This window comes from Nicotiana tabacum, chromosome 14 (genome assembly GCF_000715075.1).
Source record: "Nicotiana tabacum cultivar K326 chromosome 14, ASM71507v2, whole genome shotgun sequence".
Taxonomy (NCBI): Eukaryota; Viridiplantae; Streptophyta; class Magnoliopsida; order Solanales; family Solanaceae; genus Nicotiana; species Nicotiana tabacum.
Genome location: NC_134093.1, coordinates 1,066,630 through 1,138,718, shown reverse-complemented (window position 1 = coordinate 1,138,718; position 72,089 = coordinate 1,066,630). Strand labels below are relative to the sequence as shown.

At 38.5% G+C, this 72,089-nt stretch overlaps 4 protein-coding genes across 7 annotated transcripts; all 4 read left to right on the top strand.

Annotated features, from left to right (window-relative positions):
- Positions 1–22,837: 22,837 nt before the first annotated feature.
- LOC142169174 (F-box protein At3g07870-like) lies at positions 22,838–23,983 on the top strand. Its single transcript, XM_075230408.1, has one exon. The coding sequence runs from the start codon at positions 22,838–22,840 to the stop codon at positions 23,981–23,983; it is 1,146 nt and encodes a 381-aa protein (XP_075086509.1).
- A 440-nt stretch (positions 23,984–24,423) lies between these two features.
- LOC142168645 (uncharacterized) lies at positions 24,424–26,075 on the top strand. Its single transcript, XM_075229158.1, has 3 exons — positions 24,424–25,334; positions 25,432–25,604; positions 25,713–26,075. The coding sequence occupies exons 1-3, from the start codon at positions 24,540–24,542 to the stop codon at positions 25,831–25,833; spliced, it is 1,089 nt and encodes a 362-aa protein (XP_075085259.1). The 5' UTR covers positions 24,424–24,539; the 3' UTR covers positions 25,834–26,075.
- An 8,682-nt stretch (positions 26,076–34,757) lies between these two features.
- LOC107818302 (uncharacterized) lies at positions 34,758–38,640 on the top strand. Its single transcript, XM_075229157.1, has 9 exons — positions 34,758–34,889; positions 35,038–35,157; positions 35,248–35,315; positions 36,999–37,107; positions 37,216–37,284; positions 37,724–37,781; positions 37,961–38,196; positions 38,276–38,327; positions 38,418–38,640. The coding sequence occupies exons 1-9, from the start codon at positions 34,887–34,889 to the stop codon at positions 38,483–38,485; spliced, it is 783 nt and encodes a 260-aa protein (XP_075085258.1). The 5' UTR covers positions 34,758–34,886; the 3' UTR covers positions 38,486–38,640.
- A 4,530-nt stretch (positions 38,641–43,170) lies between these two features.
- Positions 43,171–62,987, top strand: LOC107818303 (fanconi-associated nuclease 1 homolog). 4 transcript variants are annotated; one of them, XM_075229154.1, is made up of 16 exons: positions 43,177–43,336; positions 43,420–43,549; positions 44,527–44,670; positions 44,746–45,137; positions 45,223–45,327; positions 49,224–49,488; positions 49,574–49,636; positions 51,349–51,423; positions 51,521–51,639; positions 55,461–55,552; positions 55,649–55,736; positions 55,834–55,974; positions 56,067–56,290; positions 60,753–61,026; positions 61,140–61,373; positions 61,987–62,987. In XM_075229154.1, the coding sequence occupies exons 1-16, from the start codon at positions 43,235–43,237 to the stop codon at positions 62,425–62,427; spliced, it is 2,889 nt and encodes a 962-aa protein (XP_075085255.1). In that variant the 5' UTR covers positions 43,177–43,234; the 3' UTR covers positions 62,428–62,987. The 4 variants fall into 4 exon arrangements, with proteins under 4 accessions (XP_075085254.1, XP_075085256.1, XP_075085255.1 ...); XM_075229153.1 differs by having other exon boundaries at positions 43,171–43,336; positions 44,527–45,137; XM_075229155.1 differs by lacking the exon at positions 51,349–51,423 and having other exon boundaries at positions 43,171–43,336; positions 44,527–45,137.
- Positions 62,988–72,089: the final 9,102 nt, after the last annotated feature.

The following is a 72,089-nucleotide window of genomic DNA, read 5'->3' as shown; positions in this document are numbered from 1 at the left end:
GCTTCACTTACTTGGACTTAATTTTCAAATATGTTCTTGAGGGAGTCTGTTCCTCAGAGTCTTAAGGATGCTTGGCGCATAGAGTTTGAGCAGCTGCGCCAGGGTTCTATGACTGTGTCAGAATATGCGGTGTGATTCAGTGATTTGGCTAGGCATGCACCAGCCTTAGTTGCTACTGTTTGTGAGCGGGTTCGTAGGTTTATTGAGGGTCTTCACCCTAGTATCAGATGCAGTATGGACCGAGAGCTAGAGATGGACATCACATACCAACATGTGGTGTCAATTGCTAGAAGATTGGAAGGTATGCGGACTCGGGAGAGGGAAGAGAGGGAAGCTAAGAGACCCCGAGATTCTGGCACATATAATAATTCTCGTACCCCAGTTGCAGCCCGACATGGTAGAGATTATGTGAGTCATCCTATCCATTCAACACTTACAGCTTCCGGTGGTATTCCGACTACTCCCAGACCTCAGGTTCCATATTATGCACCACCAGTGTCTTCTGTACCTCCTGTACAGGGTGCTTTCAGCAGACAGTCTAGTTGATCAGGCTCGAGCCAGTCCCAGCAGCCACTTCCTCCAAGGGCTTATTTTGAGTGTGGTGACACTCGCCATATTATGAGAGATTGCCCCAGATTTAGGAGGGGTGCACCTCCACATATTTCTCAGGCCCCACCTATTCCACAGGGTCCTCCGGCTTCTCAGGCCATGATTTCTGCACCAGTTGCCACTCCACCTGCACAGCCAGCTAGAGGTGGAGGTCGGGCAGGTAGAGGTCGCCCTATAAGGGGAGGCCAGGCCAGATATTATGCCCTTCCTGCTAGGACAGATATTGTTGCATCTGATTCTGTTATCACGGGTATTATTCCGGTCTGTCATAGAGATGCGTCAGTCTTATTTGATCCAGGATCCACTTATTCTTATGTGTCATTTTATTTTGCCCCGTATTTGGGCGTATCACGTGATTCCTTGAGTTCTTCTGTTTATGTATCTACACCCATGGGTGAATCTATTATTGTGGATCGTGTGTATCAGTCGTGTTTAATTATTATCAGTGATTTTGAGACCAGAGCTGATTTATTATTGCTCATTATGGTGGATTTCGATATTATTTTGGGCATGGACTGGTTGTCGCCATATCACGCTATTCTTGATTGTTACACCAAGACGGTGACGTTGGCTATGCCAGGTCTACCATGGCTAGAGTGGAGAGGTACCTCAGATCATGTTCCTAGCAGGGTTGTTTCATTTCTTAAAGCTCAACGAATGGTTGAGAAGGGGTGTGATGCGTATCTGGCCTATGTGAGAGATGTTAGTGTTGATACTCCTAATGTGGAGTCAGTTCCTGTAGTAATAGATTTTCTTGATGTATTTCCAACGGATCTTCCGGGTATGCCATCCGACAGGGATGTTGACTTTGGCATTGATTTATTACCAGGCACTCAGCCCATTTCAATTCCACCATATCGTATGGCCCCGGAAGAGTTGGAAGAATTAAAAGAACAGTTACATGAGTTGCTGGATAAGGGTTTCATTCGGCCCAGTGTATCGCCTTTGGGTGCTCCTGTCTTATTTGTAAAGAAGAAGGATAGTTCTATGCGGATGTGTATTGATTATCGCCAGTTGAACAAGGTTACAGTAAAGAACATGTATCCATTGCCACATATTGATGACTTATTTGATCAGCTTCAGGGTGCCAGGGTATTCTCTAAAATTGACTTGCGTTCAGGCTATCATCAATTGAAGATTCGGGAGCCAGATATTTCGAAGACTGCTTTCAAGACTCGTTACGGTCATTACGAGTTCCTTGTGATGTCTTTTGGGCTGACCAACGCCCCAGCAACATTTATGCACTTAATAAATAGTGTATTTCAGCCCTATCTTGATTCCTTCTTCATTGTGTTTATTGACGACATCCTGGTATATTCTCGGAGTCAGGAAGATCATGAACAACACCTGAGGACTGTGCTTCAGATTTTGAGAGAAAAGAAGTTATATGCAAAATTTTCAAAGCGTGAATTCTGGCTTGATTCAGTGGGATTTTTGGGTCATATAGTTTCGTGCGAGGGGATCAAGGTAGATCCAAAGAAGATTAAAGCAGTGCAGAGTTGGTCCAGACCGTCCTCAGTTACGGAAATTCGGAGTTTCCTTAGTTTGGCCGGGTATTATCGCCGAGTTGTAAAGGGTTTCTTTTCTATTGCTGCATCTATGACCAAATTGACTCAGAAGGGTGCTCCGTTCAGGTGGACCGAGGAATGTGAGGAAAGCTTCCAAAAGCTCAAGACAGCTTTGACTAAAACCCCAGTATTGGTATTACCTACAGGTACAGGATCTTATACTGTGTATTGTGATGCATCGTGTATTGGTCTCGGCGCAGTGTTGATGCAAGACAGGTAGGGTGATTTCTTACACGTCCAGAAAGTTAAAGGTGCATGAGAAGAATTATCTTGTACATGACCTGGAGTTAGCAGCTATTGTTCATGCCTTAAAAATTTGGCGGCATTATTTTTACGGTGTCCATTGTGAAATCTATACCAATCACCGGAGTCTACAATATCTGTTTAAACAGAAGGATCTTAATTTGCGGCAGCGGAGATGGTTGGAGTTACTTAAGGATTATGATATCACCATTCTCTATCATCCGGGGAAGGCCAATGTGGTGGCCGATGCCTTGAGTCGTAAGGCGAAGAGTTTGGGCAGCTTAGCATATTTACCGGTAGCAGAGAGGCCTTTAGCCATGGATGTTCAAGCCTTGGCCAACCAGTTTGTTAGATTGGATGTTTCCGAGCCGAGTCGAATTTTGGCTTGCGTGGTTTCCCAGTCTTCACTTTATGATCGTATCAGGGAACGTCAATATGATGACCCCCATCTGCTTGTCCTTAAGGATACAGTCCAGCACGGTGATGCGAAGGAAGTCACTATTGGAGAAGACGATGTACTACGGATGCGGGGCAGGCTATGTGTGCCTAATGTGGACGGCTTGCATGAGTTGCTTCTCCAGGAGGCTCACAGTTAGCGGTACTCCATTCATCCAGGTGCTGCGAAGATGTATCAGGACTTGAGACAGCACTATTGGTGTAGGCGGATGAAGAAGGACATAATGGGGTATGTATCTCGGTGTTTAAATTGTCAACAGGTAAAATATGAGCATCAACGACCGGGTGGATTACTTCAGAAGTTAGAGATTCCAGAATCGAAATGGGAGCGGATCACTATGGATTTCGTTGTTGGGCTCCTACGGACTCAGCGAAAGTTGGACGCAGTTTGGGTGATTGTGGATAGGCTGACCAAATCAGCTCATTTCATTCCTGTGATTACTACTTACTCTTCAGAGCAGCTGGCTCAGGTATATATTCGCGAGATTATCAGACTTCACGGTGTACCAGTATCTATCATCTCTGACCGGGGTACATAGTTTACCTCACGGTTTTGGAGGGCAGCTCAACGTGAGTTGGGTACTCAGGTAGAGTTGAGTACAACATTTCACCCTCAGACGGACGGGCAGTCCGAACGCACTATTCAGATACTGGAGGATATGCTTCATGCATGTGTGTGTTAGATTTTGGGGGTGCTTGGGATCAGTTCTTACCACTTGAGGAGTTCGCTTACAACAACAGTTACCAGTCAAGCATTCAGATGGCTCCGTATGAGGCCTTGTATGGTAGGCGGTGCCGATCTCCAGTGGGTTGGTTCAAACCAGGCGGGGCTAGACTTTTGGGTACACACTTGGTTCAGGATGCCTTGGAAAAGGTTAAGTTAATTCAGGATCGACTTCGTACAACCCAATCTAGACAGAAGAGTTATGCGGATCGGAAGGTTTGTGATGTTGCATTCATGGTTGGTGAGCAGGTATTGCTCCGGTTATCGCCTATGAAGGGTGTGATGAGGTTCGGGAAGAAGGGCAAGTTGAGCCCTAGGTATATTGGGCCTTTTGAGATTCTTGAGAGAGTTGGAGAGGTGGCTTATAGACTTGCACTACCACCTAGTCTTTCTGCGGTTCATCCAGTATTCCATGTTTCTATGCTTCGGAAATATCACGGCGATCCGTCTCAAGTGTTAGACTTCAGTTCGGTTCAGTTGGACAAGGATCTATCTTATGTTGAGGAACCAGTGGCTATTTTAGATAGGCAGGTTCAAAAGCTGAGGTCAAAGAACATTGCTTCCGTAAAGGTTCGGTGGAGGGGTCATCCGGTCGAGGAGGCGACTTGGGAGGTCGAGAATGATTTACGCAGCTGTTATCCACACTTATTCACCAGCTCAAGTACTTTTTCTAACTCCGTTCGAGGACGAACGTTTGTTTTAGAGGTGGAGAATGTGATGACCCAAAATGTCATATTTAAATTTAATGATTTAATTATGTGATCTAAGCACTATTTATCATTACTCAACTTGCGTGTGCAGTCCGTAAAAATTTCCCGAAAAGTTTTCAAGTGAAAAATGGATTAAAATGTGAATTAGATGTTTAAAACACAACTGAGTTGACTTTGGTCAACATTTTGAGCAAACAGACTCGGATCAGTATTTTGACAGTTTCGGTAGGTCCGTATCGTGAATTGTGACTTGGGCGTATGCCCAGAACCAAATTCCGAGGTCCCTAGCCCGAGATATGAAATTTTGATAAAAAATTTAAAGTTTGAGTTCAAATAGTGACCGGATATCGAATTATGTGCAAATGACGCCGGAATAGAATTTTGATGATTCCAACAGCTCCGTATGGTGATTTTGGACTTAAGAGTGTGATCGGAATTTTATTTGGAAGTCCGTAGTGAAATTAGGCTTGAAATGGCTAAAATAGGAATTTAAAGTTTGAACGTTTGACCGGGGAGTTGACTTTTTGATATCGGGGTCGGAATCCAATTTTGAAAATTTTCACAGCTCCGTTATGTCATTTATGACTTGGGTGCAAAATTTGAGGTCAATCGGACTTGATTTGATAGGTTTCGACATCGAATGTAGAAGTTGGAAATTCTAAGTTTCATTAAGCTTGAATTGGAGCATGATTCGTGATTTTAGCGTTGTTTGATGCGATTTGAGATTTCAAATAAGTTTGTATGATGTTTTAGGAATTGTTGGTATATTTAGTCGAAGTCCCGAGGGCCTCGGGTGAGTTTCGGATGGTTAACGGATCAAGAATTAAACTAGAACAGCTGCTGCAATTTCCTTCTGTCGGAAATTTTGCTTCTACCCAGAAATCGAGGCCAGATCGAGCTTAGGGTCGAGGGCCACGATCGAAGCCCAAATCGAGCTCAGGATCGAGGGCCACGATCAAAGCCAGATCGAGCACAGAGTCGAGGCCACGATCGAAGCCATGATCGAGCCCAGAGTCGAGGGCCACGATCGAAGCTATGATCGAGCCCAGGGTCAAACCCCATGATCGGAATTCCCATGATCGGACTCCCATGATCGAGGTCCAGGATCGAACTCCTATGATCGAGGTCCAGGATCGAACTCTCATGATCGAGGTCCAGGATCGAACTCCCATGATCGAGGTCCAGGATCGAACTCTCATGATCGAGGTCCAGGATCGGACTCTCATGATCGAGGTCCAGGATCGGACTCCACGATCGAGGTCAGCCTGGACAGATCCATAAGTTATAAAAAATATGGGGCTTCGTCCCATTCGCCATTTTTAACAACTTGGAACTTGAGCAGAGGCGATTTTTGATATATCTTCAAGGAAAAATATTGGGGTAAGTGTTCTTAACTCAATTTTGGTTAGATTACCCGAATCCATCACTGTTTTCAACATTTAACTGGTGATTTAAGTTTGAAAAATTTGAAAACCCTCTTGGATAGATTTGTGGATTTGAGGGTCGAATCGTTATTGGAATTTAGTTATTTTGGTATGGTTAGACTCGTGGTTTAATGGGCGTTCATATTTCGTAACTTTCGCCGGATTTCGAGATGTGGGCCCCACAGGCCATTTTTTAATTAATTTCGGATTTTTATTGAAAAAATATAGTATTTTCTTATAGAATTAATTCTATAATTTTTGTTGACTGTATCGAATTAATTATGACTAGATACGAGTAGATCGGAGTCGGAAAATCGAGGAAAAGCATAATACTTGATTAAATTGGAGCAAGTCGAGGTAAGTGACTTGTCTAACCTTGTGTGGGGGAAATTTTCCCTAGGATTGATATTAATGTGATTTTTGAATTGTGTTGAAAGTCGTGTACACGAGGTGACGAGTGTGTACACGGGCTAAATTTGAAGAATTATATTTTTAAATTATGTAAATCATTGTTGTGCATTTATGAAAATATTCTATGTTGTTATATTCTTCATCATTGATTAAATATTTATATTTTAAATTTGTTTGATCTTCTCCTGCTAATTGTTTTATCTGTTTAGTTGGAACTTGGTTTCTTTTATTCTGTGCATTATTTGAAGGTTGATTTTTTCTAAATTAAACATTATTAATTTGAAGTATTCGGCATTTTAAAACTTGATATTGAAGCAACATGTTAAAGATTTTAAAATATTCTTTTCCTGAATATTTTTGTAAGATTTCCGTACTGATTGTGATGGAGCAGTGAGCTCTTTATTATGGAAAAAAATATTGTTGTTGAATTATTTTGGCAAGTTAAATTATTTGAGCACTTGAGGTGCAAATTGTGATATATTGTGATATTGATACGCATGTGGTGGTATAAGGTCTGGGTGTTGAAACGCATGCGGTGAGATAAGGGTGGCTTAATACGCGTGGCTAGTAAGGGTAACTACTAGAAGTCATGCGCTGTGATAAGGGTGGCTAAAACGCGGGATGCTATTTCGGGAAAAAAATGTTTTCTTTAAATAAATTGTGAAGGCTCCCGCAGTGGTATAAGGAAATGAGATATTGTGAATTTATTTATGATTTGGGACTACGAGGCGGTACCTCGATAGTGCCCTTGTTGATATTGATTTATGGCCATAGTTGCTTTCGATTAATTGTTGTGATTTTCATAAAGTTGAAGAAAATTCTGTTTTGATTCCACGAGATATTATTTGCAATTATTTGGTGTCATTAAATGTGACATACTATTTGATTCACTTCCAATGTCATTTTATTTTACTACATTGATAAATATTTTACCATGCCATTATTATATTCCAGTAGGGCCTCACCTGACCTCGTCACTACTCTACCGAGGTTAGGCTTGGCACTTACTGGGTACCGCTGTGGTGTACTCATACTACGCTTCTGCACATCTTTTTGTGCAGATCCAGGTACATTTTACCAGCCTAGACGTCAGTGAGTTACCTGCGCACGGAGACTTCGAGGTATATCTGCCAGCGTCCGCAAACTCCGGAGTCCCCTTCTATCATTTTATGTTGCTTCCTTATATTTTATTTAGACCTTGACATATAGAGACTTTGAGAATAAATTATTAGAAGTTTGTGACTTATTTCTACCGGGTTTGGGGAGTTGTAATCATTTGTACTGTAGATTAATTATTTTCAGACATTTATGATTATTCTGCATTGATAGGCTTACCTAGTCTTAGAGACTAGGTGCCATCACGATACCCTACGGAGGAAAATTTGGCGTCGTGACAAAGTCAGGGTTAGACACAACACTTACCTCGCTTTGAAGGCCACTTAATACTCAATCACAGCTTTTCCTCTAGAATTCACCTCCAAACCACTCGTATCTATTCAAAAATGACTCAATAATATCAAATATTTCTAAAGGAATCAATTACACTGCATAAATTAAATTTCCCAAATTTTCCTTTAAAAAATCGAAAAATCGACCCCGGGCCCGCTTGGTCAAAACACGAGATTTGGACCAAAATCCATTTACCCATTCACCCCGAGCCCGGATTTATAGTTGGTTTTGGAATCCGACTTCAAATTGAGGTCTAAATCCCCAAATTTCCGAAATCCCTAGTTTCTACCCAAACCCTTAATTCTGCCATGAAAACTCTAGATTTTTGGTTGATAATTCGTGAAATGTAATGGGGATTTGAAAGAAAATGGTTTAGAATCACTTACCAATACTTTGGGGAAGAAATAACTCTTGAAAAATCGCCTCTCAACGTTTGGTTTTTAAGAAAAATGAATTTGTTGGCTAAATCCCATGTTTGGATTTTGTTTAGTGCTGGGTGACAGTGTGCATCGCGTTCGCGAGGCCACTGTCACGTTCGCGAAGAGCATTGGCTGCCAAACCTTCACGTTCGCGAGAGCCTGGCTCGAGTTCGCGATGGTTACCCCTTGGCCTTCGCGCTCGCGTTCGCGATTAAGGAAAGACCAACCTCCCCCAGGTCCCCAAGTGCTTCGCATTCGCGATGAGCCGGTCGCGTTCACGATCAGGCCTTCTTATTCGCGAAGAACAAATTTCGGCCTCACCAGTTTACTCTTCGTCGCGAACGCGAAGAAAGACATGCCAGAACACTAGCTGCAGCAAAATACCAGATTTTCTAAGTCCAAAACATCCCCTGGCATATCCGAAACTCACCTGAGTCCCCAGGGCCCCAAACCAAACACACGCACAAGTCTAAAGATATCATATGAACTTGCTCGCATGATCAAATCACTAAAATAACACCTAGAACTACGAATTTAGCACCAAATCAAATAAAATTCTCAAGAACACTTTAAAATTCATATCTTCTCAACTGGACGACTGAATCACGTCAAATCAACTCCATTTCTCACCAAATTTCACAGACAAGTCTTAAATATTATAATGAACCTGTATTGAGATCCGAAATCAAAATACGGACCCGGTACTTACAATGCCAAACATCAATCAATTCTTAAAAATAAATAATTTTCAAACTTTTAATTTTCACATAAAAAATTATAACTTGAGTTCGGGACCTCCGAATTTGATTCCGGGCATACGTCGAGGTCCCATAATTCGATAAGGACCTACCGGGACCATCTAAACACGGATCCGAGCCCATTTTCCAAAAATATTGACTGAAGTCAACTAAAATCAACTTTTAAGGCAAAAATTCTTATTTTCATCAATTTTCAACATAAAAGCTTTCCGGAAACATGTCCGGACTGCGCATGCAAATCGAGGAAGGTAAAAATGAGATTTTTAAGGCTTAAGAGCACAGAATCGAGTTCTAAAACATAAGATGACCTTTTGGGTCATCACATTCTCCACCTCTAAAATAACCGTTCGTCCTCGAACGGACATAGAAAAGTACCTGAGCTGGTGAAAAGGTGGGGATATCTACTCCACATATCGGACTCGGACTCCCAAGTAGCTGCCTCAATAGACTGACCTCTCCACTGTACTCGAACTGAAGGGTAACTTTTTGATATCAACTAGCGAACTTGTCGGGCTAGAAAAGCCATCGGCTCCGCCTCGTGAGTCAAATACTTGTCCAACTAGACAGAGCTGAAATTTAACACATGGGATGGATCACCATGATACTTTAAAAGCATGGACACATGGAATACCGGATGAACAACTGCTAAACTAGGTGGCAACGCAAGCCTGTAAGCCACCTCTCCTACCTTCTCTAGAATCTCAAAAGGTTCGATATACTTAGGGCTCAACTTGCCCTTCTTTCCAAACCTCATTACACCCTTCATGGGTGATACCCGAAGCAACACTCTCTCTTCGACCATGAATACAACATCACGAACTCTGCGATCGGCATAACTCTTCTGCCTAGACTGAGCTGTGTGAAGTCGATCCTGAACAATCTTGACCTTATCCAAGGCATCCTGTACTAAGTTTGTGCCCAACAACCGAGCCTCTCCCGGCTCGAACCACCCAACTGGCGACCGACACCACCTACCATATAATGCCTCATAGGGAGCCATCTGAATGCTCGACCGGTAGCTGTTGTTGTAGGCGAACTCTGCAAGGAGCAAGAATTGATCCCACGATTCTCTAAAGTCTATAACACATGTGCAGAGCATATCCTCCAAGATTTGAATACTGCTCGGACTGCCAGTCCATCTGAGGATGAAATATTGTACTCAACTAAACTCGCGTATCCAATTCACGTTGTACTGCCCTCCAGAAGTGCGAGGTGAACTGCGTACCTCGATCAGAAATGATAGACACGGGCACACCGTAAAGACGGACGATCTCACGAATGTAAATCTCTGCCAACCGCTCTGAATAATAGGTAATTGCCACAGGAATGAAGTGCGCTGACTTGGTCAGCCTGTCCACAATGACCCAAACTGCATCAAACTTCCTCTGAGTCCAATAACAAAATCCATAGTGATACGCTCCCACTTCCACTCAAGAATCTCTACCCTCTGAAGTAAACCACCAGGTCTCTGATGCTCACACTTTACTTGCTGACAATTTAGACATTGAGCTACATATGCAACTATGTCTTTCTTCATCCTCCTCCACCAATAATATTGTCGCAAGTCCTGATACATCTTGGCGGCGCCTGGATGAATAGAATACCAGGAACTGTGGGCCTCCTCAAGAATCAACTCACGAAGTCCATCCACATTAGCCACACAAATATAACCCTGCATCCTCAAAACTCCATCATCTCCAACAGTAACCTGCTTAGCAGCATCGTGCCGCATTGTGTCTCTAAGGACAAGTAAATGAGGGTCGTCATCCTATCGATCTCTGATGTGCTCAAACAAAGAAGACCGATCAACTGTATAAGCTAGAACGCGACTGGGCTTAGAAACATCCAACCTCACGAACTGGTTGGCCAGTTCCTGAACATCCAATGCAAGCAGTGTCTCTCCAACTGGAATATAAGCAAGGCTACCCATACTAACTGACTTTCTACTCAAAGCATCGGCCACCACATTAGACTTCCCGGGATGATACAATATGGTGATATCATAGTCTTTCAATAGCTCCAACCACTTTCTCACCCTCAAATTGAGTTCCTTCTGCTTGAACAAATACTGCAATCTCTGATGATCCGTGAATACCTCACATGGGGCACGTCGTAAAGATAGTGCCTCCAAATCTTCAGCGCGTGAACAATGACTGTCAGCTCTAGATCATGAACAAGGTAATTCTTCTCGTGAACCTTCAGTTACCGCGAAGCATATGCAATAGCCTTGCCACCCTGCATCAATACCGCACACAGACCAATACGGGATGCGACACAATATACTATATAAGATCATGAACCTATGGGTAACACCAATACCGGTGTCAGAGTCAAAGTTGTCTTGAGCTTCTGGAAGCTCGCCTCACACTCTTCTAACCACTTGAATGGGGCACCCTTTCTAGGTCAACCTGGTCAACGGGGCTGCTATGGATGAAAACCTCTCCACAAATTGACGGTAGTAACCCGCCAATCCCAAAAAAATACGGATCTATATAGCTGATGTGGGTCTAGGCCATATCTGAACTGCCTCAATCTTCTTAGGATCCACCTGAATACCTTCTGCTGATACAAAGTTACCCAAGAAAGCAACTGAACCCAACTAAAACTCGCATTTTGAGAACTTAGCATATAATTGGTTGTCTCTCAGAGTCTGAAGAACGATCCGAAAGTGCTGCTCATGCTCCTCTCGGATGTGAGAGTAGATCAAGATATCATTAATAAACACAATCACAAACGAATCCAAGTAGGTCTTGAACACTCGGTTCATCAAATCCATGAATGTTGCTGGGGTATTTGTCAGCCCAAATGACATCACTAGAAACTCATAATGCCCATACCGAATCCGAAAAGTTGTCTTAGGGATGTCAGATGCCCTAATCCTCAACTGATGGTAGCCAGATCTCAAATTAATCTTCGAAAATACCTTGGCACCCTAAAGCTGATCAAATAAATCATCAATCATCGGCAATGGATACTTGTTTCTTCTTCAAAAACAACACAGGTGCACCCCAAGGCGAGACACTAGGTCTAATGAAGCCCTTATCAAGCAAATCTTGTAACTGTTCTTTCAATTCTTTCAACTCTGGTGGAGCCATGCGGTATGGCAGAATGGAAATGGGCTGAGTGCCCGGAGCCAAATCAATACAGAAATCAATATCCCTGTCGGGCGGCATCCCCGACAGGTCCGCAGGAAACACCTATGGAAACTCACGAACAATCGGCACTGAATCCATGGAAGGAATCTCCGCACTAGAATCGCGGACATAAGCCAAATAAGCTAGATACCCCTTCTCGGCTATATGGCGAGCCTTCACATAAGAGATAGCCATGCTGGTAGAATGGCCAAGAGTCCCTCTCTGCTCTAATCGAGGCAACCTCTGCAAAGGCTAAGGTCACCATCTTGGCGTGACAATCTAATATAGTATGATAAGGTGACAACCAATCCATACCCAGTATGACATCAAAATCAACCATATCAAGAAGTAAAAGATCTACACGAGTCTCAAGACTCCCAATGGTAACCACACACAAACGATAAACACGATCTACAACAATAGCATCCCTCTCTGGCATGGACACAAACACAGGAGCACTCAAAGAATCACGGGGCACAACCAAATATGAAGAAAAATAGGATGACACATAGGAGTAAGTAGACCCCGGATCAAATAGAACTGAATCATCTCTACTGCAAACTGAAACATTACCTATGATAACAGCATAAGAAGACTCGGCCTCATGCTTGGCTGGGAAAGCATAACATCAAGGTTGGGCCCCACCACCCTGAACTACGTCCCTGGGACGACCTCTAGCTGGCTGATCTCCACCTCTAACGGCCTGACTTCTACCTCTGGCTGTCTGACCCCTGCCTCTAGCTGGCTGAGCAGGTGGTGTAGCAACTGGTGCCGGAACCATGGCACAAGAACTCTGATGTGTTGAGATGCCCATTGCCTGGGGGAAAAATCTAGCAATGTGCCTCGGATCACCACAAGTATAACATAACCTCGACTGCTGTGACTGCTGACCCTAAAACTGACCATGTCGACCTGAGTAACCACTATGATAACTCTGGAGTAGAGGTGCACTAATAGGAGCTGGTGGTGCACTATAAGCTAGCTGGTCGGAATAAGGCATATGAGGACCATGACCACCTGAGGCACTGTGGGATGTCTGAAGTGCTGAAATAGCCTGGGAAGATGGCCTCTACCAAAAGTACCCTTTCCTCTAGGTGAGGCACCACTGAACTCGCCGGAATAACGAGGTCTCTTGTCAGACCCTTGACCTCCCTGAGCAAGAACAATCTCAACTCGTCTGGCGACATTAGCAGCCACCTGAAAAGAAATCTCACTCCCAATCTCCTTAGCTATCTACAATCTGATAGGTTGAGCAAGTCCGTCAATAAACTTCCTCACCCTCTCTCTCTCTCTCTCGGTGGGAAGCAAAAGAATAGCATGACAGGCCAAATACTCAAAATGGGCCTCATACTGAGTAACAGTCATACTGCCCTGCTGGAGACGCTCAAACTGAGACGCTCCTCCCTCAATGTAATAGGCAGAAACTTCTCTATGAAGAGCTGAGAGAACTGGTCCCAAGTAAGAGCAAGCAACCCAGTCATCTGGAATGTAGCAAAATCGACCCCATTAGTCTCCATTATACCCATGTTCCGTAGAACCTCGTGATAGCTATCAAGATACTCCTGGGATCCTCTAAACTAGTACCACTGAAGTGATTAGGAAAGAGCTTGGTAAACCTGCCCAATCTCCACAAAGCCTCAGAAGACATAGCTGACCCATCACCGGTCTGCACCGCAACAACCGATTGAACTACTCCGACTGGCTGAGCTGCTGGAGCCTGATACTAGTGAGCTATCTGCTCCGGAGTGGGAGTAGTTGGAGTCTGGGCTCCTCCTCTAGCCTGAGAGACTGCTGGTGTCATGGGAAATGCGCCAGTCTGGGCCACACTCTCTATAAGGCCCACAAAATAGATTAAAGCGTCCTAAAGTACCGGGTGGTAATGAACCCCTCCGGAACCTGAGCTGGTCCGGCAGGAATAGTCTGGGTTGGAATCTCCTCATCAAGATCTATCGGAGGCTCCACTGTTGGGGTTGTTGCTCAGGCTCTAGGCCGAGCCCTGCCCCTACCTCGGCCTCTGGCACGGCCTCGGCCTCGACCTCTGGCACGGCCTCGGCCTCGACCTCTGCACCTCGTAGGAGCTGCCACTAGAGTCTCAGCTGGGGAAGCGGTACGTGTTCTCGCCATCTGCGAGAGAATAAGAGTAGAAGAGTTCAATCAGTATTGAGAAAAAAACATCGCATGACAGAGGAAAATAGAAGTGAAATTTGTTCCTAAACTTCATAGCCTCTGGAAGATAAGCACAAACGTCTCCGTACCTATCCTCCAGACTCTACTAAGCTTGCTCGTGAATTGCGGGACCTAGGCAACCTAATGCTCTGATACTAACTATCACGACTCGAAATTCCAACCGTCGGGACCGTGATGGTGCCTAACATTTTACTTGCTAGGCAAGCCAACGTTAGAGAATTTTTAAACATAATCCTTATTTCCATTCAGTAAATGACAGTGATTAGCTAAGATGAAACATAATAATTGCGGAATAATATAAAAATTATATTAATTACTACCACCCGGATCTGAAATCACAATTCACGAGCATTCTAGAATTCATTACAAGCAATAGTCTGGGGACTTCAAGGTCTGTGAACGCCGATATATCTACCTTGAGTCTCCAGATAGCGGGTCCAACAGCTAAAAATCTCGATCAACCCTAGCCGGTACCAAAATCTGCACAGAAAGTGCAGAGTGTAGTATCAGTACAACCGACCCCATGTACTGGTAAGTGTCGAGCCTAACCTCGATGAAGTAGTGACGAGGCTAAGGCAAGGCACCTACAAATCAACTTATACAATTTAACCGTGTATATACAAATAACAGTAATGAAGAGCTAGACAAGAATTATCGGGAGAGGGATACATGCTGGGGGAAAATACGAAATAAAGAGCTACAACATAATTAGAACTGGAACAACCAATATAATATGAATCAACAGGAGCACGAATACAGTAAAGAAAAAATGCACGGCATCACCCTTCGTGGTTTTACTCTCAATCTCACCATAAAATCAATAGAAACGGCACGACATCACCCTTAGTGCATTAACTCTCATATCATGGCACAACATCACCCTTCGTGCATTAACACTCACAATATGGCATGGCATCACCCTTCGTACATTAACACTCACAATATGGTACGACATCACCCTTCGTGCATTAACACTCTCCTTACTATAATGCAATGAACAATTAACAACATGGAGATAGAACAACATGTACAAAACTTACTTTAACATTTGGTTCCACAATATAAATCTCAACTTTGAAATAAATACTCAATTATTACCAGAAATCCGTAAACATAATAAGAACGATCAATTTAATAACACTAGTCTAAACACGTAACAATTAGACATAGGAAAGAGATAATATAAGAAAAACGGGAGAAAACAGGTAAACAGGTAAATTGTCGCGTTCGCGAAGAGCATTGGCTGACAAGCCTTCGCGTTCGCGAGACCTGGCTCGTATTCGCGATGGTTACACCCCCTGGCCTTTGCGTTCGAGAGACATCGTTTGCGTTCGCGAGACATCGTTCAAGTTCGCGATGAAGGAACGACCAACCCTCCCACAGGTCCCCAAGTGCTTCGCGTTCGCGATGAGCCGATCGTGTTCGCGAAGGGTAAATCCCCCATCACTTCGTGTTCGCGAAGAAGAAATTTTGGCCTCACCAGTTTACTCTTCGCGTTCGCGAGAGTACCTTCGTGAACGTGAAGAAGGACATGCCAGAACACCTGCTGCAGCAAAATACCACATTTTCTAAGTCCAAAATATCATGTGGCATATCTAAAATTCACCCGAGCCCTCGGGGCTCCAAACCAAACATGCACACAAGTCTAAAAATATCATACGTACTTGCCCGCACGATCAAATCGCCAAAATAACACCTAGAACTACGAATTTAGTACCAAATTAAATGAAATTCTTAAGAACACTTTAAAATTTCTATCTTCTCAACTAGACGTCCGAATCACGTCAAATCAACTCTGTTTCTCACCAAATTTCACAGACAAGTCTTAAATATTATAATGAACCTGTACCGGGATCCGAAACTAAAATACGGACCCGATACTAACAATGTCAAATATCAATCAATTCTTAAAAATAAATAATTTTTAAACTTTTAATTTTGCTCAAAGTTTCATAACTTGAGTTAGGGACCTCCGAATTCAATTTCAGGCATACACCTAGGTCCCATAATTCGATACGGACCTACCAGGACTATCGAAATACGGATTCGGGCCCGTTTATCAAAAATATTGACTAAAGTCAACTAAAATCAACTTTTAAGGCAAAAATTCTTATTTTCATCAATGTTCAATAAAAAAGCTTTTCGGAAACATGCCCGGACTGCGCACGCAAATCGAAGAGGATAAAATGAGATTTTTAAGTCTTAAGAGCACATAATCGAGTTCTAAAATATAAGATGACCTTTTGGGTCATCACACTCGGTTAGAGAGTGATTTTGCCCAATTTGGTTTTCTCAAGTCCAAATGGGTATTGAACAAAACGGTTGATAAATAGCTCAAGTCGGATTTTACTATCTTTAGGTTCAACCCTTTAATTGGGCTTATCAATCTCTCGATTGACCCAGTTTCTTGTTAGCCAAGTTTTTCTAGACTAAGTCTCTCTTTCTCTAGTAGAGACAAAGTCAAATAGGCATGAACTGATGTTTGCAACCATTAATTCTACAATTAAAAGCAAGAACATGGATAAATAATAAACACCCAACTATAAACAAGCAATAAATCAAACACCCATTAAGATTACACTTTAGGATTGGGTCATAGCCCTAGTGAAAATCTAGCTACTCATGCTTAAAATAGAAGAAGTAGAAGAAGAAATGATAATTAAACCCATATTGATAATTAAAATGATGAAATCGATGTTCAAAAAGCTCAAAATAGCAAAAACTACAAAAAGAGTAAAAGAAATCGTCTACTCTTCTATTTATATAGGACTTGACCTAAAATAGTGAAACTCTTCTATTTATACAGGGCTAGAATTATTGGACAAAAATGCCCTTTCGAAGGTTCTACGGCCGCACAATTCCATGTGCGGTCCGCACTTTGCTTAAACTTGACAGGATTGAAAATTTGCGACTGCATAATTCTGAATTACGACTGCACTGCTCTCTTTCTGCGGTCCGCATAATAATGTATGCAGCCGCACAATAATTGTGCGGTCCGCACTTTTGTTGGACTTGATATGCAGGTTCTCTGAACATTTGCTCTAACCCAGTTTCTGCGGTCGTACATATCATGTGCGGACCACACTTTGCACATTTCTCTTATGGGAATTTCTTCACAACCTACGGCCGCAGATGATATTCTGCGGTCCGCACTTCTCAGCTTTTGTGCATGTTTTTGTCCTTGAGTTCAGATTACTCCTTATTTAGTTAGATTTCATCTTGAGAGCTCATCTTCTAATATTCCTGCAATTAAGCACATTTCATCAGTTTTCGGGAACACAATTAAGTATTTTTGGACTAAAACGAAATCTAAAAGGCACTAATAAGTAGTCAAAATCCCCACTTATCAGACGCAACATACCTATCACAATTCCTATAACAAAAATCCGAGTCCAGTAACCATAAAGTCAACTCTCGGTCAAAATTCTAAATTTTCCAAACTCCTAATTTTTCAACTTTTGCCATTTCAAGCCAAAATCAACTACGGACCTCCAAATCAATATCCAGACATACTCCCAAATCCAAAATCACCATACGGAGCTATCTGAATCATCAAAACTCTATTCCGGAGTCATTTATATATAAGTCAATATCCGACTAACTTTTTCAACTCAAGTTTCCAACCTTGAGACTAAGTGTCCCAATTTATTCCGAAACATCTCCGGAGCCAAACGAACTACCCCAACAAATCACATAACAATAATTGAGCATAAAATAAGTAGTAAATAGGGGAACAGGGCTACAACATTTAAAACGACTGACCGGGTCGTTACACTAATAAAATTGGCTTATCTTTTGGAGGCCAACTCAACGGAATAACCCAAATAAAATTGGACTTCTAGTTTGAATTCATGTTTGGGACTTGAACAATTTAATCTTGATTTGGTCCAATATCTTTGTATTTTGGAAATAAGACCAAATTTTATAATGTCAAGATTCAATAAAATTTGAATGTTTATAGTCCCTTTCTTTGATAGATGATAGAGAAGAAATGAATTCATATTAAATATATAAATGTCATAAAAGTCAAGTATGAAGGAGTTGTCACTAGCGTGAAAATAGTGGTAGGAGATGCAACAAAGCTTTTCGTAATGATGGGTTCACATCAAGGCTCTGCATTAAGGCCCTATTTATTTATCCTAGTTATGAATGAGCTAACCAACAAAATACAAGATGAAGTCCCATGGTGCATGCTATTTGTTGATAATATTGTGCTAATTGACGAAACTAGCAAAGTGTCAATCAAAAACTTGAGCTATGGAGAAACACCTTAGAGAGTGATGGGTTTAAGCTAAGTTGAAGTAAGACTAAGTACATGCACTCAAGTTTAGTTAGCATGAGAAGAACAAATTTAAGGTGAGACTAGATAGAGTTTTCAATGTTAAAATGCAAACAATTTAAATATCTAGAATCGTTGTTTCAAGATAATGGAATGATAGATGAAAATGTTACCCACATGATTAAAACCGTATGATTGAAAAGGAGAAATACTACTGTGGTGTTATGTGATAGAAAATGTCAACTAAGGTGAAAAGTAAGTTCTACAGAATAGTTATAAGACCAACAATGTCATATGTTAGTGAATGTTGGGTTGCTAAAGTTTAACTTATCTACAAGAAGTGCATAAATGTAAATTTTTAGATGCATATGTGCTCACACAAGATTAGATAAGATTAAAAATGATCATATTCTCCAAAAGGTACAATTAACATACACTGATGATAAAATGAGAGAATGTCGCTTGAGACAGTTTGGTCATGTCTTGTGTCAGCCTACATATGTACCAATCCATAGTTGTAAAACAATGGTGAGGAAAAGTATTAAAAGGGGATGAGTTAGACCTAAAATCGCATGGAAGAAAGTCGTCTCAAAAGACCTACAATTTCTTGGAACCAATGCAGACTTAGCAAAAGATAGGGACAATGGAAGAAAAAGATTCATATATATATATATATATATATATATATATATATATATATATATATATATATATATATATATATATATATATGTGTGTGTGTGTGTGTGTGTGTGTGTGTGTGTGTGTGTGTGTGTGTGTGTGTGTGTGTGTTACTTGGTGAAGTTTGCACTTTTATTTTATTTTGGTAATGAGAATGATATGAATTAAGCTTAATAAAAGGGATGAGGATTCATATCATCGACCCCAATTTATTTGGGACTAAAGTATAGTTGTTGACTTGTTAATTATTGTCCCTTATCGTATTAACGGTTTATTAAATATTCTTATTTTTTTATTTTATGTACAACCGATTGAACTTTTAGAACTCAATTTAATTTCTTTTTGAGCAAACTGAAAATCTCATGATAAACATTAAACCACAATCTAATATATTGTGAGTAAGTCAAAAAAATTTCGAGCAAATATTAGATCAGAGTCTAACATAATCTGAAAAGGTATAATCTCCCAAATGATTATATTAGCACAACTTTCTAAATAGGAATTTGTTTAAACCGTGGCCTAAAAAAGTAACATTTGCGTAAATTAACCATTTTATGTTGATAAGAATCGTATCAGGTCTTTAATAATATTTCCTGCCCTTGCCTGTGGTCACCACCTCTAGTGACCATCCTCCTCCACCACCCACCACGGCGTGGTTGCTACCAAAACTTTTCCACAACCTCCACACAAAAATATTCACAACAAAAAGGTACTCTTTTGAACACCTAATAAATTTGATATGCTTCAATTTGGGTCTTGGCCACCACTCTTTGGAAGGTGATCAAGCGCTCCTCTCTCTTCTGGAAACTAGAGGTCGCTACCACCAAATCAAAGGCTTTAGTAAAATCCATTAGTGAAGTTCCTCCTCAATTTCTAACCTCGAAATCGGAACCGCCATGCATCTCGTCATATATCCCCGACAGTTGTCTCGATGTGGCCAGTGAAATTCCCTCATATAAATATCTTCTCTGGAAGCAGAATACCATGCACAACCTCGTCCAAACCCTCCTAGAAGCATCTTTTAACCTTCTCATCCAAACTCGTTTGAGGTGTGTAGTGGCTAATAACGTTTCAAGTAAGCCCTCCAACAACTAACTTAATAGCCAACAACCTATCATTCACCCGTCTAACCTCCACCACTAACTCCCCAAGTTTTCTGTCCACCAAAATACCTACTTCATTTTTACCCTTCACGTAGTGCCGACTCCAAGCATAAGCCACTAAGGTAAGTGCTTTAGGCCCCCAAATTTGGAGGCCCTATTTTTCAATAATTACTAATAGTAGGGACTATGTTTATAGGAGTTTTTTTATTAAAAAATAAATAAATTTTGATTAAAAAGGAAAGACAGATGGTGGGTATATAAATGATGTGAATTATGAGGTAAATTAGGTAATAAAATCAACACATTTACCTTAGTGTGTAAATGCACACTTTATTTTGGATTATATTTGACTTACTCAATAGGATATATAACCCAAATTCTGCTTCTCTATTTAGTTTTTTCTCAAAAAATAAAGTTTACTTTACTCATTTTCCCCATTCTTCAAATAACATTATTATTTTGTAAAAATTGAAAGCTTGAGGTGTGTCAGACAATGTATTATATATTCTTTTTTGTTCACTCCGAAAGCGCAATAAGCAAATTGAAGCAGTGAATTATCAACATCTAGAACATGTTCTATTGTTTTAGCTTTTATTATATTTGTTTAAATCTTGAATATTCCTTAAAACATAATACTCATTCAGGTATTAATGGCCTACACTTATTTTTTTAAATTAAAAGTGCTAAGAAAATTAATTGTAATGGAATATGATACTTTAATTGATATAATTAACCAGATAAAAGACTAAATTCTTTTTCAAATACCTATATTACTTATAGAATAATGTTAATAGTTCCTTAGATGAAAGACGTTTTCAAAATTTAAATTGATAAAATATTATTTAAATCAACAATGTCTCAAAATATTAAACAAACTGACTAATAATTATTGATTTTGCAACTCAATATGTTAGAAAAATAATTTTCAAATAAAGCAATCTATGAAGTATTTTTATTAAAAAAAAATTAAGGCCTCCTTTTAAAGTTTCGCTTTAGGCCACCGAATATGTTGTGCCGCCACTGCCTTCACGCTTCCTAAGTACCATAATTTAAACCCGTCCGCTTTTCGTGCCTTAGTCCGCACCCACATAGTCTTCTGGACACAAGCTATATTGACCTTCCTCTTTTGGAGAAACTTCACCAACTCTATAGATTTCTCCGTCAACGTCCCAATGTTCTAAGATCCAATTCTCAGCCTAGAGACTCCCTTGATTCTCCCTTTACCACCCACATCCCTTGCCTCGCCCCTGCCCCCACCCACCCCTCCCCCGGGACATGCTTATGATATAGTTAATAAATATTGATGGTGGGTTAAGTAGTCCATAGAGAGTTTTTTGTTTTTTGGAAAAGAAAAGAACATTGTGTGATATGAATAAAGGAATAAATTGAGTTTTTCTTTCTTTCATTCTTCCTTCTTATTTCAGAAAATATATTTGTTTTAGCTTGCTAATAAGTGTCTAATGTCCGTTTAGGGGATCCGATTAATATTTGGATTCGCATCGCGCTAAAGGCATGTTAAAGAGAAACGCTCCCTACTATTTTTTTTTTCATTCTTAGAATTCAAATCTAAAAAACTTATTTCATCCACAAGCTTAACTTCAAAGTTTTGACAGAATTGCGTTAGTGATAGCTATCTGCTAACAATGAAAAACTATTACTTCATCTTAACCATATATTTTCTTTGTGCTACAACATTTTAATCATATACTCTAACAACAACAATTAATTAATTGATAAGATGGTATTAATATCTTTTTAGTAAAATTCAATAAGACGTGCACAATTTAACAAGACATGAATCATATGGCATCTATTCTCCATTTTTTGACTTTCAAAATAAAAAAGGGAAAGCAAATTCTAGAGGCAACATTTCTAGCAAAAATGAACCTTTTAGATCACGATCTAAAGAATTTTTTAAAGTAAATTAAAAAACTCATGAGAAAATGTTAAATCATAATCTAAAATAAACTATTGCAAACGTTGGACCATAATCTAACATTTTGTAAGCAAGTTTAAATTATAGAATCAAACATTAGACCTTAATCGAACATGCCCATGAGGAATAATTTTTCAAAAGCTATATTTAGCTAAACTTTTAAAACAATAAGGATAAAATCTAAAATAGTGGAACTAAAAATCAAATCGTAGATGCCGCATTCTTAGCAAAAATGGAAGTTAGTCGACGCCAAAATATTCACAAGAAAAAGGTACTACTTTGAACAACTATATATATCTATCTTCCTATCTATCTACTTTTTAATCTTATAAATTTGATATAAAATATACTATAGGATTGCAAAATTCAGAAGAGATAAAAGGCTCAATTTTAGATTAGGCTTTTTGATTTTTAGTTATACTGAAGTGGGTTAATTAATTAGCTGAATGATAAGAAAAATATATTTGTAAATATTATTTTTTTGATGTGTGTATGCGTATATATAGGAAATTCTGAATCCCCTGAAATTCTTGTGTGATTACATTTTTATATTTTGAGCCCTTTAATAAAAATGCTGGCTCGGCCATTGGTTCCTTCCCTTTATGTTTCGCATTAACAAAAGAATTATAGCGGGTTTATGCAAGGAAAAAAAGCAATTAAAATTACAAATCTCACTTTAAGTATCTAATATCTTATTGATGATATTGCAGCAGCCTAATAAGAAGATGAAAATATCAATACTACACATGAGGAAAAGTTGTAGTAGTACAGAGGAGGAGGACAAAGGGAATGCAAATAGCGAGTTTGATAAGCTATTTGCTGATGTTATAACCTCTATTTTTCTAAGATGCCCCCTGAAGTCATTATCCATGTTAAGGTGCACATCCAAGTCGTGGAATGATTTTATTACTAGTCCTTCTTTCCTTCATTCTTACCTGAGACAATCAATGGAAAATGCCCCCCAACTTCTTTTTGTGGAACCCAAGTGTTTGCCACGATCAAAAAGTTCCAGGATGCGATTTGTTTCAGTTGACATGGAAGGAAGCAAAGAGGAGTTATACACCGTCACTGTCCCTGATAGCCAACTCGCTTGTAGCGAATGGCGTGTATGTGCTGGTTTGGTTTGCCTTTCAACAGATTGTCGTATTTATTTGTGCAATCCTGCCTTGCAACAATTGTGTGAATTGCCAGACTGTTCACCTTCTGCTACCCCTGGATATTACCATTTTGGGATTGGATATCTTCACTCAAGGAAGGAATACAAAGTGATGCATTTTTTCTATAGGGGTCCCCAGTGTCTTCCTGGGGACGTTCAGCTTGCACAGCTAAAATGTGAGGTTTTTACCCTAAATATGGTTGGTGGCATTTCTTTAAATAGATGGAAAGAAATTGAAGACAGGCCTCCTCATCATCCGTGCTTGCCAGGGCTGTTAGTAAATGAATGTATGTATTGGTCGACCATAACTTTTCGTCCTTTCCGTCGTCCTAAGCGAATTGTTTCATTTGACTTTGAAAATGAAAAATTCCTATCTATATCTTACCCATCATCTTTTGAGGGTATTTTAGGCCTGAGTCTAATGGATATGAAAGGGATGCTTTGCATGCCAGACGCACGCCGCTTTCGCAGGAGTTCAATTCTAGACCTGTGGATACTCAAGGATAAAATAAGTTGCAGTTGGGTAAAGGAGTATAGCATCGATTTGGTCAGCTTTGGGTCTGCGAATATTAAGTCTTTCTTCATGACATGGAATGAAGAGATTATATTCACACATTTGCATGAAGTCGTGATCTTCTATGACTTGAAAAGAAAATGCTTTAGAGGAGTGAATAAACTTGGGTTACATCCTTATGAAATTTACTCGAAAAGCTTGTTTTCTTTAGGAAGCATATAGGTCCTTCCCTCTTAGTATTTATCCCTTGTTTTCATACTATTTAACCTAAAAAGAAAATGCTTCAGAGGAGTGAAAAGACTTGGGTTAAATTGTTTTTAAGGATTTACTCGAAAAGCTTGTTTCTTTAGGAAGCATATAGGTCCTTCCCTCTTAAGTATTTATTCCCTTTATGTTATAGGATAAAGGATTCATGTTCCTAATGTTAGGAGATATTACTCACGTATCTCATTGCATATGATGTATCCTTGCTGAGCATTGTAAGAGGAACTAATGTTATCTTTAATGATTGAAAAGTGAAATGATACTTATAACTCTTCAACAACACTTATTTGCAATTTATTGTGTCTGAGCTTATCAGATGAATATTTGTGGATTCAGTTCCATGGTGCAAACTCCTTTCCCTATTCGAGGTACGTCTCTCTTTGTTCTTCTGCTATTGATTTTTCCTTTTGGGGTTTGTCAGTTTATGCCTAAATCTTTTCTCTTCTCCACAGGAACTTTGTAATCACATCAAAAAGGTTGAATCTTTGTTTTACACTCAAACAAGAAAAGAAAAATGATGTTAAGGAGTTCATCAACACCACTTCTTAGATCTTTACTCTCAGAGAGTCCAAGCAATCACCACCACCATCAGCACTCTGATTTAACCCCTAATCACACACCCAATTCCATTTACCATAGTTACACCAAACTCTCATGTAACCATGGTGGATATCAGAATTACACCAAGAGTTTATACCCTCCCAACTCTTCCATCTCTCCTTCAGTTTCTGAGCTCAGTAATGGCAGACAATTATCATCTAATGGTTTTAGAAGAGCTCAATCTGAAGGGAACTTGGAAGAATTAGCAAAAGCCTCAACTGAAGAAGTTGATGATTTTAGCCTCTCAAAACCACCCAAGATGCTTGCACGTAAACCCCACAAAGCATTCTTGGAAACCATTCCATCTTTCAACATTCACAATTCAAGGGTGCTTCATTCGGACGACGACAGCGATGATGAAGATGATGACTTTGATTACATTAGTAGGCAGTCCAGTTTGGGAACTAATGATATAAAAGAGGAAATGAGTTATGTGAGTCAAAATTCAAAGTTAGAAATTGTTGAAGGCAGAGGAGAAATGTACCTAGCAAGAGGAATTGGGGTTGCTGATATTGGTTGTTTTGATGATGGTGGCCTCTATGGAGGCTGGGGCACCGGAGGAGGAGGTGGTTATCGGCCAGTAGCCTTCGATAGGGAAGGTGGTGGCGACAGCCAGGGGCTTCACATAGAAGAGCAGTACAAGAGGATGTTGGAAGAGAATCCTGGCAATTCCCTATTCTTGAGAAATTATGCCAACTTTTTATACCAGGTGAGTCTTTATCCTTCCTCAAGCTACTCTTGTTTAGCATCTTTACAGGCATCTGAATCCACAATAGCTAACTTTGCTCTTGCTAATGTTGGGGCAGACAAAGAAAGATCTTAAAGGGGCAGAGGAATACTACTCAAGAGCTATTTTAGCAGATCCAAGTGATGGTGAAATTCTTTCACATTACGCTAAACTAATATGGGAGCTTCACCGCGATGAAGATAGAGCCACGAGCTATTTTGAAAGAGCAGTTCAAGCTGCCTCTAGTGACAGGTTCGCTTCTCATACACTACTGAGAATAAACTGTATTATAGAAATACAATTCAAGAACGTTGTTATTTATTTCAAGAACTGACCTCTTCATCTTTGATGTGTTGACAGCCACATACATGAAGCTTATGCTAATTTCCTCTGGGAGATGGAAGATGAAGAAGATGAGAATGATGATATACAAGCGCCACCAATGCTGCATACCGTAGCTACAGCCTCTATAATTGCTTGACTTGAAAGAAAATCATTGTTCATTCAAATATTTAACAGCAGTATTAGCTGAAGCAATTAGGAAGAACCTGTAATTTAGCCTCTAAGGTAGTAATAAAACTGATGCACAGGACTTCTGTATTTCTTCTGCTGTCGTGGTTGACTGACTAACCCTGTGAATGGTGAAACAGAAGCACTCTTCAAACTCCAATTGTGCTAAGCGATTATATTGACAATTTCCTCGCCACTTTCATTGCTTGCAAAGCTTACATGTTTAATACCATATTACAATCAGGAGAATTGGGGGGCATGGATTACGAGGAAGCCGCTTGATATCACCACCATACCATTTAGCTTTGCTCAACACATTCTGAAAAGCTTGCATTGAACAATCAAAATAACAGTATTTCATCTTGGATTGTAGTACCATATTGTAAGAAGAAATTAGCGTTAACTGTGACTATAGGAGAAAGAGCAAAAATTTATTCTGGATGCATTCGGTGCCCAATAAAAAAACACTGAGATTTATCTAATTCCTTCCATGAGAAGACCATACCATCAGAAAGAAAGAACACTGAGCCACATTCCTTATCATCCCCTGCCAAAATTTAGTTTTTCAGGTTGGTAAGTCATACTCTTATATTATGATGTGCCACGAAAACCATTGCCTTGATTGCTTCCCCTCTGAAAATTTCAATCCTGGAACATCCTCCTTTACCTCTTTGCCTTCCTGATCAAGGCAGTTGTGGAAGAATATGTTAAACAGAGGGTCAAAACATGCATGCAAAAAGCAGCAGATAGTGCAGTTACTAAAATATTCTTTGATGGTGCTCTGCTCGTAATCATTGAAATCTTCTCTTCTTTTTCTTTGATAAGGTTGAATTCTTCATAAATCCAGCAAACACATGTTGAAGAGTGAAAAAAAGTAATAAAATTACAATTTGCACCCACCAAAGGTATATCACTGCCCAACATAAGTAGAGTAGTACTAAAGTAACTCACAAACCACATTTTATCAAGAGCCTGACTTTTTTTTAGCCTTAATAGGAAATAATACTTCTAAGGACTACAATCTTAAAACAAATAAGGTGGCAACCTGCTGGATTAAACTTAATATTGACGGGGCTTCGAAGGCAGAGAGGGTTTGAGTGGTGTATTCAGAAACAGTAATGGTAGCTGGCTTTTGGGATAATCCAAATCTATCTCCTACATAACAAATAACCATAAGAAAAAAGAACATAACAAATACACATGCAGAATTAAGAGCTCTAAGAGAAGGTCAAAAGAAGGTAATACTTGTTATACTAATCTGATTGATGACTGCAGGTTCCTACTATCTAGGCTAGGAGTATTTCTGGTATGACATATTTTCAAAGAAGCAAACAAGGTAGCAGACTGGGTTCTATTTCTGCATGTTTATTGTTCTAATTTCTTGATGCATGTCAGTCTTCATTTACTGTTCTTGATGAAATGCCAAGCCGAGGGGATGCTTTCAACACCTTGTGAAACATTCTCCATTGCCTTCAGTTTTCCTACTCAAAGGTATTCTGTTGTCTTCGACTGAAAATCTGCATACACTTTGATATGATAAGCAGCTAAAAATCCTCGGATTTGATAATCCTTTTGTATACTATATCTAACATGTCAGGGCCTGCGCTGTTATTGGCGTTTGTGTGTACTCAGAAATGGCCACACAAACTGCTATTCTTAGAAACATGTTCATCTTTGCTACTAATGCTTCTTACGATTTTACCACCCACGGTCTAAAGATATATGTCAAATCCTTCAGTAAAATGCATATAATTCCTACTATTTAGAAGCGGGAATAAGGTCGTCCTGCTTCCCGGGATAAAATTATAAAATGTTTTGCTAGGTTTTGTTATATCTTCGATATGAGTCAGAGATATCCCTTAAGGATATGGCGCATGTACTATGCAAGTATTACTTTTATGTTCTTCACACAAACTCAACGCTTCTGTGCTTTTTTCGAGTCCTCACTCTTTTCCTCTGCTACCGATCCAAATTCTGATGGCAACAAATAATTAGTTTGCCGCCTGCGCACAATGGCCGATAAATTTTTTGGTCCTTACCTTTCTGCAATTTTGAAGGACTACCTCCCCATTTCTCCATATATGATTTTGTAGTTGGGCTGCTACAGTTATCGGGTAAGTTTATTCTCCCCTTATTCTTTTTTGCCTTTAGTTTTTCCAATTTGTTCTGCACATACATGGGCTTCTCCTGCGCAAGTAGTTAGTTTTCTTTCTCGTTCTTCATGCCCATCAATAGATTATTTTGAGAGTTCAATTACGAAAGCAAGATTCTGCAGCTTGAAAATTTTGATGAATTAGATATTTTGTGGTATATATTGCTTTTGCTCCTAAGAAATTGGTTTAGGAAGGGATTAATGATGTTTATGTTCTACTGATCTTATAAACTTAATTTGGTACTTTGGGATGTTTATTTTAGCTTTTCCAGACATGGTACATTTCGACTCTTATCAAACATTGGCTGAGAACCATAAGCTCATCTTAAATCCCAAAGGAAGGCAAATATAGTAGGTGTTCTTTTTCTTGGTGGACAGAGTTATCCGGTATCTATGCGCAGGTGGGAGGGAACAAGTATCATGTGGAATTAATTGGATTGTGGGCAAGTTGGTCCGAACACTATGGTTATCACAAAAAGAAAGCCTCAATCCACTCGACTCACTTATGCTTGATCAAATATTTGCTCTCAAACTAGGGACATTATGAGATTTAAACAACAAGAAATATTGGCATGATGAGATGTTTTGGTTGACTGGTTATGGGAAGTCACTCTCACTGTTGGGGGCATTGGTAAAAATAAAATATTTTCTTATTTATTGATCTTGCAATGTTGCAAATTTATCAGCAATCTCACTAATTAGTTCTCTTTGCTCATTTCTACTCCCCTTTGTGGTATAGAAAACTAAGTCTAAATTTGTTACAGCAGTATAACAAATCAGTCTAACTCAAAATAGAACCAATAAGGAGAAGTTCATGCCTATTAAAGAAGATTCTCATTACGCGTTAATTGAAATACTTACACATATGAATTGTATGTTTCTCTTAATTATTTTTATTCGAGCTTCTTTGCTGTTTGCCTTTGGGCATACTTTTCTTACATGGTTTCTTTGTTCCTCTGTGTTAACTATGTATCCTTTTTGGAAACTACCAAATTTTTTTTAGAAGGTAAACTACCAAAAGATATTTGGAAATAAAAACGTAAAAAGTTATTATTATTTTAAGGAATCATGATATAAGAAGATTGGTTTCTCCTTAAAATAAAAGGTCAAGCTTGTTATAAAAATCATAGTGTGACATTTAACTAATATATTTCTCCTGGATGAAATATCATGAGAGAGTAAAGGAAGATTCTTTAATGTGATCTTTTTATTTTTTGAGATAAGACATATTATCAGAAACTTAAACATCTTTGTATACTGGAGCTTGACGTAAGATTCCTAGAATATGAAGTTAAATGATTAATCTTGAAAATAGTGTGTATTGGGACAGCTCAAAGCCTAATAGTTCGTCCTAAGTCATATATAATCAAGTTGGATACCTACTTAAGAAAAATCTTGAATTGAAGCAACTCATGCTTTGAAGGTACCAAGAAGAGCATACGGTTGTATAACTTTGTCTCAAATTTAATTGCGCCATTGTTGTCGTTTTCCAACTTTTCTTATCAATGAGAGGCCTTTTAGTTTCCTGTTACCTTTTTAGCAGAAATAGATACTTGCATTCCTCTTAATTGATTAACTCTAAGGTTACTTGATTGTCTAGGTTGCTTAATTAATTGATCAACTGACTTGTGCTTGCTTGGGGGTGTCAGTTATTGCCAATACAATGAGCTTTTCAATATATTTTTCTCTTTTGAGTGGATTTCTTATGGTGACTTGTACATGCACTTACACATACCTGTTCAAAACTGGAATATCCACTTCAAGTGGCTTAGATGTTAATTGGCTTCATATATTCATCTTTCGTTAAAAGATTATAGGGGCCGGAGCCTCTGAAATTGTGAGGTTGCCTTCATTGATGGGGAATTCCTAAAATCTAGCAGTAACATATCTTTTCAATGTGTATTTATCTAAATATATCTTTTTTTGTTGACCAATTTCTATTTAAACTAAGAGAGAATAAGCAGGAATTCATTTGTGCCCCTTGCTTGTCCACTTCGGGGTAATTTGAATTTTCATCCTTTTGATCTTTAAATTATTTTTCCTGCATTTCTAGATGTACCCTTTACTTTAAATGGATGAACCCTTTTGCATCATAGGTACTACATTGACTTTCTTCTCAATTTCTGATGTTCTTGTTGTTTCTATTTTTCACTCTGTTGATGTTACTGTTTATAACTGTGCTTCAATGATTATTAGGATCTACTCATTATTCCATCCAAAAAAAAAACAAATAAATTGCTCCAAATTCCAATCAGACATCACAAGTGCAAACTATGACCCATTTTACCTCATCTTCGTGAAACCTTATGTGATAACAAAATAACTTGCCGATATTTATACCTTAGAGACTTTGGAAGTCATCATCTTCAGTACACGCTTGTCGTAAGGTATCTGAAACTATCCATTTTTGTTTCTAGCCTGATTGTTCTGCGCTTCTAACTGCATATATGTGTGTACATTTGTGTGAATGATGGAAGTATTCATGTTGTATTGCTCGGCTCTTCTTCGTTGAGTCTAAGAACCACTCTAAGACTATCCTCTCTGTAATGTCAGTTTGTTTCATGTTACGTATAGAATTAATTCTCCTTGATTTTTGTTTACTTTTTCCTTTGTAAAAATGGTGTAGGGAAACAGTTTGTTGTTTAGCTCAAAATGGAAGTGAAAATAAATCCAATGTTGGTGATATTCAATATACTGCTTGTCTAGCCCATGATTATCATTAGCATCTTAATGTCGATGATAAAAACAAGCCTCCTTGCATTTTTTTCATCACGATTTCTCTTGGATCTTATCTAAATATTTTATTTTGCTGGATAGGCTTCGAAGTATGAAACTTGTTATTTTTCGGTTCATTTAGATGGGACGCTAGGTTGCCCTAGGCTTGTTTGTCAAGTTTCTTTTTATTTTGCATCAGATCCTCCGGTAAATAAAGTTCTATAGCTCGAATTGCATATTTGAATGTTCTTCAGAAGTAGCATGCTTTATGTGGGTGGCAACGTATGAAGCTTCTCACTCAAAACAATCTGCGGAAGAAAGGAATGTTAATAGCTTGTTTGGCCAAACTTCTCCTATTCTAGAAGCAGTTATTTTTCAAAAAATATATTTTTTTTTTCAAAGTTGAAGTGTTTGGCCAAGCTTTTATAAAATAAAAATAGCTTCTATCTAAAAGTATTTTTTGAAAAATACTTTTGAGAAAAATACACTTAGAATTGGTTTTTTAAAGCTTGGTCAGACACTAATTGCTACTCAGAAGTGCTTTTCAAATTAATTAGCCAAATACAAACTGCTTATCCATCAAAAGTACTTTTGAAAAAAAATATTTTTGAAAAAAATATATATTTTTCAAAATAAGCCGATTTTTGCAATTTGGTCAAACTAACTAATGTCCAACAAATGCTTCTTGTGTCGGGGCAGGAAGAGAAAACAACAACCGTATATATTTTTGCATCATCTCCGTCTAACAACTTAAGCAATTGTTCTTCAGTATACTGAATAAGCCATGGACTGTTAGTGTGGTCGAGCAGTGGCTACCATTAAAAAACAAGAAATTGTGGAGCAGAGTCCTAGCATGTATATATTAGATTCCATGAAAAGACAAATTTCGAGGTTGTTTTGAGGGCAAAACAAGCTCGTATTGATGTTGAAATATATGTTTAGATTATTGAGTGTTTGGCGTAATGAGTGGGATATCTGTATATAAAAAAAGATAGACTTTATCCGTACTCCTTGAGCAATTTTATACCGAGGAAATCATTACTAAAAAGATCAACAACTTTAATAAGGAACAAAGCTCCTACCTATGTTCCATTTTACTTGTTCAGTATGGACTTTGCATTTTTTTTCGGAAATAATAAATAAAGAATATATTTTCATTGATAAGGGTAACGAGGAAAAAAATTTCTCTTGATTTGCTTAAGTGAATAAGTAAAATAGAAAATTTATTTTATTATAACGGACAAGTAAAATGGTACTGAAGGTGTTCATGATAAACAAGACATTGTTTTTAAAAGGGTGTGAATAAGGTGAATATAACTAGAAATATTCTTTTGTAAATAAATCACCTTCGTGATAAACAAGACAATGTTTTTTAAATGGTGCGAATGAGGTGAATGTGACTAGAAATATTACTTTTGTAAATAAATTTAGCACGTAGTATTTTTTTTATCTGGGGTTGGGCCCGAGCTCAGTACGGGTCGCCCTTACAATGCCGGCTTTTGCGTGAGAGAAATTTAAAAATATATAGATTTATAAGTGGTCATTGAAAAATAACCACAATTTCAAAAGTAATAGAATTTTATCCACTTTTCATGTAAAGATAAATCTGAACGAAAAAATTGTTCTTATATTGCGTATAGAATAATAATACTAGTTCCTGTAACATCTGCCTCTGCCCGCCCTCGACCACAAACTAGAAACTTGAAATAAGTTTTTTTAAATTAAAATTAATAAAATCTTACTTAAAATCAACCATGGCGTAAGAAAAGATTGAATAGATTAGCCATATTATTGATTGAAAAAGAATTATTAAAAGAAATTTATAATAAAATGATTGTTCATAATTCTGCATCTCAAATAGCTAAAACATTAATTACTAGATTTTAGGCCTCCAATAGTGTTGAGCCACCCCTGCGCCCTCCAACTAGTATGTAAATGAAGGCGAAAGTTAGACAATAGTCGTTCAAATAAATTTTAGAATTTAGATATCTCTTGATACGTAAAATGAAGATCTAGCTCTTAATTAAGGGGTGAACTCTTTGAGATATGAATCAGAGGAATAAATGGAGTTGGAGAAATCGTAAGATATTCAATTTCGACTCTAAACACTAGCACTGGTCTTATGGTCGCCAGTTGCCATAGTCATATGCTCCAATATTTTGTGTGTATGTTTTTTATTGTATGTCTTGGATTGAGCTTTAATTACAATCTTACCCTTCTAAAAAAGGTAACTAGTCAAGTGGTGAGGAATTTCACTAATATATTGGAATAAAATTAGAGCAAAATATTTACTTTAATGTAATCATTATCAATAGCTCAAATAAACGAGGTGTGAGAGGAAGAGATGTTATTGACGATTCACTACTTAATTTGGATCTAAAAATCATGGAAGACGGAACTGAAATATGCACTTGCAATTAAATCACATGGCATAAAGATTCGAAAGCTAGGACATGTGTTTACTGGTTCGGTCCAAACTTTGTATTTACTGGTTCGGTCTGAATTTCGTCTTAAATTATTAATTTAGAACTCAATAACTTAAAAGCACCAAGAACTCGAACCATAAACTTTAAATTATGACTTAACCTCTACAAACAAGGTATTAATTACATACATAGAATTATATTGAACATGTTTAGGAAATAGACCAAGGTAAATTTTAATTCAAAGTAACTTTTTTTGTTGTCCATGGCTTTATGTCTTAGATTACAAAAAAAGCACAAACAAATTCACTAATTTGAAACTAATTTAATACAATTCTACATTGGTGAATGTTTTTTTCCCGCTTATACTCACTTAATTGATAGCTTAAACTAGGCTCCACTTTAGAAATATATATTTTTGGTCTTAATCAAAATAGATTAAGGGTGCGTCGGAATGGTCGATAGCTGCTTAGCATCATCCGAGAGCTTAATCTCCTTACTCCTACTACTTTTTTCAAAGAAAAAAAAAAGAAGAGTAAGAGCTCGTTTGGATTAACTGATTTGAAGTAGCTGATAAGCATTAGGTGCTGAAAAGTACTTTTAAGTGTTGGAGTTGATTTAATAAATAAGCAGTTACGTGTTTGGATACAAGTGCTAGAATTGATAATAAGTTGCTGAAGTGTTTGATAAAAAAGTGCTGATAAGCTCTTTTTCTGTTAAAATGAATTAAATAACATTAGAACTGTTTATACTTATAAGAGTGTAATTTCTTCAAAATTTTAGATTCGAGATCGATTCAAATACAAAATATTCTATTTGTCATTTTATTTTAAATATAACTGTGATTAGATAAGATAATTTTTATAATAAGCATAGTTTAATGAACATAGTTTGAACTGAAAAAACGTTTAAATATGTAGGCTAGCGTTCCTATAATCTTGCAATAAGATTTGTAATTCAAAATATAGTCTTCAATTTTAGTAGTTAATATTTGTTATCAGAACAATACTGTAACAAGATAATTGAAGACCTAATGCATAACTTTATGGGATTCATTATAGAGGATACTAGTGTTTACATAAATACAATTATGCAAAGAAATAAAAAAAATTGCTTACATCAAATATTAGTGAGAAGAGCAGACTTGAAGAGGCAGAGGTTTAGGTTTGAATCAATACGTGAGGAAATAGTTTTGCGGTGAAGAAATAGATTTGACGTAGGGATACATGAGTTTTGTTTTAAAAAGAAATATTTTAGGGATAAAATAGTAAAAATCTTGATTAAATCTAAAGTGCTTATAAGCTAAAAAATCATAAGTTATGGATGACCAACTTATGGCTTTTGGCTTAATTTTGACTTATAAACATTTGACGCACTTTTAACTTTGTCAAATGCGTAGATAAGCCGAAAAGAGTTTAAAATGCAACAAATATCTTTTTTTAAAATCAGACATTTACGAGAAAACTAAAAACACAATCTGACATATATTTCAATAGTAGTTTTCTCAAATTAAATCCATAATCCAAAATATATTTTTTCCAAAACTTATTTCTAATTATTTTAGAAATTGTAATTTTCCTAACACTGACCCGGTTGTGTCTTTTTAGGGACCCTCTCTCTCCGACCCGTACCCGTTTCTATACCCAAAAGCCCTTTGCTTTAAACAAAGTTAGGGTTTATCTCTCTCTCTCTCTCTCTCTCTCTTCATCCCCAGTTTTTTCGTCGTCAGTAGCCATGGTTAGTTATCTAAGCCATACAATGAATTCAACTACTAAATCAATTTTAACTATTTTACAAATTTCTACAATTTCCTTTACACATATTATTATAAACTGATGTTTTATTTTTTATTTTTGTGATGTGAAAATTATCAAAAAAAAAACAGCCGCAGGGAGATTATATAGAGTTACACAGGAAGAGATTTGGTCGTCGCCATGATCACGAGGAGCGTAAACGTAAGAGGGAGGCTCGTGAAGTTAAGGAGCGCTCCCAAAAAGCCCAAAAGGTCCCTCTTTTTTATCCTAATTATATTTCAACCCCCCTCCCCTTTTTGTATGAAACTTTTTTGCTTAATTTTGTTTGTTTTGAAAAACAGACGTTGGGTATTAAGGGTAAAATGCTTGCTAAGAAGCGGTATGCTGAAAAGGCCCAAATGAAGAAAACGTAAGTTCTTCTTAATTGTGTAATTACCATTTTACCATTTATTGTGATTGTGTGAACAATACAAAAAAAAATTAAGTTTATTGTGTTGTGTTAAAAAATCATTTTTTATTTATTTATTGTGATTGTGTTAAAAATTCAAAAAACAAATTGATCTTTATTGTGATTGCGAGCATCATTATTTTTATAACTAAAAACCACATAGTTGCCTAAAGAGAGGTGAATGAAATGGTGAAAATGGAGCAGAATGAATATAGGTTTGTAGAGCCGGCCTTGGTCTAGTTTGGGGTTGAGGTTTAGTTATTGTTGTATCCACATGATTGTCTGATATACTAAAATTTATTGTTCGAATATGAATAGCGAACAACACTTTTTTTGAACTAATATGCACACATTTTACACGAGTTTGAATTACATGATCAGTGAGGATTGATATAACCGACCCAACTTGTTTCGGACTGAGACGTAATTGTACTATGCCTGCGTTTCTCCAACATGATCAGTAAGGATTGATATAACCGACCCAACTTGTTTCGGACTGAGACGTAATTGTACTATGCCTGCGTTTCTCCAACATGCTAAATTGACTATTCAACAATATTCTATTTAAATAATCAGAATTAGTTTCATAGCCCAAATCAAACAGGCAACATTGTCAATTTTTGACGGAGCAGTTCCTTTTTCGTAGTATTTGTGTTAACTAATGCTCCTACGGTTGGTTATTATTCAGGTTATGACTGCTGTCTAGGTAAAGAAAACATACCTACTGAAAGGTTCTGTATCTTTGGTTTAGTGTTTGCTTTTGAGTTGGTAACAGAACAAGCTCTGCTTTACGAACACCAGCTTACTTAGTGTTCATTTGGATCAATGAATCAAGAATCTCACATTTGAAGCTGGATACCGGCATTCAATTTTAGAGAGTGATGCTTAACCCGTAGCGGAAAAACGTAATATGAGTTTTATGAGTTCTCTGATTTTCCTTAGTGTCTCCTTTGCTTCTAGCTATTTTGCGGCTGCTATTCTATGTTAAGGTGCCAGAAGATGGTGCTAGTGGTTGAAACATTTATTAATTGTTTCCATTGCAAGTCTATTCAAATGTCAAACACAATTTCTCTAATATTTAGCAGTTCTCCATTGAAATAATTGTAGACTTGTCTGTGTTGAACTCAGAGGGGAAGGGGGGGGGAGTTGAATCCTCTAACTAATTGTTTCCACGTCAAGGTTATTAACATGTCAAACCTAGTTTCTTTTACATTTAGCAGTTGCCCGTTTAAATAATTGTATGACTTCTGTCTTCTAATAAGGTTATTTTCAATATAACTGAGATTCTGGATTATGTGGTAAATAATTAAACTGGTGAATAGTATGCCTCCGTACAAAATTCAGGTCATATTAAAAGATAAAAAGAAAAGATAGTTTCAGCCTCTTACACTGAGGTAACATCTCCATATTTTCTGACTACTGTTGCTTCATTCTGTGAATGATGCTATTTAATGAGAGGCTAATGTTTTAAAATCAGTTATGTGATACTTGGTGCTTATTTGGTCCTTATGGGTGAGTCATATGATGTGCTGATTTTCCAGGTACTGAAGCATGTACCAGTTAATTAATGAAACAAAGGATGGTAACTTTGTAGCAGAGTTTCTCAAATTCTATCCAGTTAACCACTTTTCTTTCTTTGAATAGATTGGCTATGCATGAAGAGTCATCGAGTCGTCGCAAGGTTGACGATGATGTGCATGACGGTGCTGTTCCTGCATATCTGATGGACCGTGAAACGACCACAAGAGCTAAGGTATGTTGAGTGCGATGCAGCAGTGAACTTCTTGTCTTTTTGCTCAAGTGGTGGTAATATGAACATAGACTGTTTATACTGGTTTTAAATGTTGAACCTTCTGTGTAGATTCTTAGCAACACAATAAAGCAAAAGCGGAAAGAGAAAGCTGGAAAATGGGAGGTGCCTCTGCCTAAGGTAAAGTAATTTTATTCTTGTTTTTACTTTACTCGTCCTATACTGTCTCTGTATGGTTTTCACCCTTGTCCGGTGTGTTCATATTTCTTTCTATTTGTGTTCCTATGCAATTGAATGGTCCGTCAATTCTGAAATATTGACATCTCTCTGTCTCTCTTTGTTTGATTGGTCACAAATTGAGATACTTCATACTTCAGTTTGCTCTCTTTTAACTGCACTTTTGAATTTTTTCGTCCCACATAGAATTTGTTTAGCTAGAGCAATGATTCTTATTTGTTTTCGTAGATAAGTATACTGTGCTTCCACTGAAAATAGATGGCGCACAAAGGGTTACCATCTCCCGTTGCATATGAGCAGCAGTTTAATTCCTTTTGTGGGTAAATGTCCATGATCTTTCCTTTACTTAAATTGCTTTCTAATAAGATACTTCACCTTACAGGTTAGGCCTGTGGCTGAGGATGAGATGTTCAGAGTGATAAGATCTGGCAAAAGGAAGAGTAAGTATTCTACAATCCTAATTTCGTTTTCTGTTGGTTAGCCTGTATTTACAGGTTCTTAGCCATGTCCAGGTTCTTGATTTGAGCTCCTCGCACTTATCCTTTGTTGCTTTATTTGTTGTCTTTGGGATAAGTAAGAGTGACTTTTTGACCATTTTGATATGTGCTCATCTTTGCAGCAAAGCAGTGGAAGAGAATGGTTACAAAAGCCACCTTTGTCGGAGCAGGGTTTACCAGGAAACCTCCAAAGTATGAGCGGTTCATCCGCCCGTCTGGCTTACGGTTCACTAAAGCCCACGTGACGCACCCTGAGCTTAAATGCACATTCAACCTTGAGATCATCGGGGTGAAGAAGAATCCTAATGGTCCAATGTATACTTCACTAGGTGTTATAACCAAGGGTACCATCATTGAGGTAATCTTCCCTTTTCAACACTGCACCCATTTTTATCTAGTTTAGCTTGCATCGCTAAATGTCTTGCTATAAAATCCAGGTTAATGTCAGTGAACTTGGTCTTGTCACTCCTGCTGGGAAAGTTGTATGGGGTAAGCGATGCTTTACTAAGATGTTACACTTCCCAGATTCTTTTGTCCTTTAAATTCTGATGATTCATTTATTGGATGGTTGAATGCCAGGTAAATATGCTCAAGTGACTAATAATCCTGAAAATGACGGTTGTATCAATGCAGTTCTCCTCGTGTAGTACCTTTTAGTAGAGAAAATTTTGGTAATTGTATCAGAATGGAACAATTATATTGGGTTGAAAGTAACTTTGCTGTAGCTCCAGTAGAAAATTTTGGATGTTTTAACTTATTTACCCCCGTGTTTATGTCATCGGCATCACCTTGTTTTTTCTCATTGTTGCAATCAACTCCCCTCTCTGTATCCTCTTAATTCAATTGTTTGTTTCCTTACAGATGCATCAACATCTATCCAGCATGAAATATGGAAAATTTATGTTACTTCATCATAATATTCTAAAGACCTATTTGGTTTCTTATCATCAAATTCTATAGACCTGATAATACATGAATTATAATATTGTGAGTTAATTATGTAGTTGGATTTTGCTCATGTTATTCATATGTTCTCATATATCACATCACCTGGTCCAATTAGATTTTAGGTTACTGATATTTATCCAAATATATTTTAGAACGTTGAAAAAATTATTGATAAACGCTCAAAAGCAGATTAGTGCAGCATCACAACTTAAGAACATTTTTTTTCTAAACTTTATGACTAAGGGGCTGTTTTGTTAAAAGGACTAGGAGAATTAATCTCATGATAAAATTCTGCATAAGATAATCAATTTTTGATTTGAGAGATTAGAAAAAGATAATTCCCACGTAAGTAATGCATGTTTAACCGAATTTTGGCGAATATCATAACTTAAACGCACAAGCAGGAGCGGCTCAACAGATCTCGGGGCATAAAGCGAAATCATATTCGGAGGCCCTTAATCCCAGTATAATCCCACTAGTGGGATCTGGGGAGGATAATTTGTACGCAGACCTTACCCCTACCATGGAGTAGAGAGGCTGTTTCCGATAGACCCTCGGCTCCCTCCCTCCGAGAACTCCCCACCTTGCTCTTGGGGTGACACGAACTCACAACCTCTTGGTTGGAAGTGGAGAGTGCTCACCACTAGAGCAACCCACTCTTGTCAAATATACTAATTAATGAGGGAAGAAAATTATCATAATTTATAAATTTATTGTATAAAATAACCTCAATCAAGTAACAAAAAATATACTGTAACACTTTTTTTATTCTAATTATTTATATAAATTATATAATATATAATAGTAACAATAATAATAAGAATTTAAAATAAATTTGGGGGCCTTCAAAATTTGGGGGCCTAAGGCAATGGCCTCACTGCCCAAAGCCTTAATATCACTTCTATTCAAACACACAACGAATACAACATGTGTCAACTTCAATTGTATTCGTGACAATGTGGTTTTAAGGCACGCAGTACGCGTGAATGTGAGACAAGTTAAAATAATTTCTTAAAAACTAATTTGGTGCAACGTCGATTGCTAGTCTAATCTTGCGTGTGTATTGAACGGGATCAACACCAATAGTGGGTCCATCGACATTTTCATAAAAGAAGAAAATAATTTCGGGGATTCTCAAAGATAATTGATGAACAAACTTCAAATTTTTATTCTGTGTTTTATCCATCCCAATTACTTTTTTATCGAAAACATTCAATATCTACTAGCACTATTATCTAGTTTATAAGATATACAATTTGATTCGCAGTGAGGGGTTTTGGTTTTTTAAGCTTTTAAAAAATGAGCAACTTGATATCCATTAGATATTTATCACAGATTGATCGTTAAATTTAACCGAAAATGTACTAGCAATAAGATTTTGCCACAAAAGTTCCATCAAAATTCCAAAAATCATTGCACGGAAAATTACACACCACCAACAACAATAACAATAAATCCAATAGTTTCCCACAAGTGGGTAAGGGGAGGGTAAGATGTACGCAGCCTTACCCCTACCCTGGAAAGGTAAAGAGGCTATTTTCGATAGACCCTCGGCTAGAGAACGACTGAAAAGAAAAGGTAATTACAACAAGTATGAATAACAGTGAGATGTGATCGCAACAAGTAACAATAACAACGAGATGAAATAAGATTTAATCCAAGAATGCAGTCAAACTCTAAGTAGTAATAGCAATTTATGGATAAAAGTATCATACTAACACTAATGCTAGCGAACTGAGTAAGACAAAGAGAAACGCTCGATTACCTACGAACCTTCTACCCTAATCTTTGACCTTCACACCCTCCTGTCTAGGGTTATGTCCTTAGTCAGCTCCATATGCGCCATGTCTTGCCTAATAACCTCTCTCCAAGACTTCTTAGGCCTACCTCTACCCCTCCTGCTACCCACCAAGGCTAACCGCTCGCACCTTCTAACTGGGGCTTCTATACTTCTCCTCTTAACATGTCCGAACCATCTCAACCTCGACTCTCGTATCTTATCATCCACATGGGTCACTCCCACATTTTTTCGAATAACTTCATTCATAATCTTATCCAACCGGGTGTGCCCACACATCCACCTCAACATCTTCGTCTCAGCTACTTTTAGCTTCTAGGTATGAGAGTTCTTGATCGGTCAACACTCTGCTTCATACAATATAGTCGGTCTAACTATAACCTTGTAGAACTTACCTTTAAGTCTCTAACGGCACATTCATATCACACAAAATACCGGAAGCGAGCCTCCATTTCATCCATCCTGCTCCGATACGATGCGTGTCATCTTCATCAATCTCCCTGTTACCTCATATTATAGATCCAAGATACTTGAAACTACCTCTCTTGTGGATGACTTGCATATGAAGCCTCACCTTCATATCCCCTTCCTGGATATCGTTGCTGAACTTACACTCTAAGTATTCCATCTTGATCCTGCTCAACTTGAAACCTTAGACTCTAGAGTCTGCCTCTAGACCTCCAGTCTTTCGTTAACACCATCTCGCATCTCGTCAATCAAAAATATTTCATTATTAAATAACATACACTATGGCACCTCACCTTTAATGTGTCTCGTCAATGCGTCCATCGCCAAGGAAAATAGGAATGGACTAAGAGCTGATCCCTGATGCAACCCCATCATAATCGAAAGTGTTCCGAGTCTCTTCTCGTTGCCCTAACCCCAGTATTAGCTTCATCATACATGTCCTTAATCACCCTAATATAGGCTATTGGGACCCCTTTAACCTCAAAGCATTGCCAGAGCACCTCTATCGGGACTTTGTCGTATGCTTTCTCTAGGTCAATGAACACCATGTGCAAATCCTTATTCATCTCCCTATACCGCTCCACCAATATGCTCACAATGTGAATGGCTTCCATAGTCGAACACCCCGACATGAAACCGAATTGGTTCTCAGAAATAGACACTGGTCCTCACCCTTGCTTCAACCACTATCTTTCAAGCTTTCATAGTATGCATTCACAGCTTATTCCCCTATAATTGTTGCAACTTTGGATATCTCCCTTGTTTTTATACAGAGAAATCATCGTACTCCACCTTCATTCATCAAGCATCTTTTACGTCCTAAAAATGACGTTGAACAGCCTAGTGAGCCACTCCAAACCTTCCCTACCCGCATTCTTCCAAAATTTCACAGGTATTTCATCTGGCCCAGTAGCTCTACCCCTATGCATCTTACGCATAGCCCCTCGACCTCCTCTATTCTTATGCGCTTACAGTACCTGAAATCCCGGCGCATCTCGGAGTGCTCCAAGTCGCCCAGCACAATGTCCCTATCACCCTCTTCGTTTAGGAGTTTATGGAAATATGTATGCCATCTTCGTCTAATATGAGCCTCTTCCATCAAAACTCTACCTTTCTCATCTTTGATACACTTAAATTGTTCCAGATCACGGGCCTTCCTCTCTCTTACCTTGGCTAGCCTGTACATCTTCTTGTCCCGCTTTTGGCCCCAGGAACGCCCAAATATCGCAGTCTTAGCCGCAGTAACCGCTAACTTAACCTCATTCTTAGCCCTCCTATACCCCTCCATGTTCATCCTCTTCGCCTCTTCATCCATGCTCTCTATAAGCGTCAAGTACGCCGCTTGCTTGGTTTTCACTTTTTCTTGTACCTCCTCACTCCCCCCCCCCCAGTCACCTTTGTGGCCGCTAGAGAAACCCTTCGAGACCCCTAACACTTCTCTCGTAGCTACTTTAATACGTCGCGGTCCACATGCAGCTCGCGTCCCCACTGCTCCTCCATGCTCCCATAGTCAACAACTCCTCCCTCCCCCTCCCCCCCAACCAACTCTTGCGCTTTGTCACTAGTAAAAGCACCCCACCTAATCCTGGGTTGACCATACACGGTCCTCTTCCTCATGATCTCTAAGTTCATCACCAATGATCTATGTTGAGTCGTGAAATTCTCGCTTGGTATAACCTTGCAATCCATGCACAGACTCCTACCGCACTTCCGGAGGAGTAGATAATCAATTTGAGTCTTGGCCAACGAACTCCAGAATGTAACCAAGTGCTCCTCCCTTTTCGGAAAACACAAGTTGGCAATCACCAAATCAAAGGTTTTAGCACAGTCCAAGCACAAAAAAATATACCAAGGTGCATTAGATTTCAAAAATAGATAAAAAAAGCGAAAACTGCAAAAAAGGCACTTTTAAATGAGATTTCCTTTTACTATTTTCAGTTTTCAGATTTTCAGCTAAATTTAACAATTCGAGTATGATAAATAGCTGACAAAGACCAAAAGTGATCACATTTAGTAAAGTTAAATGACCAAAACTGTTCAGGTGATACTTGAGGGACTACTCTAAACGTGCAATTAAAATTTTAAAAACACATACCTCGTATATTTTTTATACGAGGTACGTATCAGTTTCCCCCTCAAATAGCGAAAGCTTTGATACTGATTATTAGGGTTTTCCCCTACGATGCTGAAAGGGCGGGAAAGTTTAATCCGATTGGTTGGTCGCCGACGGCGATTTCTCAGTCGCCGTCACTCTCTTCTCACCTCATCTCCTCCTCAGCATCAAGTATAATTTACTATTAATTTAATTCCTTTAATTGTTTTACAGTTTACTTAAATCGAAAAATAATTTAGTTCGAGGATTTTCAGATTGGCTGTAAGGAATATAAGGATGACCCAAGCATTGGAAATGGAAATGTTGATGAAGAAGAATGGGTTGATTGTCCTGTTTGTGGGAAGAAGATACGAGGCGAAGATCGTGTGATTAACTCTCATTTAGGTGCATTTTACTTTAAGATTATGTAGAATTCCTTCTGATTTGGATGCTAATATTTAGATTATTTGTTGAGCATTTTAGGATACTTTCGTCCATATGTAGCTTGATAGTAGAGTAAATTGAATTCTTTATATTTCATGTGTATTAGAATCGTGCTTTGTATTGAAAAATGTTTAAGTTGCTGGAGGAGGTCAGGTGTGGATCTAGTGTATTTGGTTCAGACCTTATGTGTGTCGTAAATATACTAAATAAGTAAGAACAATAGATTTTGAACCCAGTAAATCAAATGGCCTGTAGTAGAATTTCGAACTCGAACTTTTGTTATGCATCTTCTTGATGCTGGTGAATGAAATTCCATTACTTCATTAATAAAAGGGAATTTCGAACTCGAACCCGTAAAGTTTAAATCTTGGATTTGCCTATTTGAAGTTTTAAATTTCTTGGATTACTATTTGTCAATTATGGATGATATTATGAACTTATTTGCTGAATGTTTATGAGTTGAATTAGGACGGTGAAAGAAATTGCTACTAATTTCATGTGGAACATAAGCCAGTGAAAATTTTCTTGCTTTCAAAATTTTAAAAATTCATTTTGCAATTTCTGACACCCTTTGTGGGTTGGCATCACGAAAAGCAAAATATCTCAAGAAAAGAACATATAGATTAACAGGGATACCTTTATCTTTTCCTGTACTTAGGCATCATGTGAATTTAACAATTTGACATAGCCACTAGACAACTAATTCTTTAGTATCCAGTAGTCATAAGACCCAGGTTTGCAAGGTAAAATACAACTGCAGAAAGAGAACCATGAAATGTAGTCCTCTTGCTTATGCCTTTCCTTTTGCCAAGTCTACAAAGCACCTATTTTTGTGGCAGCTTTAGTAACAATTTCATTTCTTCCTTTCTAATATGATCTCTCCTTTTATTTTTTTGACTTGAGCTATGTAAAACTTACAGTGGAATGTGATTTTTTAGATAAATGCCTTACTAGAGGAAGTAAACGCAAATTGAGCCAGTGCACCCTTTTCCAGTTGAACTTTTGCACAAGACCTAGAGTTACAGTCTCATCCATCGAGTCGGACGTTACAAGGACTGACATTGGTCCAAGTACTGGTGATGGTAATATCTGTGACCTTGCTTCTGTTACCTTCTCAAAAAATATACGTGACCTGGCTTCTGAAATGAACAGCTCAGATGGTCCCGAAAATAATATCCAAGATGAATCCGAGAGTAGTGTTTGTAATAGGGTTAATCAAATGGAAAACTTAGATGGTCTCATCAAACTGGATGATGAATGCAAACTTCTGTCCGATGCAAAGCCAATGCAAATTTTTAGGCTAGAGGGTTCTCCTCAACACCAAATAAGTGATGATAGAATTGACAACATCGCAGACTCACCTTTATCACTTTCTGAAAAAAGGATGCCGAAATGTGTGGAATCTTCGGAAGATGATGATAACTCTGAGATTTTGCTTGATACATTCATTGTTGGCCGTAGGTTTGGTAATGGCGGAGAGTTAACTGTTGGAGCAATGATAATGCTTTCAAGAGATCCCGATAATGTCAAGGACCAGAATGCAATCAAGGTTTTGCCTCACTATGGTTACCTTTAATTGGTAAGTTTGTAATCTGAAGTAAGTTTAAAAAACATTGCCTGTATGTTTCTGTCAGGTTCTAACTAAAGATACTGATCACAATAAAGAGCTAGGTTACATCCCCAGGGAATTGGCACAGTATTTATCTCCATTGATAGACAAGTTCCACCTGAGGTTTGAGGTAATCAATATAATACATTTTGTGGTCATATGCTAAGTTTTCCATTTCCCTTGCAAGTTCAGCTTAGGTTGGCCTTTCTTGTTAATGTATTTAACTGTTTAAAAGCATATTCAGTCTTTATAGAAGAAGCATATTCAGTACGATAATTTTGATGAACAAGTAACGTGAACCGTTCTTTGGTTTAGTTTTTTCCGAAATATCTTCAGAATTATTTTGGTTAAAAAGTAGGAAGTCTGTGGAGAAATTTTTGTTATATCTTACAAGGCACTTCTAAAACTTATAATAAAGAATTGCGGTTATCCAAGCATGCTTTTCTTTGTTTTGCACAAAGTTTTCTCAGAAATGCTTATCTTAAAATTTCCTCCAAAAAAGATATGTAAATGGCACCTAAGGTTTACAAAGGTGAAGATTTGATAGTCATAGGACTTATTGAAGAGAAAAGAAGGTAGATAGTCACAGTGCTACATCAACCAAGGCCTTCAATTTACAAGCCCAAGCAATCTATCTTTATTTCCATGTTATCCTTCTTGGTTTCTCAATCCACTAATAGGAGGTGTACCAAGTTTCTTTTGGTAAATATGAATAAATACTGCTTTAGGTATTGATTCTTGCCAAGGATTTTAATCTCCACAGCTACTTTTTTCTCTCTTCTGTATCTACCACTTCATTTTCTTCTTTCCTACTAGGGGTGGGCATAGTTTGGGCAAATCCAAAATCCGAACCGAAATCTGTTTTTTTTGGATTTTTGAATTACGGATTGGATTTTAGATTTAATTTTTTATTATTTTGGATTTTAGATTGGATATTGAAAAATCTGGAATTTTTATACTTTATCTTTATTCTGTTATCTATATGCCAATAGTAATAAGTTAAATTCCCTATCCATTAGATAGTATCATATTCAATATTAATTACTAAGTTATTGTCATAATACTTTTTATATGGACATGATTTTACTATTGCTACATCTTATCGGCCGTATTAATGTCTCTGTTGTATTTTTTTAATAATAATTTCATTACTTGAATACTTTATTTGGATGATTGCAGCAAGAATGAGTAACTTTCCAGGCATGAGTACTTCATTTGAATATTCATTTTTGTTAAAAGTAGAAATATCTCTTATACGCTCAAAATTGAAAATCCATAATATCCAAACCGATTAATCCAAAACCGAACTAAAAATCCGATCCAATCCGAACTTATTTGGATTGGTTTCGGATTGGCATTTCTTCAATCCGAAAACTGAAAATTCAAACCGAAATTCTCATATCCAATCCGAACTCCCCAAATGCCCATCCCTATTTCCTACAGTTCTACTACTACTACAAAATTGAACTACCCAGTTTTTCATTAATTAGCCTCCGTTCTTGATACTACTAATGCCATAATCTACTTGTAAACTGCGATGGTTCTTAGCACTTGTTGACATAGATTAGGGTAATATAGTGTCATTTGTGGACCATAGTAATTTCAAACTTTGGCGTTGGCCTCTGTCACTCAGGCCGCAGCCCCTCATGCAAGACTTAAGGTAAATCCTTGGTTCGCCTCAAACAATTTCGACCACTCCAATCATCTCTACATTACCCTACGTCAATTGATTTCACTGTATTCATTGTTGCCCACCTCATCTATCTATTGTAGGAAATCAATTGATGATTTTGAGAGCGTGAAGCGAGAAAAAGCTACCAGGTCTTGCTTCGCTTTAGGAGCGTGAAGCGAGCATAGTTTTTAAAGAAAGACCAAAATAAACCTTGCACTAAATAAAATAGAACTCAACAAAAATATTATATATAAGCAAATGTTTCAATTTAAAAACTAAAAAGTATATAGACAAAAGTCCTCCATAGGGCATCCTATTCTTCATATTAAAAAATGGATAAAAAAAGGAAGGAGTTAGTTATCAATTTATAAGCAATTAGTAATAATTAAAAATAGAAGCTTCAACAGCTAGATCCAACGCAGAAAAAAAGAGAGAAATAGTTAAAAAGGAACACATGGTTTTTTTTAATAAGCTACCAACATAAGAGTGTGGCCTAATGGTCAATGAAGTGAGTTGAGAACTTGACATCTTAGGCTCAAGATAGAGTTACCTGGTACTTGTTGCTGGTGGGAGGTAGCTGGTATCTTGTGGAATTAGTCGAGGTGCGCGCAAGCTGTCCTAGATACCATGGTTATCAAAACAAAAATGCTGCCAGCAGCAATGAAAATAAAGAAAGGGAATTTTTTTTTTGGCCATCCCCCTATGAAAACCCTAGTAGCAAAGAAACCAAGTACGACACCGTTGAACCGTAGACCACTCTTTAAAGAAGCGATCTCCTCGCTTCTTTATCGCTTTACGCTTCTATCCAAGAAGCGACCGCTTCGCTGATGACACTTCGCCTCACACCCTTGAAGCGCTGACCTTGTCGCTTCGCTTCACTTATCGCTTTAAGCGACGAAGCACTTGCTTTCCCCATCTCTGGTAAATGAATGACCAAAATTTCTCAACTTAGGTTATTGGGGGAGTTGGGTCAGAATGAGAAATCCGACCATTAGATCTTGATTTAATGGTTAAGATTATCTATAACACTGACATGCATGAAATTGTCGGGTTTAGTAAAAAACAAATAACGTACTACATACCTTAATATGGATGAAAGTTGGAGGTGAAAATTCTGTTGTAGGCGGTTTGGCTTTTGGAAGAATGAAAAGTGAATAAATTTACGAGCCAGGGTCTATTTATAGGTGCTAGCATTTTACATCGAACTTTTTGGAAGTGTGGTGTGGTTGCACTTTCTTGGAAGTTTGGTCACGCTTCTGTTCATTTTGCCAGGCAGTGAGCTGTGAAGTGCATGCGGTTGGGAAGGAAGTGCGGTCGAACTTCCTTTAGTTTCTGTCAGGTTCAAAACTTCAGAGCATTTGAATTAAAGGGCGTGAGATTAAAAACCCTTGATGTGCGATTGCACTTCTGTTCAAACTTCTAACTTAGCAGAGAATTCCAAACTTTAGAGGGTTTGAACAGAAGGGCATATGGTTGAGGCACCAGATGTGCGAGACTGTTCAACATGGTCTGGTCCCACGTATGAAACTGAAGTGTGTGTGGTTGAGGTAAGGGCTTGACTGCACGCGCCAGGTCCTGAGTGACCTTTACAGCTTTGTTTCCAAACTTCACCTGTCCAAATCCCACACTGGAATACGTTATTGCAGCAGCACCTCATATTTTTGCACTGAATACATAGTCTATCACCACCAGTCACCCATAATAATAAATTAAACATGTAGCTAGGGCCTAGGAGAGCACGCATAAACATTTTAATGTTAAATTAACAGTGCGTTACAATTTTGTATATGAATTTGGTTAATCAGGATACTTTTCTTTTTTCATGTAACTTAAACTCCTATATAAGGTCCGTCTTCATGTTGTTTATCATCAATTTAAAAAGATTTTTCTACTTATTTTCTCTCGTTTACATTATATGTAAAATGTCTAAGACCACGTGAAGAGGAGGAAAAACAAAAACCTCTAGAAAAGACTGATGTAGAATAATTGGCACCAAACCTATAGATTTGGAGCCATGCAGAATATGAGCAAATGCCAGTTAATGTGGAATAAGTGTTTTGTATACATCTGTAGCAGACACAGATTTGGACTTGAAAACCATCTAATTCTAACTTTAAGCTAACTTCAAGTAAAAGAAAATATTAAGTGTTTATCGATCTACTACAGAATCTACCACATTTATTTGCTAGTGAGTCATAGGGCTTGTTAAAGTGTGTTCAATAACCTCCGAGTGCATGGAATCTTATGTGAAACTGAATTAGCATTTTAACGAATGAAGAAAATTTTTCCTTGCCATTAGTTTTCTATTCATTATCTATTCCATATGGACTGATCACTAGCTTACATGGATTCAGGGCCGTATAACTTCCATTCCGCAGCATCCTCATGCAGTTGTGCCAATTCAGATATATTCCTCTGGCATCGTGTCTTTTGGCGAAAAGGACTCCTCTAGACTCCAAGTATTCAATTCCTTACGGAGAAATGCTCTATCGGCTGCTGAATTTTCCAAGACTCACTCTCCTATCCCTGCAAAATACCAGCATAACCTTCTACTTTTACTAAAAGAGGTTTTGAATATCAACGGACATCTTTTTACTGAAGGCGAGAAAACATTATTGGGTAGGATCTTCAGCACTTGGATCATCCCAGTTAATCTTTGATAAATTTGCATATATAACTTTGTTTTGTTTCTCTGTTGGTACAGAAGCTTTTTTATCACTCTCAGATGACAGTCAAAGGCTCTTTGCTCGGCTTTATGCACGTAAAGGTGGTCAATTTTAATACTCCGCTCTTTTGGCTTGCAGTTTTTACATTCAAGAGTTAAAGACTGAAAATTATCCACTTTTGCTTGGGTTTGCCTCTTTCTAAAGATGATGGAGTAAGAAGCCTTGCTTTATTTATGGAATTCAGATATGCTACTCATTTAATTAATCATAAGACCTTTCAATGTCTGGAACATTGAAATGTGATATTCAGGGGTTACTTTCTGGGTTATTGGAAATGACTTCTTGCTTTTGTTTATATTTTTTTCTTTTCACGATAATGTTGGTGTGCCACCAAGCCTACCTCGACTATTCTTCCGGCTCCCCACATCCTCCCGTCAGGATAGATATCGGATAATTTTGCTACCAAGGCTTAAACAGCTGAGAAAAAATCACCTAACATGTTGCCTCTACTAAAATTTGAACCTTGGTCCTTTAGTCTTCATGCTAGCTTCATCTACCACTAGACGCATCCTTGGATGATGCTAGTTGCTATTTTCATGATATCATTATTGCTCAGGCACTACCTTTTCCTGACTGCTACAGACCCATAGTTGATTCTTGAAATGAGCAGGATACACTCACGTGTAAAGATGCAGGACAATACTGTAGTGCTATTAGTTAGCGTTGTCAGTCTTATTGGATACAAATTGCTGATTTCCAAATAAAATTTGGCTTGTGGTCTATGCTAAATATGGAGTATTCTGCATGAAAAGGATATATTATTGGTTTTTAGGAGCTTTCCTTAATTGTCACCAAGCTTTTTACATTTGATGTGGTTCATCCTCTAAATTATTGCTTAATGCTTTTACTCATCAAACATATTATCATTGAATTTCTCTATTTGGATTGGATTAGTTTGTGAAATTATAGATTTCAACTGTGTTTTTCTCGCAGTGCACCTCAGCTATCTGAACCCACTCATGAGAGTTAATTTTCTTGAATCAGAAGTAGGATATTATATAAATTCTACCTGCAAGTTTATTTTTTCATGTTGTGAATAGATAAGTTATCTCTCAGAAAAGTATACCATATCTTTGAAGGGAGGGAGAATCCATTCTTATTTTTAAGCTAGTCAAGGATAGCGGTTTACAGAGATCCAATGTCTTTGCTTTTATATTACTGAAAAAATGCTTCTACATTAGTTGTCACGTTTTGATGCTGTTTTAATAACCTCAAGTATTATAGAATTTTCTTCCTAGATGAAATTGTGGTTAGGTGCAGCTTTGGTATAATATATTAGGGTCACTTCAACCATATACCGCTGTGCTGAAAATATTTTAACATTTTTAGGATCACAGTTACAGTGATAACTAATAGCTCCTTTTGGTGATTACCTTAAAGCTGAGTAACACGTGTGATACTGTCGCTTATTGCAATTCTCAGACTTGTCTTAAGGTGTGCTGTTTTCCAAATGTGAACGTGGTACTAACTTATCCACACAAAAACGTAAATAGATTTGATCACGGTAAGAATGAATAGGCTTCTTCTACTTAATGTTACATCACCTGCCTTGCTTGACTGATAATTCAACTGCTATTGGGAATTGTACTAGAAGGGTGTGGGTCCAAGCACTTAAATTTGTACAGCCTAATGCCTGTAATATTGTATTTTTAGATTTTTTTTGTGAATACTTGAAAATTTGATGGTCCATTGCTAGATAATTCAAGAAGTTTCTTGATCTTATTAAGTTCCTTTTTTTTTTTTTTTACCTTAGGCCCATGGTTTCGGATGGCTAGCATATCATATGCCGAAATATGTGATTGTGAAGAAGCTGTTAAGGGGCTTTCTGGTAGACAGATTTTATAACGTTGTGGTAAATTTTATATAGTCTTGCTTTAAGGAAAGCTGAATGCAACATCTTCTAACTCATCCTTGTTATTTCGCAGAAGCAGAATGTGTTACTTTATTCGAATCAATGGATAAACCACAAATTAATGACTTAAAGGAGGTTTTGAATGTTCTTAATGTTGGTGAACTACGGGACCTTATCTCTAGTCTTAACAAGGTTTGTATTTATATATTTTTTAAATGTGCCACTTGAATTATGTATCTGCTTATATTTGAAGTTTTATAATTGCCAGTGGATGTATTATGAAGAAGACATGCGATCCACTTGATAGGATGTCATGTATGAAAACATATAATTCTCTTCTGCTGGGTTGATATTTCTGGCTGAGACTAAACAATATTCCAATTTGCTTTCTCATTTTCTGTTTGATTTTAGTCGTTTATGCGAATAGATTGGCAGGATGTCATCAATTTAGAAAGATCCTCAAAGCGTTTTATGGTATGATTTATTATGGGATGCCTCACCTGTTGCAATAGTTCTTTGGTGACTTGAGGGCCTCATGATTATATTCTTTGTTAACCATACTGTTGTTAAAGAATGATGGCTTGACTTGTCCCCAACCTTGAGAGCTAACTTCTCATGGTAACAAGGCAAGAAAATCTCAAAGGCAAAAGAAGTTAGAAGTATATGATGGAATTTTTTTGTTGATAAGGTTAATACATGATGGAATATAGAGTGTGCAGTTTGCTTGTATTGGAATTAATTACTCTTAACCAGGTGACACAAACTTTACGGGTTGAAAGTTGGTCAGTTAACAAGGTTGGGAACTGGTAGAATACTAAGAATAGTGTTTGAGACCAAGTATGTGAGAGGATTATTCCTAATAGAATGCATGTGAGAATTATTGCAATATCTCTTTAATTCTACGACATATTAACTCATGCTTATGCTATGTACTCGTAAAATAATCTTTCCCTACTTCAAGGCTTCTCTTGATATCATTTCATTCTTCTTTTGGTAGTTAGGTTTTGACTTTCATCATCAAATTGTGAGATGTATGTTTAGTTTACTCTGTACGTGGCTTGATGAATATTGCCCATGACCTAGTTGGATTAGAAGACATAGGAAAATGAAAATTTAACTTTGCCAATGTACTTGCAAGATCATTTTACATTTATTCCTCTCAGACTCTCTTGTGAGCTAAAAATAAAAAAAGCTCTCTTTAGGATTATGAAATGTTTTTACAATTTACCTTATCAAAAAAAAGGATTATGAAATGTTTGGAGCGTTATGGATGGTTCTTTCTAATTTTGATTGATGCCATAGTTAATGCTCCAAAAATGAGATTGGCTTCTGATGACTACACAGAAACAGGATACTGTGTGGACAGATACGGGCCATACAATTCTTAGCATTAAGGTCATTTGGGTCATGTTTACAATTTTTCTCATTTGTTCTTTACATGCATTGTAGTGTGGAAAATCAGATTTTTTGCTTGTTTGGAAATATACATCGTGCTAGTTAAATAAACTAAATTAAGATTCAATCTGTGCACTAGGAAGTAGGAACTAATCTTTATCTCTTGTAACTTTCTACTGGGTTGGCATCCCTTGGCGACCATGTCGATACAACTTTCTAGGTTTACCTATCAAAGATTGAGTTAAGTAATCTTAGCTGGGAAAAACAAAAGGCGAAATACATAAAGCGCCCCTTTTAAGTTGTCCTCAACAATCAAATGAACACCTTAACTGAGGCCATTTCTAGCTAGACACTTTATTTATTCACAAAAGAAGATCAACTAAACACCCGACCATGTCAGCCCCCATTGCGTGAAATGCACTCTCTTGGATGCGAGTTGCCTACCTAAAATTAGGTTTTTTCTTTTTTTTTTCCTAAAATAATGTGGACCCTACCTAATTTTCACACCCCCTTCTCCTCCAACACCCTCCTCTGCCCTAAATCACCTCTGCCTCCATTACAAAAGAACAAAATTACCAAGTATATCATCACACCAATTCAATAAATTTTTTATACCAAACCCATTCTTCTCTTTCACCTGCTCCGAATCTCAATCTAGCAGAGAATAGCAGAAGCCAAGAAAGAAACTGGAATGTTGGTGATGGGTCACACGGCTGAACAAAGAGGCACAGAACCAATTTCGACGGAAAAAATGGAGGCTGCCGGAATTTTTTTGAAGGACCCATCTGGTTCTTCTTACTCTGTCTCTCGTCAAAAAAATGGAGTTTCTTCTTCTGCTTCTTCTTCATCGTCATATTCAGACGCCAATGGCATGCCATTTTCCGGAAAGAATTTGTTGCTAGAAAGATGGAATATTGTCGGATCTTCATCGCTGATCTAACTCCCTCATCTCTCTAACTTCGTGCCGCCTAGTCGGTCATCACCTCTGAAGGCGGCGATTGGTGGTGATGCGGCGGCAGAAATGGAGGGAGAGAGGAGCCGGCAGCTGCTATGTAAAATGAGAGAGGAGATGGTAAAGAAGGTTTCTTTAAATGTAATTACACGTCAATTTTTTATGGCAAAATTACACGTGTCATTTTTTGATTGGTCCATTTGACATGTCATTGGTAAGTGCAACTCACGCATATGGTCTGCTGTACTCGGGTGTTTACTTGACCTACTTAATAGCCACTTAAAGTGTTAAAATGAAAAATGGCTCGGTTGAGGTGTTCAGTTGATCGTTGAGGACAACTTAAAGGGACGCTTTATGTATTTCGCCAAAACAAAAACGTAGCATTTCGCAACGAGGGAAAAGAACAAAGGAAAATCAATAACTAATCTTCTGTCAATCCAACTTTGGTTGTCAGCTGTCACCAAATATTCTTACTCTTAGATCTTTTACCCCCATTGGGCATCAGTTATATTTCCTTCTTATTCTTATTTTTCCTTCGATTTCTGGTTCTTTTTCATGCAGAGCTTCTTTTATACTAATTAATGACTATATGTTTATAGAGCTTCTTTCATACTAATTAATTCCCAGTTGCTCCATTCAATTGTATGAGTTTTAAGAACAGACGTTACTAATATGATTGCAGTCAAGTGTCTTGTTGAAGATACTGTTCTATACTTCTATCACTCAGTTTCTTTCCTTACTCAGTCCCCTAATCCAAAAGCTTCCCGTCTCCATCTGGTGTGACGAAGATATGGTTTCATGCTACGTAAAAGATGTTTAAGGAGAAAAAAAGATTGAAGAAGTAATAGTACTTAAGGAATCTTTACAACACTTTATCAAAAAAGAAAAAATTAGCTCCCTGTTCTTAGCATAGATTTTTGTACTGGAGCTAGATATCTACCTTTTTGTACCTTTTGCATCTTCTTGATGCCTATTAATGAATCACCCTTACTTCATCAAAAAAAGAAAAGAAAAAAAGGAACATGTTGCCCTTACAACAGGGGTTAAGCGTTGTTTTACTTTTAAAATAATTCTCAAAGTAAAAGGGGATATGTGGTGCTTTCATGTCCTTGTACTGCTTGTGCTTGCCTTCAGTTCTTCTTGGGATATGTGGTCAATTTTTATTTTCTGTATGACTAAGCTTGCTTAGCACAAGGTAGAGAGATAAGGAAAGACCAGAAATTGGCTTTGTGCTATTGATGGAAATGTGAAGAATATAAGTTCAAATGAAATGAATAAGTAGTTCCATTTAAAATGATATAGAAAAAGAATGATCCATTCTGCTTCTCCACCTGCTGTGTCATAATAGCTGCTCTGCAGGCAATTTGACAGCTGTAAGTTTTTAGTAGTTGCTTTTCGGAGGAGTTCTCATTGATTAACTGCTGTAAATGTTTTCTCTTCTAAACCTTTGTTGAAAAGTTAGTTGTAGTCAGATCATTACCTCATGGAAGCTTAGGGTAACTTATCTTATGTGTGTCGGAAGTAAAATATTATAGAAGCTACTTAATTCTATTCTCCTTTTAGTTTGTGGGACTTCCATGTTCAATGATAATGGCCCTTTGATTTTCTATTTTTGAGTTGCATTTATCTTTCTTACAATTGTGCTTTGATTTGCGATTTAGCTCAGACACATAAGAAGATTGCCCAGAACTCTGATCGTGGTACTAGAAAGCAAGATTACATTGCTCGGGTTCTTGCTGCATATCAAGGTGGTTTATGGTAGGTAGTCTTTAAATTTTTTTATTTCTTGGTTGTCACTTTGTACCACATTTTAACACTCTTTCATGTGATTGCTTCAAAATGTCACCAATGCAGCCCCAACCTTACAAGCATGATTCTAGGGAAAACTGGAAGATGCATCCGGATATCTGCATCAGCTGAATCTGTCTTTTGGCGTGCCGAGGTGATTTTTGAGAAAATTCTTTTATGTCGTCTAGCTCTATACTCTATATAAACATTGTTTGTCTGACATGTGCTCTTTTAACTTTTGATTCCGTCAGAGGCTATTTTTCCTGAATGGAGAGCAGGACCTGTCAGAATTTTTACTTGTTGACTTGGGCATTGTGAAATATCCTGCTTACAACTGCATATTCACAGACCAAATTTTTCCAGACAGAAGTGACCTATTGTCTTATGAAGAGGTGCACTTAACTCTTGTGAAAAGATACCTTTTTCCCTTATTACTTATCTATTTTCTTTCCCCCCCTTAATTTAGTTTAAATAATTCCCTTAGGCCATTGAGGTTGCACAAATTATGGATGAGTCTCTTGATGAGAACAACAATGAGTTGGTATCAAGATGCGTAGAGATCTCTACCTCTAACGTATCTAGCTTTGTGGAGGAAGATAGGTCATCTCATTCTGGGTCGATGGCTGCATTTTTATCTCGCTTTTCAGCCAGTTGGGTATATTCTAAGGTGATCCTGCTGGGTGTTTCTTTCCTGGAGCATGAACAGAGGTGAGGAGATTCAACATGCTGGTTAAAGGTTATTCTCTAATGATTTTATGAACTTGCAACAGATTTAAGCTTATTTTAGAAATCAGCTTCATCTCCTAGAAACCTTAAGTTTTAATTAAGATATTTCAGGATCAACAAGGAAGAAGACTTTCACATCATATAGCTAAAGTAACTTAATGGGTATGAAATGGTTCTCGGAAATGAGGTTGCACACCACCTGACGAGAGGACTTTTCTGAAATAGAAAAGCTCTTTTTTTCTAGAGGAATGAAAAGATTAGAGAAGGAAACTACTATTTTGCTTGTTCAGATGCATAATACAAAAAAGCGGGGGAGTTCTATAGTGAGGTTTACAAAGACTCTCTCTCCCCTCCCCCTATCTCTGGGTTGTCTTCCATTTCTCCTGCAAAGGTAGGGAGCAGTGCTGTGTTGCGAAGGCTTCAAGTGGATCAATTAAAAGTGCTTTAAGTGCTCCCAACTTTTGCAATGTTTTCTATACCTCTGGGGATTTGGATAAATTTATGAACAACAAGCAGCTAAAGTTGCAAGTACATAATATGCATAAGATTCTTTGCAACTCTTCCTTTAAATTGACAGCAGTTCTTGCTAAAGAGTGATGTAGCCCCCTTAGTGCATGTAGTAGACACTGAGGCTGTTGCTAGTCACTGCAATGAGCTATTTAATAGCAATTTTCTGAGTCATTTTTTTCGTATTTGATGCGAGTGTTTCTATTAAAAATTGTATGAGGGCTAGTAGAAGAACTTGTTTATGATCTGGTAGGGGCTAATTAGCAGTGTTGTGAAGAGCGTGAAGCGAGGAAAAGCGACAACCCCCATTTCGCTTAAAGCGAGAAGCGAAGCACTCGCTTTTTTGAAGTGAAGTGGAATTTTAAAAAATAATTAAAATAAATACTGCATAGACAACGCATGTAATTGTAAGCAAATGCTCAATACTTCAATGTAAAAACTAAAGAGTAGCATCAATTAAAGCACAAAATGAGTATCCTATTCTTCTACAAGATTGTCAAATTCTTGTATTCCACTATCATTATTATATTGCTCGTCATCTTCTTCAACTTCTTCTTCATCAACTAGGGACAAAGTAGCGGCCTCTTTTCCCTTCCTCTGTGAACTTGAAGTTGAGGTACTCCACCTCAAACCATAAATCCTCTCCTCAATTCCACGCGCCTCCGCAACATCACCTCAAGTGAAATCAGAAGTTTCCTCAAATACTTCTTCATTTGCATGATCTTTTGGGACTCCAGTTAGCCATTCATTAGCATCATCGATGTTGTCCAAACTAATTGGATCAATTACATTGCGAGCGTTGTAACGACACCTCAATGTTCTATTGTACTTAATGAAGACTAGATCATTGACACGCTTCAAGGTTAGTTTGTTCCTCTTTTTGGTATGAATCTGCAAATAATAAGTAATTAGTAAGATTAGGACAATTGAGATATAATTTAATTATCTCAGTATACTAAATCTTTCTTCTTAGTTCTTACATGTTCAAACACGCTCCAATTCCTTTCACACCCGGATGAGCTACATGTTAGACTTAGAACCTCGATGGCAAACTTTTGTAAATCTGGAGTGGAATGGCCATATTGCTTCCACCATTCAACTGTAGAAGTAGAACAAATATTCAAAACATAATATTGATAAAGAAATAACTTATTAACTATAAAGCAACATATAAGCACTCGCTCACCTGGTGACTTCATCTTTCTTTGTCTAATCGCCATGTTTTTTCCAAAAAGTTGCTCAGCATTCCTATAAGTACAAAATTGCTCTGTTATTTTATGTTGTACAGATTCTTCAGGTATCAACTTCTCAATACATTCAATGTATCCCTTCCACAAATTTTCATCTCCTAGAATCCTCTCTTCATTGTCATAAAATAGTTCCGGGTTCAAAACAAGTCCAGCTGCATGCAAAGGGCGATGAAGTTGACCGTCCCACCTTTTATCTATGATCTCAAAGACTCTTTTGTATTTTCTTTGATCACTAAAAGAGGCTTGTATAGCCTCCTTTGCCCTATCCATTGCTTCGTAAAGGTAGCCCATTTGTGGCCTTTTCTCCCCATCCACCAAACGAAGCACTTTAACTAAAGGACCACCAATCTTCAATGCATGAACCACATTGTTCCAGAATGAAGGAGAAAGTATAACATCTGCAGATTCTCTCCCTCGAGCTTCCCTTCCATAGGTACTGTTAATGTACTCATCTGAAACAAACAACTTCTTCAAATTGCTTTTTTGCTCATACATCCTATGCAAAGTCAAGAAAGCGGTAGCAAATCTTGTCTTTGCAGGTTTCACCAAGCTTCTTTGTTTAGTAAATCTCTTCATCATATTCAATAACAAAGGCCTTTGAACAATATAGGAATGCACTCTAATTGCCTGATTAAAGACTGAACTGAAGGGTCTTTCCTTGAAAATGTCCCCAAACATCAAATTAATGCAATGTGCTGCACACGGAGTCCAATAAATATGCGGGTACCTAACATACATCAAATCACCAGCCTTAACATTTTCACTGGCGTTGTCCGTGACAACTTGAACAACATTTTCTGCTCCAATAGAGTCTATTGTACTCTTGAACAAGGAGTACATTTTGGTTGAATCAGTCGAAGAGTCGCTTGCATCAACGGACTCAAGAAACATGCTTCCCTTAGGAGAATTCACCAAGATATTGATGATCATTTTTCCATTTCTTGCCGTCCACTTAACCATCATAATGGAACAACCAAACTTGTTCCATTCTACTTTGTGCTCCTCTACGATTTTGTTCACCTCTTCCACCTCTTTTTTTAGATATGGACCTCTAACTTCATGATAAGTTGGAGGCTTCATTCCTGGACCATATTGGCCTACGGCCTCGATAAAAGCAGAAAAAGTGTCAGTATAATTAACACAATTAAAAGGAAGACCTGCATCATACAACCACCGCGCAAACATTGTAACTGCACGATCCCTCAAAATGAATACTTTGGCATCAATTTGAGGATTACCACTTTTTCCTCCCTTATCTCCAGATTTTTGCGGGAAGTAACAACCCATAGGACTTTTGGTCTTGCCAGTAGATCCACAACTAGAAGACATTGTTTGCATCCTTCCCCGCTTTTGTGATTTTGATGGAAGCGAGGAAGCATCGTCACCTTCTTTTATTTCATCATCGTAATCATCAAGATTATACAGTTCTTGTTCATGAATCATTTGAGTCTTTATCTCTTTTTTTGAAGGAATGCTTTCAATTCTTCCTTCACATGCGACGGAATTTTAGGACAAGATGCGACATTTGGATCACCACCGATTAGATGCGCTTTTTGACGATAGATTTCCCCATTTGCAATCTTGTCACAAAAAAAGACATCTAATTGCCATCTTGTTGGTCTCGCTAACTCTTACAGAGTAAGCCCAAGCCGGGTTTTTCCTATCTTCTTTTGGTGCCATTAAAAGAACAACTACATAACACATAAGAAAGGCAATAAGAACTAAGAATAAAGGATATAAAAATTAGAGGATTTCTCTGTTAAAAATTGGGCAGTAATTTTCTGTGAAAGAACCGAAGGTAAAAAAAAAAAATTCGCCAGCATTTCGCTGCTTTTTGGACGTTTAAACAGTGAAAGAAAAAGAAAAAGAAGAAGAAGAAGAAGAAGAACCCTAGTATCAGCTTTCAGAAATCACAAAATCTCGTTTTTAATAAAATAGGGCTGGGTCTGTTTTAAAACAGAGAAGCGGGCGCTTCTCTCGCTTCGCTTCGCTTTCCCGCTTATCACTTTTTAGTGGGAAGCGGTCGCTTTTCTACACCCGAGTCGCTTCACCCTGCTGAAGCGTGCCCCTTCTCGCTTCGCTTCTTACTTAAAGCGAGGAAGCGGACACTTTTTTAAACACTGCTAATTATTGCTGCTGAAATGAATTGGGTGATGACCTGTCAGCTGATCTTAAGTATGGCCTTATTTATATTGTATATAAGCCTCTTATACAATTCTTGAACAGTGTACCAGTTCATGTTGTGACAATAATTGGGAATAGAGCCAGGAGGATGTACACTCTTTTTTTTTTTTTTTTATGAAGTAAGAAATTGTATTAATAAGGCATCCAGAAGATGCAGATTACAAAAGATGACAAAAGTGTACAGTGTCTAAGAAGACAAGACACTGAGTTAGCTCCTGTACAATGTTTAACCTAAGATCAGGGAGCTAACAAAATCCAAAAAGTTATCCACACTATTAACAGGAGTATGGAAGTTCCAACTAAACAGATAGCTTTTAAAGAGTGTATTGGAGTTGAGATTCCATCAAAACATCTGCGGTTCCTTTCATTGCATAAGCACCAAAAAATTATTCTCCAGATCCTTTGGATGTACACTCTGCGTTGGATGTTTTCTTGAACAGTGGTGATACTGTTCTAGGTGAAGTTTCTGGTGTATTTAGAATCTCACTGGGTCTACTTTTCAGGTTTAAAGAAGCAATCAATTTGCTTAAGCTGCTGCTAGATAAATTTAAATGTGATCGAAGAAGGGGATATTGGAATCTAAGGCTCTCAGTTGATTTGGAGCATGTTGGGTGCCTGGATGAGAGTCTTGAAGTAGCTGAAAAGGGGTTGCTAGATCCTTGGGTTCGTGCTGGCTCTAGAGTGGCTCTGCAAAGGCGTGTTCTGCGGTTGGGGAAGCCCCCTAGACGTTGGAGAACTCCCAGTTTTTCGAGTTCTGTCAAAAGGAAGATAGTTGAGGTAATTCGTTCTGTCTTTTATAAAATTCTCTGATGGGCCATTTTTGCACTTCTCACTCTCTTGCGATATGATACACAGTTTCAGATTAATCCTGTTTCTTGATGATTATTTAGGTTCATGTTCAGGGCAGACCATTGAACTGCAAAACGGGGGTGAAGAATGTCTTTTATGGTGAGGATGGAGACCGCTGTGGAGTAGAAGAGCTTGCTCTACAGTATTATGCTGGAGTAGGAGGAAGCTGGCAGGGTGTTCACACTGAGAGTGGGATTTGGTTGACTATTTTCGGGCTTCTAATGTGGGATGTTGTATTTGCTGATGTGCCAAATGTCTTCCGCACCAAATTTCAGGTATTATCTGCATGATGTTTCCATAGACTTGAGTGTAAGTGGGCTTTCTGTTATGAGAATTTTCTTGCTAAATATTTGTGCTGATAACTTCACTGATAATTCAGTTGCACTACATGATACACTGTTACGTTGCTAACACTTGCTATGCTTAATGATTAAAGAAACAATATGCACAACTTCATAGCTAATGAGCAATTCAAAAGTTTATGATTACGATTCTCATGTTCTGCCTGAATTTCATCCGCCTATACTAGGTTCCTTCTAAGTTAGCTCAAGCTGTGATGATAGCATTTTAAAACTAGGATCCAACTTGTTCCCAGTTGACATTAATTTTCATGTTTCTCGAGTCCCCTTTATTGAGTGATGGTGGTTGTTTACTTTCTTTTCTTTAATAAACAATTTTCCTGGGGAGGGGGTCTTGCTAGGCACTTAGAAGGTAACAATGTAAGGTAGAACAATATCTATAATCACTGTTCAAACTATTTGGAAAAGGATATTTCTGAATTGTTTAATTTTTCATTTCTCATTTTTCTGTTTGTTATTCATGGTTTGCTATTCAGCTTTTTGATGTACATGAAAATCTTGAGAAACAGTGTCTTTCTTTTTTGTACAGACTGCACCTTTGGATCTGGAAACTGATAGCTTTTATGAAGTCAGAAGGGGTCTTGTAGAAGCTCTTCTAGATAAGATTGAGCATGGCATGGCGGAAGAGTTACTTATCATGTCATGGGAATCACATGTGGGAACAGCCTGTAGGGGAGTCAACTGGGACAAGCATTCCCTGTCTGAGCTGCGAGCAGCTGTTACATGCATTGGTGGTCCTTGTCTTGCGTCAATCTGTAGAAATTTGGCTCAAGATTACAGGAGCTGGTCTAGTGGAATGCCTGACTTGTTGCTGTGGCGCTTCCGTGACGACTACAGAGGTGAAGCAAAGCTTGTTGAAGTGAAAGGCCCCAGAGACAGACTTTCTGAACAACAACGTGCATGGTTACTCTTTTTAATTGACTGTGGCTTCAATGTTGAGGTATGCAAAGTGAGTCATGCCCCAGTATAGGGGTCGAAATTTGAAGCTTTTCTAATGGCAAGCCGTTGGATAATACCTGCGTTGGTTAAGAGTTTTATTACAACACCCTCCACGTAGAGATGATAGGAGTTACCTATATTCAGTGGCAATTAAGCCCTCTATTTTTTTGAGAAGGAATTAACCCCTCTATTTATTACCCATTTACTCAGATCAAGCATTTGATTTTGCTGTTAAGATGGGTTAACCTCCCATGCCACAATATTTACTGTAAAAGATGAAGAAAAAGTAGAGATTTCAGAGGCATTACTTTACACAAAAAATTTGTATTAATAGCTTGTTTGGCCAAAACATTTTTTTTTTTTTTTTTTAAATTTGTCAAAAGTGTTCTTTTATTCAACAAGTCGAGTTTAGCAGAAGCACTTAGTGCACAATTCAGAGGAACCAAGACTGTAAAGTGGCAACCATGAAATTTCCTTGTTTTTCTAGGCGCAACTGCATTGTAAACTGGCTAATTGCTTTAAATTGTTTAATTTTCTCTGGACTTTATTCAGAGGAACCAAGACTGTAAACTGCTACCCTTTTTGTTGTAATATTTTATTTAGAATTATCATTAGTGTTACTATTGGTATTTCACTGATTTGGGCAGTTCGGACCGATTTCATGTTGTAATATGTTGTACAAGTGCATTTCTAAGATACCGAGCAAGAGACAAAGAGATACTACCAGCATTAGTAGCAGATACTCGAGCAGCTTTTGTTAAGGGGAGATCTTTAGTCCATAATGTTCTGGCGTGCCATGACCTTCTAAGGCATTAGAACAGGAAGACAATCCCAAGATGTATGATGAAAATAGATTTGAGGAAAGCATATGACATGGTGAGATAGGATTTTATTGAAGATATGTTGAATGGGTATTGCTTTCCCAGGAAATTTACGAAGTTGGTTATGGTATGTATCAAATCAACAAAGTTTTATGTGAAAGTTAATGGAGTAGGGTATGGCTAATTTGAAAGCAAGAGGGGTTTTAGGCAGGGAGATCCAATATCTTCCTTCATATTTGTAATAGTCATGGAGTATCTGAACTGAGTGCTAAACAAGATGTCTCAATTGCCTGACTATAAGGTTCCATCCTATGTGCAAGGGATTGAAACTAACTCATGCTTATCTTTGTGGATGATTTAATGATGTCTTGTAAGGGAAATATAGCCTCTATTAGAAGAAGGGTAATGGAAGCATTACAACACTTGGTGAAACGACAGGTTTGATAGCAAACTTAGAAAAATCAAATATCTACATTGCAGGGATGGATGAGAATACTAAAGCTGAATTACTGAGGATAACATGCTTCTCTATTGGCTTGTTTCCTATGAGATACTTGGGGCTTCCACTTTCACCAAAAGAGGGGAACAAAATGGACTGTCACCTACTAATAATAAAAATTACAGAAAAGATCACTGCTGTAATCTGCTAGGCACTTGTCCTATGCAGGGAGAGTGCAAGTGATAAACTCTATTTGGTTCTCTTTACATAATTTTTGGGGAGCTGTATTCATACTGCCACAGAGCATACTCAAAGTTGTGGATAGAAGGTGTAGGGACTATTTGTAGGGAAGTACAAAAGAGAGGAGGAAAATAGCACTAGTATCCTTGGAAAGGGTATGCCTACCAAAAACGTTTGGGGGTCTAAACATAAAAGACTGGATCATGGAATTTGGCTTCAGTAGGGAAACTATTATGGCTCTTATGTGAGAAATAGATGTGCTATTGGTGAAGTGGGTTCATGGAGTGTATATGAAGAAAAATGTTGATGTTTAGTCTCATCCACCACCCTATGACTGCAGTTGGTATTGGAGGAATTTGCACAAAATAAAGGCATGAGGAGCTGGTACTCTGAGGGAAGATATATATATACTGACAACAATGCAAATATTCAATAACAAGTACTCCCTCTGTTTCAATTTATGTGAACCTATTTCCTTTTTGGTTTGTTCCAAAAATAATGACCCCTTCTAAATTTGAAAATAATTTAGTTTTAACTTCCAATTCTATCCTTAATAAGAAGCTTTTATAATCACACAAATACTCTAGACCTCTTTTTGACTTGTTCAAGACCACAAATTCAAAAACTCGTCATTTTTTCTTAAACTCCGTGCCCAGTCAAACACGTTCACATAAATTGGAACGGAGGGAGTAGCTACTTAGCAATGAAGGGGAGACTTGGCGCAACAGGTAAAGTTATTGCCATGTGACCAGGAGGTTACGGGTTCGAGCCGTGGAAACAACCTCTTGCAAAAACACAGGGTAAGACTGTGTACAATAGCCCTTCCCCGGACCCCGCACATAGCGGGAGCTTAGTGCACCGGTCTGCCTTTTTTACTTAGCAATAAAGGGGTATAGAGTAAGACTCGAGAATGCAGACTTTGATATGGAACACTTGTGCAAGTACAGATCGTGTGTTATGTGACTGGGACAGTGTAACGACCCAGCCGGTCGTTTTGAGAATTTAAGTCCCGTTCGACGGCATAAGACCCTGAGCAACTTCGTATTATGTGTATGGACTTGCGTGCGTGGTTGAATTCAGTTACCGGATGATTCAGAGTGATTTGGGACACTTAGTCCCTAAAACGGAAGCTTAAGTCTTAGGATTTTGACCGTAGTCGGAACTGGGTGAAGACGACTCCAGAATGGAGTTTCGTCGGTTCCGTTAGTTCCGTTGGGTGATTTTGGACTTAGGAGCGAGTCCGGACGGTGAATTTGAGGCCTGTAGCTGATTTAGGCTTGAAATGGCGAAAGTCAAATTTTTGGAGATTCTGACCGGAAGTGTACTTATTTGATATCAGTTTCGTATTCCAACTACGAAAGTTGTCGTAGGTCCGTAAGATTGAATATGACTTGTGTGCAAAATTTGGGGTCAATCGAATGTGGTTTGGTAGGTTTCGACATTAGTTGTAGAAATTAGAAGCTTCAAGTTCATCAAGTTTGAATCAGAGAGTTAATTGTGTTTTTAGCGTTGTTTGGTGTGATTCGAGGGCTCGACTAAGTTCATATGGTATTTTAGGACTAGTTGGTATGTTTAGTTGAGGTCCCGGGGGCCTTGGGTGTGTTCGAGAGCTTAGCGGAGGAAATATTGGACTTATGCAATTGGTGAAGCTTTGGTGGTTTCTGGTGTTTCGCACCTGTGGTGGGGAGACCGCAAGTGCGTGATCGCATGTGCGAAGTGAAGGGCACATGTGCGCTTTTGTCCAAGAAGGCCTGTGAGCGCAGGTGCGAGAAGGGAGCCGCATCTGCGCATCCGCAGATGCAGAGTAATGGTCGCATGAGCGGTCTGGGCGGCCTGGGCGGGGGTCGCAGATGCGGAAGTCAAACCGCAGGAGCAGGCTCGCAGGTGCGGCCCAAAGCTCACAGATGCGGTCCCAGCCATTTAAGTCATTTGCGCACAAGCGATGGATTTCCCGCATGTGCGGTACCGCATGTGCGGTTGAAGGCTCGCATAAGCGAGTTTACTAGGCAAAAAATAGGATTTCGAGGGTTGATTTTCATATTTCGATTTTGAGACTTTGAGAGCTCGGACTGAGCGATTATTTGAGGGATTTTCAGAAAAAGCTTTTGGGTAACGATTCTTAACTCCTTTATGGTTATGTTCCACTAATCTATGGTTGATTTTATCATTTAATTTCAGATTTGGATTGAAAATTTGGGAAAATGGGAAGAAGTTCTTTAACTAAGATTTTGGGTTTTGATTGAGATTTTGACCTCGGATTTGGATAATTTTGGTACGAGTGAACTCATGAGTGAATGCATGTTCATATTTTGTGACTTTTACCGGATTCCGAGACATGGGCCCACAGAAACGTTTTGGGGCGATTTTCTAATTTCTTGCTTTAGCTTTGATTTCATTAATTAGATTAATTTCTTATAGTTGTATTTATGGTATATAATTGATTTTGGCTAAATTTGGGACATTCGGAGTCTGATATTCGTGAAAAAAGGCACTGTTACCGATTGATTGAGCTCGAGGTAAGTATCTTACCTAATTTCGTATGGGGAAACTTTACCCCTTAGGACTTGAGTCTTCTATGCTAATTGTAGTCCGTGTACGCGAGGTGACGAGTACGTGCTCAGACTTATTTGTGGAAAAATTAACTTTTAGGGTTCTTAGGTCTTTGTATTAATTGATTATGCAGTTGTTATGCTATGAATACGTCTCTTAATTAATAGTTTCACATCTACCTGCATTAATTAGAATTAATTACTTCATGATTTGCCCTTGTTGCTTATTCGAGTCATCTATGCCTTAACTTAAATTGTTATCTCTTCTATTGCCATGTCATCTTTCCCCTAACTGCTTATCTTTATTTGAAGTTATAATTATCTCTTTTGTAATTGTTCATCCTTAATTGAGTCTATGATTATATTTCTGCTGCTTATCCCTAATTGAAGTTGTTGTATCTCTTTCTTAATTGCTCAACCTTAAAAGAAGTTAGATATCCTATATTTTAGTTGACTTGTCCTTATTTGGAATTATTCGTCTTGTTTTAGCTCCCTCGTTGTCGAACTGCACATTGTAGACCGTTGTTGTATAATATTTCCTTTCTTGTTGAGCTGTTCTTATTATGACTAGCATTCTCTATTGTGGCTACTCCTTGTGACATAGTTCCTCCATTTCTTTGAGTTCTGGAATTTATGAGTTGACTTATTTGTCATACCCTTGTATTATTGTCATTGTTGCTGTTGTGCTTATTGTGGTGATACATGAGGTTTCTGCCGTGCGGTTGTTGTTATTGTGATGCACGAGGTTTCTGCCGTGCGGTTGTTGTTATGGGGTTGCACGAGATTTCTGCCGTGCTATTGTTACTTTTGATATTTGCACAAGCAGCGTGACAAGGCGATATATATGCCACCTCGAAAACTGCCAAGTAAAGGTACATTTGTTCATCCGCCTTCGGAGTGTGGAGCAGGGGGGACTCGAGAGGTACTGTTTGAGTTCTTCCAAAGCTTGTTGGCATTCGTTTAGGTGGTCAGACGAGTGTGAAGCGAGCTTTCAGAAGCTCAAGACAACTTTGACTACGGCACCGGTATTGGTATTACCCACAGGTTCAGGATCTTATACAGTATATTGTGACGCATCTCGTATTGGTCTGGGTGTGGTGGGTTGCACATATGGCGAGACAAGGTGAGAACATTATTATGCACGTGTAGCAGGACTAGGCGAGCATTTATTTTACTATTGCACACATGGCGAGACAAGGTGGGCTGTGTTAGGGATTGATTTGTGATGACTTGTGATGGCCTGGGGGCATTCTTGTTGTTGATGTTTGTGTAGTGGTACACTTACCTGTGTGAGATTTATCTTGTGAAAAGTTGTGTGAAAGCATTCTACGTGATGTCCATTTCTTTTTCCTGTACTTACAAGCGGGCATGAACTATATTAGGACACTTGCACAAGCATACACGTAGTTGAGCACTCTTATCGGTTAAGAAGTTTTTCCTTGATATTGTTGAGTATAGATGAACACTCTTGTTTACTTGCCTTCTATGTGAGAATGACTCTATTTGGCACGTGAGTTGTCAATGCAGTTGTGAAGTGTAATTGAGGGCACAAGATGCCATGTGTTAGGGTTCAGGTATTGGGACCCGTGATTGTGAATAGTATGAGGTTCGGTACTTCGTGGAGTTTATTGACTAAAACCTGTTGTGAAAGGTGTCATTTTGTTGAGTTGTTAAATGTCCTTTCTTTATCTGTGATTTTATTGGATTTAAGTTGTGTTTTCGTTCGTTCTTCTATGTCATTATTAAGGTGTTCCGCTGATAGTTGTTGTTTTCCTTCCTTATTGCAATTACCGTATTATTTGCCAATTCGCGTAGTCTTTATGTAGATATCATACTTTGTTGCTCCTATACTTATACTTGTTCAGGTTATTTAGTCCATTAGGTGTCTCGAATGTTCCTCGTCACTACTCCACTGAGGTTAATCCTGATGCTTGCTAGGTACCGCCGTGGTGTACTCATACTACACTTCTGCACATTTATTTTGTACATATCCAAGTATTTCGAAGTCAGTTGATCATTAGCTAGCTGTGCGGACTGTTGTTGTGGAGGCTCAAGGTAAACCTGCTGCTGCATTCGCAGGCTTTAGAGTCACTTTCTGATTTATATTCACAATGTTTACTTTATTTCAAACAGTTGTATTTAGAAAATTGTAGCAAATTCTGTAGAGCTTATGACTTGTACTACCGATTTTGGGAATCGTAAATTTTATAGAGTTTTCCATTTCAGAAATTGTTATACGTTATTTAATTATTGTTGTTATTTAGAAGATATTAGGCTTACATAGTCCTTAAGACTAGGTGCCATCACGATGCCCAACGGATGGGAAATTGGGTCGTGACAAGTTGGTATCAGAGCTCTAGGTTCATAGGTGCTACGAGTCATAAACGCGTTTAGTAGAATCTTGCGTATTGGTACGGAGACGTCTGTACTTATCTTCGAGAGGCTATGAAACTATTAGGACAGTTTCACTTCCTTCATTCCTATCGTGCGAGTTCATTGATCTCGAAGTTTGAACTTTTATTATTCCATCTTCTCATAGATGGTGAGGACATGAGCTTCAGTTACTTATGGCGTTACCCCCGGAGCATGTGTCGCTAGGGGCAGGGGCATAGGACGACGAGGAGCACGTGCCGCAACAAGGGCACCTACCAAAGTAACTGTTGAGGAGCCGCCGGTAGTTCCAGTTGGGGGCAGGTACCGGAGGCGCCTGCTGTTACCCCTGGACTTCAGGAGACCTTAGCACAGTTCCTGAGCATGTTTCGTACATTGGCTCAGGCGGGGTTGATTCCGGTTGCACCAACTACTTCACAGACAGGGGGAGGAACCCAGACTCCCGCCGCCCACACTCCAGAGCAACAATGTCATATTGTTCAGGTTCCAGGTGTCATGGCGACACAACCTGTGGTCCCAGTTCAGCCCGTGGTTAGGGAAACATCATCTGAGGAAGAACAACTTAGACTTGAGAGGTACAAGAAGTACCACCCTCCTACCTTCAGTGAATTGGCGACAAATGATGCCCAGGGTTTTCTGGAAGAGTGTCACTGCATTCTTCGTACTATGGGTATTGTAGAGACGAGCGGGGTTGCTTTTACTACGTTCCAGCTCAGGGGAACGGCTTATCAGTGGTGGAGGGCATATGAGTTGGGTAGCCCAGGCGAGTCAGCTTCACTTACATGGGGTCAGTTTTCAGAAATATTCATGAGAGAATTTGTACCTCAGTCCCTTCGGGATGCATGGTGCGCAGAGTTTGAGCAGCTGCGCTAGGACACTATGTCAGTCTTAGAGTATGCCGTTAGATTCAGTGATTTGGCAAGACATGCACCTGCTTTGGTCGCTACAGTTAGAGAGCGTGTCCGTAGATTCATTGAGGGGCTCATGCATGATATTCGGTTCAACATGGCTCAGGAGTTAGAGTCGGATGTTTTATTTCAGCAGGTGATAGGGATCTCTCTCCGAGTGGAGGGCATGTGGGATCAGGAGAGAGAGGACATGCGAGGCCATGAGATAGAGGACATGCGAGGTCAGGAGAGAGAGGACAGGGAGGTGAGGAGGCCTCGTAAACCGGAGAAATCTATTGGTCCTTATTTTGGAGACATGGTACGATATGATAAAGGTTTTGTGGGCCAGCCAGTTTGGTTTGCACTTCAGGTATCACATAGTGTTTCAGGTGCTCGTGGGTCTCAGAGTACCCGTACCGCACAATTCCCATAACCACGTTAGCAGAGAGGTTGCTTCGAGTGTGGAGATACAAGTCATATGGTGAGAGATTGTCCTAGACTCCGGACAGATGTGTCACAACGGGGTATTCAGGCGGGTAGAGGGCGCCCAAAAGGGGAAGGCCCGACCCGTTGATGTGTCTCATATAGTAGACTTGAGGACGCTGCGCCAGATGATGTCATACATGTATGCTTTTGAATTGTTACAGAGGGGCATCGTTTGTGTTTTGATTCGGTTCTGCTTATCGGGGTGAGTCCCCTTATTTGTTGTCCCACCTGTGGGTGAGTTCATGACTTAGTATTCTGTTTATGTGTTTGCCCCTGTTGGGAGATTCTATGAGTGGTAGCCCATGCCTATCGTTTGTTTTTATCCATTATTGAGAGTTGCGAGACTAGAAGTGAATTCATATTGTCCATTATTGTAGGTTTGATGTGATTCCTGAGTAATTGATTACGATTTGTGATTTGATACTCTACCGGGGTGAGAGTTCAGTAAGTGTTATGATTTTATTGGCAGAACTGAGTTAGTGGAAGATTTCAATTGGTATGATGTGTATTCGTCTTGCGATTCAGAGTTGAGGGTGAGACCCTCGCGATTCCATGTGATTTGATATGTTTGAGCCGGGCTGCGTGCCGCGGTGGACGTTATATTAGGATGAGATCCTTGTGATTTGTTCATATACCTCGATTCTCCCTTTTTAAATCGATTCATAGCATGGTTCTGATAGAGAGTTGTGCCTGTCGGACATGTTTGATATTTCTCTTATATGTTTCTCTTTTCATATTTATTCCTTTTCGTCTTGTGCTTATTTGAGTTTTAGTTTACGGGGTGTGTGCCCAGTGGCATTAGATGTGACTTGTTGATCCGGGTGTATTGTATGAGGTTTTCATGTTTCTTGTATCATTGTCAGCGTTGTGGAGGTTTGAAACGGGTCTCTAGCGGATATGAGGCTAGTTGCCGGTGCTGGTTTTGATTACGGGCAACTATTGTAATAAGAAATGTTATTATGGGCCTAGGTGTGGTGTGTCATGTTGTGTGGTCGTACCTTGTGGGTGTAAGCATGAGTTGTTGCAGCTGGTTTAGACTGATACCGGGTATGGATTTAGAATCAGGTCTTTTGAAGATGAATAAAAGGTGAGAATTTTGACTCTAAGGCTTATAAGTGTTGGTAGAAAGGATAAGTTATAGTTGAGACAGTGTCGTCAGGCTTATGTGGATTTGTGATGGCGTGGGGTCACCCGCGAGTGTATGCTGTATATGTGCCTTCACTGATTTGAGGACTTCGAGGCGATTCTTGGCACGTTCGAGGACAAACGTTTGTTTAAGAGGGGAAGGATGTAACGACCTGACCGGTCGTTTTGAGATTTTAAGTCCCGTTCGGTGGAATAAGGACCTGAGCAACTTCGTATTATGTTATGGACTTGCGTGCGTGGTTGAATTCAGTTACCAGATGATTTAGAGTGATTTGGGACACTTAGTCCCTAAAACGGAAGCTTAAGTCTTAGGATTTTGACCGTAGTCGAAACTATGTGAAGACGACTCCGGAATGGAGTTTTGTCGGTTAGGTTAGCTCCGTTGGGTGATTTTGGACTTAGGAGCGAGTTCAGACAGTGAATTTGAGGTCTGTAACTTATTTAGGCTTGAAATGACGAAAGTAGAATTTTTGGAGATTATCACCGGAAGTGGACCTTTTGATATCGGGGTTGGATTCCAATTCCGGAAGTTGGAGTAGGTACGTAAGATTGAATATGACTTGTGTGCAAAATTTTGGGTCAAAACTCTGCATCTGCGGATGCGCAGATGCGGATCCCTTCTCGCACCTGCGCTCACAGACCTTCTTGGCCAAAAGCGCACTTGCGCCCTTCACTCTACACGTGCGATCACGCATCTGTGGTCTCCCCACCGCAGGTGCGAAACACCAGAAACC

Bases quoted from the DNA above. Each gene is read 5' to 3' on its own strand.
- LOC142169174 (XM_075230408.1), top strand. From the start codon at position 22,838: ATGAGGAAAAGTTGTAGTAGTACAGAGGAGGAGGACAAAGGGAATGCA.
- LOC142168645 (XM_075229158.1), top strand. From the start codon at position 24,540: ATGATGTTAAGGAGTTCATCAACACCACTTCTTAGATCTTTACTCTCA. The intron at 25,335-25,431 runs GTGAGTCTTTAT...ATGTTGGGGCAG, and splicing joins ATGCCAACTTTTTATACCAG to ACAAAGAAAGATCTTAAAGG. The intron at 25,605-25,712 runs GTTCGCTTCTCA...ATGTGTTGACAG, and splicing joins CAAGCTGCCTCTAGTGACAG to CCACATACATGAAGCTTATG.
- LOC107818302 (XM_075229157.1), top strand. The intron at 35,158-35,247 runs GTCCCTCTTTTT...TTTGAAAAACAG, and splicing joins GCTCCCAAAAAGCCCAAAAG to ACGTTGGGTATTAAGGGTAA. The intron at 38,197-38,275 runs GTAATCTTCCCT...TATAAAATCCAG, and splicing joins CCAAGGGTACCATCATTGAG to GTTAATGTCAGTGAACTTGG.
- LOC107818303 (XM_075229153.1), top strand. From the start codon at position 43,235: ATGCTGAAAGGGCGGGAAAGTTTAATCCGATTGGTTGGTCGCCGACGG. The intron at 43,337-43,419 runs GTATAATTTACT...GAGGATTTTCAG, and splicing joins CATCTCCTCCTCAGCATCAA to ATTGGCTGTAAGGAATATAA. The intron at 55,975-56,066 runs GTGCACTTAACT...TAATTCCCTTAG, and splicing joins ACCTATTGTCTTATGAAGAG to GCCATTGAGGTTGCACAAAT.